The sequence below is a fragment of the Ornithorhynchus anatinus genome, unplaced genomic scaffold (assembly GCF_004115215.2).
Source record: "Ornithorhynchus anatinus isolate Pmale09 unplaced genomic scaffold, mOrnAna1.pri.v4 scaffold_88_arrow_ctg1, whole genome shotgun sequence".
In the NCBI taxonomy this organism is placed as follows: domain Eukaryota; kingdom Metazoa; phylum Chordata; class Mammalia; order Monotremata; family Ornithorhynchidae; genus Ornithorhynchus; species Ornithorhynchus anatinus.
In genome coordinates this window covers 263162-335250 of record NW_024396941.1, presented here as the reverse complement: position 1 = coordinate 335250, position 72089 = coordinate 263162, and the positions used below count along the sequence as shown (strand labels likewise).

The window sequence follows — 72089 nt, the reverse complement described above, 5'->3', positions numbered from 1 at the left end:
ACACTTAAACCAGCAAAATATCCAGAAGTCATTATCTTGAAGGAATTCTGGGAATCTGCCTTTGCCTGTTCCTTATCACTGCCTGAAAAGAGTGGAATAAAATGCTCAGAAAATGCTTCCTTGGAGATGCTGCCTGTGCACCGTTTTTCTCTGACAATGTCTGCCCTGAGTTACAGTGTGTACAACGCTGTGTATGCCGTGGCCCATGGGCTCCAGGACTTGCTCCTATCCAACTCAAACCTGGAATCTCTGGAAAATGGGCACTCCCTGGTGCCTCGTCCTTGGCAGGTAATATTCCCGCTGGTGTAGGGAGCAGGTGTTTGATAATAGCTTACACTGTTCACAGCATAGTCCTGAGCACTTAGGAGAGTATGTTACAACAGAGTTGATCGAAACATTCCCTGTTCACAAGGAGCTTTCAGACTAGAGGTCACAAAAGCTTAGTACAGTGCTCTGCACATAGTAAGTGCTCAATAAATACAATTGAATGAATGAATGAAAAGAGGAAGGCCCTTCTGAAGTTAAGAAGTAGAGGGCATTGTAGAAACTTACTCCTTCAGAGAAACCTCATCCTTTAACCTCTGACATATACAGGACTGGGTTCAGAGACTGAAACCTAGAAGTCCATACACTGAAATAAAATTGCAGGTAGGAGAGTGGAGGAACATTGCCCTAATTCAAGAAGTCCCTCTAGGGCATCTGGTTAAACTGTATCTAAGGTTTGGGCAATAAAAATTGGTTTGTTTTAATTTTAATCAGTGGTGTTTCAGCTGGGCCAGCCACACACATTCTTGCAAAAAAGGAAGGTCTAAATCAGTCAATTAAAGAGTGGTACTTATTGAATGCTTTCTGTGTGCCATGTACTGCATTAAGTGTTTGGGTATTTACAGCACAACAGAGTTGGTAGATACATTCCCTGTCTATATATCTATAATTCTATTTATTTGTATTGATGCTATTGATGCCTGTCTACTTGTTTTGTTTTGTTTTGTTGTCTGTCTCCCCCTTCTAGACTGTGAACCCATTGGTGGGTAGGGATTGTCTCTATTTGTTGCTGAATTGTACTTTCCAAGTGCTTAGTACAGTGCTCTGCACACAGTAAGCGTTCAATAAATACAGTCGAATGAATGAATGAATAATTTGTAATTCACAAATGTTATTGATCCCAATACTGATTTAGGATGTAGTTTATCCATTTCAGGGAAAAGAGAACACAGTTCTAGGAATTGCAAATGTTAAACTTAAGAACTTGACAAGGGAGAGCCTTTTTGGCTAGGACCATGCATCTCAGATTGGACTTTTCAACCACCCACATACTCAGAGGTGGTAACCACTCTACAGTCAGTACTGCCTTCTTCAAACTCATATCCATTGGAATAACCAATGCTGTCCCCTTGGAGATGGTGGGGTTTGGAGGGTGGTCACAGAGCACAGCTTCACAGGTCTCCATCCTTATCATCCCAGTCATTGCCCCTGCCCTTCTCCCTCCTGTGCACAGCTCCCTGCTCCCAATCTCCACAAACTAACTGCAGAGTACAAGGGGTCAGCAGGGTCACTGGCACTGGGGTGGGGCTGTCCCTTGCTGTTAGACAGACATGCCCCTCCCTTTCCTCCTCCATGTCTATGTATGGATGAGATGGAGAATATTCTCAAGGGGAGGTCCGTTGTCCCTGGGTTACCTTCTTTGTTCTCCCTTTCATGTCGAGAGAGAGAGAGAGAAAGAGAGGGAGAAATAATAATAATAATGTTGGTATTTGTTAAGTGCTTACTAGGTGCCGAGCACTGTTCTAAGCACTGGGGGAGATACAGGGTAATCAGGTTGTTCCACGTGGGGCTCACACACTTTTAATCCCCATTTTACAGATGAGGGAACTGAGGCACAGAGAAGTTAAGCGACTTGCCCACAGTCACACAGCTGACAAATGGCACAGCCAGAAGTCGAACTCATGACCTTTGACTCCGAAGCCCAGGCTCTTCCCACTGAGCCACGCTGGAGAAACCGAGACTTCCCTGATTCCTGGCCTGGGTGGCTGACGTAGGAGGGAGGAGGAGGGATCTAGAGAAGCAGGGCCATCAGCAGGGCTAAAGGTGGGAGAGCAGAAATCACCTCCCTGTGGGATGATTGCTCCAAGACTCCTGGTCTCCTTTTTTGCCAACCAGTTTCAGTTTTCTTAGGAAGTCATAATGATAATGATATTTGTTAAATTCTTACTAGGTGCCAAGCACTTTATTAACCATGGGTGTCGATACAAGATATTGAAGGCAGAAACAGTCCTTGTCCCACATGGGACCCATAGTTCAAGTGATAGAGAGAAGAGGTATTGAATCCCCATTTTACAGATGAGGCAATTGAGGTACAGGAAGTTAAGTGACTTGCCCTAGGTCACAGAGCAGGCAAGTGGCAGAGCCAGCATTGGAACCCAGGCCCTACAATTCCTAGACCCGAGGGCTTTCCACTAAGTCATGCTGACTCTTGGTTGTCACACAGGGACAATTTGGCCATCCAACCCCAACCTCTCTGAATCACTGACCCGATTGTCGACATGGCCAAGTGGAAAGAGCATGAGCTTGAGAGTCCAAGGACCTAGGTTCTAATCCCAGCTTTGCCAATTGCTCTTCCAATTGCTAACTGTTTGACCTTGGACAAGTCACTTAACTTCTCTGTGCCTCAGTTTCCTCAACTGTAAAATGGGGATTCAATACCTGTTCTCCCTCCCACTTAAGAATGTGAACCCCATGCCAGACAGGGACTGTGTCTGACCTAAATAACTTGTACCTAACCCAGCACTTGGAAAAGTGTTTTAAACATAATAAGTACTTAACAGGTACTGTCAAACAAACAAACTGACCATAGCAAACCTCACTGCAGCTAATCTCACCTCCCCTGGAGTCAGGAGTCTCCAGTTTCCTTTTATCCATTTCAGCTCCATGAGTTTCTGAGCAAAGTCCAGTTTGACAACCCTGTGGGGGAACCAGTGTTTCTGGATGAGAACCACAGGTCTACTGCAAGATTTGAGATTCTGAACTTTGTGATGTCTCCCAGTGGAACTTGTGAGTTGGTGAAAGTCGGGGAGATGGACCCCCAGGCCCCCCCTGACCAAGATGTTTTCATCAATGAAGCAATAATCATGTGGCCCGGGGGATCCTCTCAGGTAAGCAGCCAATCATCTCAGGTAAGCAGTAGTCCCAGGCTTCTAGTAGTGATTGTATTGAGGGAGTGCATACTGTGTGCACAGCACTGTAACTAGTGCTGTGAAAGAATACTTTGGTAGCAATGAAACACTGACCTTGATCCTCGAGGGGAGAATGATCTGAGATTAAAAGGGGTAGAGGGGACTGTAGGCAGACACATCAAGGGCAATTAAACACTCGAAATAGGCCAAAGGGGGCATGCCTGGGGCTCCTATTTATTCTGCTAGTCCTAAAGTGAAGGGGAGGAGATACAACTCAAGATGGCAGCAGTCCTACCTCCCCTGTCATATGATGCCAGCCTAGTGCCCTCCCTCCAGACTGCTCCCTGCCCTGAATAATAATAGTAATAATAATACTTATGGTATTTCTTAAGTGATTACTTTGTGTCAGGCACTGTACTAAGCACTGGGGTGGATACAAGTAAATGGGGTTAGACAAAGTCCCTATCCCATGTGGGTCTCACCGTCTCAATCCCCATTTCATAAATGAGGGAACTGAGGCACAGAGAAGTTAAGTGACTTGCCCAAGATCACTCAGGAGACAAGTGGCAGAGATGGGATGAGAACCTATGACCTTCTGACTCCCAGGCCCATACTTTATCCACTACACCATGATGCTTCTCCAGTGGCATGGGGTTCTGGGGATGCAGTGTAACAGTCCAGTGGGTGCCACTGATGTTGAGGAAGCTCAGCTGAGGCTTAAATCCCTAAAGCCTAACATAGAAAGATTATCATGGGACCTTGGGCCAAGTGACCTGGAGGAGAGGTGGTAGTTGCCAGTGGCTTTGCTTGACCAGATCTTGGGCCGGGCTAGGTAGGGATTGGCTCTTTCAGCAGGGGGTTCATGTGGAGAGAGCCTTGACCTGGCATAGCTTCCTTCTGGTCATCTCCAAGGGCTGGAGCTGGTGATGGGTGTATCACCCTGGCCAGAGGGTCACTTGGGGAACGTGATCCCCACATAGTCACGGTGAGATCCCATATTGATGATCACAGCAACCCAGCTTGGTGAACTGGGGATCTCAGAGCAATTTCCCTAGTGAGAACACCAGGAGTGGAATGGCAGCCCCAAGACAGGCCAAAGAAAAATGAAAATATTTTAGTATTCATCTATTCAGAATTTTGCAGCTTTCTGGAATGGTTTCTCAAACATAACTTTCTGGATACAGACAAGAATTTAAGGTTTATGGGGCTGGAGGGAAGAAACTCCTTGCAGTGAGCAACGGTGGGAGGAAGAAGGGTTGCCTGGAAATTATTCTTGACCCTGGGGTAGGCTCAGGGAGACCCCCACCACAGATTATAAATGGGACCTGGTCACCCTGGTCCCCTGAGGCCCCAGATTCTGAGCAGGAAGAAGGAAAAGCAGTGAGGTGGAGAAGGGCACCTGTAGCGCAACCCTTGTTGGGGTACATACCTTCACGGGAGGTTGTGGGGAGGCCTCTGGGTGAGAGGGTCCCGGGATCACCCAGGTGGGTTCGGGGCTGTGGAGCACCATCATCACTGTCACTATCCTCTGTCATGAAAATTCAGGCTCCACGTTCACGGTGCAGCAGGAGCTGTGGACCCAGATTCAGAAAACGCGCCCAGCAAGGGGAGGCCATCTGCTGCTATTTTTGTGTCCGGTGCCCAGAGGGGGAGATTTCCAACCAGACAGGTAGGTGTGTGAGGAGATCCAGCTACTTGCATGACCCACAGCCTGCCCCAACCAGGTCTCACTGCCCCACAGCCTGTGGATACAAACCAGATTGTGAGAGACCCAGGGCATGGAGAGACAGAGACAGGCAGCGGTAAAGCCCAGAGGGCAGACAAGAGATGGTCATGCCTGAGGGCAGACCCAGATATCCAGGAGTCTTTCCTCAGCAACTTCCTGCCCATGGACTGGTGTGACTGCAGAGCAAGGGCAAGGGGTGGAAAGCACAAACTCGGCAGTGGATGGGGAGGTAGGAGAGAGTATTTGGACCGGATGTATTTTGGATCCCCCAAATCCCAAACTTAGCTGTGACCTTGATCTGGAGGAGGGAAATAATGTTGGTATTTGTTAAGCGCTTACTATGTGCCGAGCACTGTTCTAAGCGCTGGGATAGACATAGGGGAATCAGGTTGTCCCACGTGGGGCTCACAGTCTTAATCCCCATTTTACAGATGAGGGAACTGAGGCACAGAGAAGTTAAGTGACTTGCCCACAGTCACACAGCCGACAAGTGGCAGAGCTGGGATTCGAACTCATGAGCCCTGACTCCAAAGCCCATGCTCTTTCCACTGAGCCACGCTGCTTCTCACAGGAGGAGGGAGGAGGGAAATGGGTGCAGCAAGACTCTGTTCCTTCTTCTTTTCCTCCCTCTTTAAGTATTTGTTATTCACTCCACCCTCACTCCCAGAGCACTTATGTGCCTACCCATTATTTATTAATTTATTTATATTACAGTCTGTGTTCCCTTTTATATAGTAAACTTCTTCTGGGCAAGTAACCTGTCTACCCATGCTGTTTCATTGTATTCCTCCAAACAGGTACTACAGCATTCTAGACACAGTGAGCACTCAATGAATACTATGGATTGACTGAGTGATCGAATGATTCTTTCCTTTCAGATGCAGAGCAGTGTGTGAAGTGTGGTGAAGATCAGTATTCAAACATGGAGAGAGATGGCTGCCTCCACAAAGTGGTGACTTTCCTGTCCCACAAGGAACCTTTGGGACTGATCCTGGTCTGCACATCTCTCTCCTTCTCTCTCCTCACAGCCCTGGTTTTCGGGATCTTCATTAAGCACCGAGATACCCCCATAGTCCGAGCCAATAACCGCAATCTCAGCTACACCCTCCTCCTCTCCCTCATGCTCTGCTTTCTCTGTGCTCTGACCTTCATCGGCCAACCCACTCCGGCCTCCTGCCTCCTTCGACAAATGGCCTTTGGGGTCGTGTTCACCGTCGCTGTCTCCTCCATCTTGGCCAAAACCTTGACCGTGGTTCTGGCCTTCAGGGCCACGAGCTTGGGGAGCAGGGTCAGGAGGTGGGTGGGGCCCAGAGCCTCAACCTCAACAGTCCTGTCCTGTTCCCTGGTCCAAGTGACCATCTGCATGATCTGGTTGGGCACTGCTCCCCCCTTCCTGGAGGTGGATGTGCACTCTGAGCCCAGACTCATCATTGTTGAGTGTAACGAGGGCTCCGTGACTGCCTTCTACTGCCTTCTGGGCTACCTGGGCGTTCTGGCTCTGGTGAGCTTCACTGTGGCTTTCCTGGCCAGGAGGCTGCCCGACAGCTTCAACGAGGCCAAGTTCATCACGTTTGGCATGCTGGTGTTCTGCAGTGTCTGGGCCTCCTTCCTCCCCGCATACCAGAGCACCAAGGGGAAAGCCACGGTGGCCATGGAGATCTTCTCCATCTTGGCCTCTGGTGCCGGACTTCTCAGCTGCATCTTCATCCCCAAGTGCTACGTGATCCTGCTGCGGCCTGACAGGAACACCCGGGAGTGGTTGAAGAGGAAATGAACCCCGGTACCTCAGTTCAAGGCTGTTGTTTTTAACATCCAACATTTTTCTCAACCTCGATTTTATTACAGTGGCAGGACAAAAGGAGAGGGAAATCCTGTCGGGGACATCCAGGAGGGATTTCGTGGCCAACCTGAATCACAAGTCAGGACTGGATGCTCCATTGATCACTGGGGAGTTTGTTCCCTGACCTTCTGGGCTCTTCCCTCCCCCAGGCTGAATTCCTACAGAGATGACTGACATCACCTGCCTGGTTGTCCTGGAGACCACTCCAGATTGGGACCAAATGATCCCAAGTGCAGTGGAAAGGCTGCTCTGGACACACAACTCCAAGGGTTTTGGACAACTGTCCTTGCACACCAGGTTCTGGTGGATATGGTGGAAAAAATCACAGAAGCTCCTGGACTGCCAGATGTTTGGAGCCAGGGGGTGTGTGGGTCGGATGGCGGGGAAGACACTCCCTAACTCCCTTCTGTTGGAAATGCTATCCAACCTTGGCTTCACTGATTCTGTCCTCTCCTGGTTCTCCTCTTATCTCTCTAGCTGATCATTCTCAGCCTCCTTCATGGGTTCCTCCTCTGTGCTGAATTGTACTTTCCAAGTGCTTAGTACAGTCCTTCACACACAATAAGTGCTCAATAAATATGAATGAATGAATGAATGAATGAATGAATGAATGCCTCCCACCCCCCTCACTGTGGGCTTCCCTCAAGATTCAGTTCTGGGTCCCCTTCTATTCTCCATCTACACTCACTGCCTTGGAGAACTCACTCACTCCCAAGGCTTCAACTCCCACCTCTATGAGGTTGGTACCCAAATCTACATTTCCAGCCATGATCCCTCTCCCTTTCTGAAGTCTCACATTTCCTTTTGCCTTTAAGACATCTCTACTTGTATGTCCTCCCATCACCTCAAGCTTACATGTCCAAAACCAAACTCCTTATCTTCCCACCCAAATCCTGTCCTTCCCCTGATTTTCTCATCACAGTAGATGGCACCACCATCCTTCCTGTCTCACAAGCCCATTACCTTGGCATTATCCTTGAATCCTTTCTCTCATTCAACCCACAGATCCAATCCATCACTAAATCCTGTTCTTCCCACCTTCACAACATTACTAAAATCCATCCTTTTCTCTCCATCTAAATTGTTACCACAGTAATTCAATGGCTCATCCTATTTTGCATGGATTACTGCATCAAACTCCTTGCTGACCTCCCAGCCTCTTGCCTCTCCCCTCTCCAGTCCATACTTCACTCTGCTGGCCAGATCATTTTTCTACAAAAACGTTCTGTCCATGTCACCCCACTCCTCAAAAACTTCCAGTGGTTGCCCAACCACCTCTGCAGCAAACAAAAACTCCTCATCATTGTCTTTAAAACATTCCACGACCTTGCACCCTTATACCTCACCTGGCTACTCTCTTTCTACAACCCAGCCCAAACACTTTGCTTCTCTAATACTAACCTTCTCACTGTGTCTCAAGCTCACTTATCTTATCACCAACCCCTCACCCACATCCTGCCTCTGGCCTGGAGTACCTTCCCACCTCAAACCCGAGAAGCAATTACTCTCCCCTCCTTCAAAGCTTTATTGAGGGCACATCTCCTCCAAGAGGCCTTCCCTGACTAAGCCCCCCTTTCCTCTTTTCCCACTCCATTCTGCTTTGCCCTAACTTCTTTCCTTTGTTCTTCCCCCTTCTCAGCCCCACAACACTTAAATACATATCTGGAATTTATGCATTTATGTTAATGTCTTTCTCCCCCTCTAGACCTGAAGCTTGTCATGGGCAGGGAATGTGTCTGTTTATCGTTGAATTGTACTCTCCCAAGTGCTTCATTCAATGCTCTGCACACAGTAAGTGCTCAGTAAATATGACTGAATGAATGAATGACCCTTGGGGGAAATACTCTTTACTGTGTGTGGTATTTGTTAAGCACTTACTGTAAGCCACATATTGTACTAGGTGGTAAGGTAGAAGGATAGTAATCAGTTTGGACACAGTGCCTATCTCACTTGGGGCTCAGCATCTAAGTAGGAGGGTGTAGGATTCAATCTCCATTTCCCCAGTGAAGACATTGAGGCACAAAGAAATTTAGTAATTGTCCTAAGGTCACACAGCAGACAAATATTGAGCTGGGATTAGAAGTCAGGTCCTCTGACTTCCAGGCCCAGGCTATTTCCAGTAGCATCCCACGACTTCTCTAGTGTTGGTGTTGTAACTGTCTACATAGGCAATGCATAAGGATCCAGAAGTTCATCTCTCTCCCTCTCTCTCCCAGCCATACCAAAGCTGGAGGCTTGAAAGGTATCTCTCAGAGTGATGGAAAGGGGCGGTCAAAATGGGGCTGCTGACCTCTTGCCCAAATCCTACCTCTGGCCTGGAATGCCCTCCCTCCTCATACCAGAAAGATAATTGCTCTCCCCCACTTCAAATCCTTATTGAAGGCACATCTCCTCCAGGAAGCCTTCCCTGACTAAACCTTCCTCTCCTCTTCTCCCACTCTGTGCCGCTCTTACTTGCTCCTTCATTCATCCTCACTCTCATTCCCACAGCACATATGTATACATCAGTATATATCTGTAATTTCATTTATTTATTTATTCATATTAATGTATGCCTCCCTCTCTGGACTGTGAGCTCATTGTGGGCAGGAAAATGTCTCTTTGTTGTTATATCGTACTCTCCCAAGTGTTTAGTTCAGTGCTTTGCACACAATAAGTGTCCAATAAATATGATTTAATGAACGACTGAATGAATGCAGAGTTGAGGTAAAGTATGAATTTTTAGTTGGAGAAAACAGCTTGTAGCCTGGATTTCTGTCTGCTGCATTCCTGAGTGGAGAAAATGAACTGAGGCAGTGATCCAAGGCTGTGGGTAGGAAATGCAAGAGGGTCAAGGGAAGAGGGTCAAGAGAAGAGGGGATAAGGGAGTTGGGGTTGGTGAAGAGGGTAGCGTGGAGGGCGTTACTTTTACATCTAGGGATGGATGGATTTCTTTATATTTATGTCTATCTCCTCCTGTAGACTGGAAGCTCACTGTGGGCAGGGAATGTGTCTACCAACTCTATGATATTGTAATAATAATAATAATGGTATATATTAAGCGCTTACTATGTGCCAAGCAATGTTCTAAGCGCTGGGGTAGTAACAAGGTAATCAGGTTGTTCCACGTGGAACTCACAGCCTTAATCGCCATTTTACAGATGAGGAAACTGAGGCACAGAGAAGTTAAGTGACTTGCCCAAGGTCACACAGCAGACAGGTGGTGGAGCCGGGATTAGAACCCACTTCCTCTAGCTCCCAAGCCCATGCCTTTTCCACTATGCTACGGTGCTCTGCACACAGTAAGCACTCAATAAATACCATTTTTGATGATAGTAATGAGAGATAGATAGATAGATAGATAGATAGATAGATAGATAGATAGATAGATAGATAGATAGATAGATAGTAAGGGCACCCTGCAGCATGGTCTAGTGGCAAGATCACTGTCTCTACCTGTTGCCCATTTGTACATTCCAAGCACTTAGTACAGTGCTCTGCACATAGTAAGCACTCAATAAATAAATACTATTGAATGAATCACTGGCTTGGGAGACAGAGGACATGGGTTCTAATCCCAACTTGGTTTGCTGTGTGACCTTGGACAAGTCACTTAATTTCTCTGGGCTTCAGTTACCTCATCTTTAAAATGGGGATTAAGCCTGTGATCCCCACGTGGGACAACGTGATTACCTTGAATCTACCCCAGTGCTTAGAACAGTACTTGGCACATAGTAAGCGCTTAACAAATACCGTAATTGTTAATATTATTCTTTTCCGTCAACATTGCCCTCACCTTGGGAAGCACCTGACGGTCTCCCATCTGAATACTCCAGCTTTTCCCCGACCACCCCAATAAGCTCTGGGTGGTTGGTTCTGTCAGATCTGTTCCTGGGATACTACCTAAAGCCTTCTCAAGGAACTGGGGGCCATTGAGGGCCTCCCCAGGAACACTCTGTGGGTGGTGTCAGTCGCTGCTTTCCCTAGGGGTTTCCGAGTTCCTATTAAGTCCTCCAAGGTAGACCAGACCCTATATATAGGGATCGTCAGGCTTCCGGATGAACTTCAGTCATGGCTCTGACCATGGACCCCCATAGGGTTTCCAGGGTTCCCATTGGTAAGGCAAACGAAAGGAGGCCGATGGCGACCTTCGTTCTCTTTCCCAGGCTGAATCTTGGCCACCTTCTGCACAGCATCTAAGGCTTTCTGATCTCCCCAAACTCCCTGAAGCCATTCACTAGCCCAGTGAATGACGGTCCACCCATTTTCCTTCATGAACTCCCTACACTTTTCTGAGAGGGTCTCCATTTCCATCCAATAACTCAAGTCATTTAGTAAGAGGATGCAATACGGTGACAAATGAGGATAGGACAGAACTGGAGGATAAAGTCCAAAGTGTGAGAGGCATCTCCCAAAGTGAGACTGAGAAGAGAGATGGTGATCTCTAAAGAAGATCTCCCATCTTCTCTGAAAATCCACCCCCTCCACCTGTGCATCTGACCCCATCCCTTCACACCTTCTCAGAACACTTTTCCTCTCCCTCTTTCCTCCCTGACTACCATCTTCAACTGTTCTCTCTCCAATAGCTTCTTCCCCACTGCATTCAAATATGTCCATGTCTTCCTCATCCTAAAAAAAAAAGAAAAAAAACCCCTCCCTTGACCAAGACCAAGATTAAGCTTGGAAAAAGGAATGGAAGTTACCTTCATCTCCTTCTAGTTATTGCCCCACCTCCTTCCTACCATTCCTCTCCAAATTTCATGAGGGCATTGTCTACACTCACTCTCAAGTTCCTATCCTCCAACTGCCTTCTTGACCCCTTCCAATCTGGCTTCTTCCCCTTCACTCCACATAAACCACCCTCTCAAAAGTCACCAATATTCTCCTTCTTGTCGAATCCAATGGCCTCTACTCCATCCTAATCCACCTCCACCTCTCAGCTTTCTTCGACACTGTTGACCATTCCCTTCTCCTGGAAGCATTATCCAACTTTGGCTTCACTGACACTATCCTCTCCTGGTCCTCCTCCTATCTTTCTGGCCACCCATTTTCAGGGTCTTTTGCGGGCTCCTCCTCTGCTTCCTACCCCTCTAACTGTGGGGGTCCCTCAGGGTTCAGTTCTGGGTCTCCTTCTATTCTCCATCTACACCCACTGCCTTGGAGAATTCATTCTTTCACATGGCTTCATCCACCCCACCAACATGGCATAGCATGGTTGGAAGCATTATGTAGTGGTTAGAGCACGGGCCTGGGAGTCAGAAGGGCATGGATTCTAATTTCAGTCCCTCTACTTGACTATGTGACACTGGGCAAGTCACTTCCCTTCTCTGTGCCTTAATTATCTCATCTGTAAAATATGAATTGAGACTTTGAGTCCCATGTGCAACAGGAGCTTTGTCCAACCCAATATGCTAGGATCCATTCCAGCACTTAGTACAATGGCTGGTACATAGTAAGCACTTAACAAATATTATTGTTATTACCAACTCTATGCAGATGACTTCCCAATGTCAATCTAATAATAATAATAATGTTGGTATTTGTTAAGCGCTTACTATGTGCAGAGCACTGTTCTAAGCTCTGGGGTAGATACAGGGTAATCAGGTTGTCCCAAGTGAGGCTGACAGTTAATCCCCATTTTACAGATGAGGTAACTGAGGCACAGAGAAGTTAAGTGACTTGCCCACAGTCACACAGCTGACAAGTGGCAGAGCCGGGAGTCGAACTCATGACCTCTGACTCTGAAGCCCAGGCTCTTTCCACTGAGCCATGCTGCTTCCTCTGATCACTCTCCTTCTCTGTAGTTTTTTATTTCTGTCTGCTTTCAAGATGTCTCTACTTGGATGCCCTGCTCTCACCTTAAACTTAACATATCCAAAACAGAACTCCTTATTGTCCTGCCAAAACCTTGTCCTCCCCCAGTTTTCCTGTCACTGTAGACAGCACCATCATTCTTCCTACCTCACAAGCCCATAACCTTGTTATCTTTGACTGATTTCTCTCATTCAACCTACACATTCAACATTATCACTAAATCCTATTGTTTCAACTTTCACAACATTGCTAAAATCCGTCATTTCCGCTCCATCCAAACTGCTACCATACTAATAAAGGCATTTATCTTATCCCTCCTTGATAACTGTATCAGACTCCTAACTGACTGTTCAGTCCATTTTTCCCCATTCTTCAAGAGCCTCCAGTGGTTGTCCATCCATCTCTGCATCAAGCAGAAACTCCTTTACCATGGCCTCTAAAGTGGTCAATCACTTTGCCCCCTCTTACCTGCTCCTTTCCTACAACCCTGCCTGCACGTCTCACTTCTCTAATACCAAGACACTTATTCTACCATGATCTCATGTATCCTCTTGTCCACATCCTGCCTCTGGCCTGAAACACCCTCCTTTTCATATCCAATAATTGGTCTCTCCCTTTTCAAGGCCCTATTAAAGACACATCCCCTCCAAGAGGCCTTCCCTGTCTAAGCCCTCTTTTTCCTTTTCCTCCACTCCCTTTTGCATCTCCCTGACTTGCTCCCTTTACTCATCCTCCCACCCATTCTAAAGGCATTTATGTACAGATCTGTAACATTTATTTTTTCATGTTAACATTCATCTCCTCCTCTAGACTGTAAGCTCGTTGTGGGAAGGGAGTGTTTCTGTTATATTGTTCATTGAATTCTTCCAAGTGCTTAATACCGTGCTCTGCAGATAGTAAGCACTCAATAAATACAAATAATTGATGTGCACATAGAGTTTTATCAATAAATCCATTGACTGAAATCATCTGGGAGAAATAAAGAAAATAAATATGGAACACTTCACGCATTTTCATATCACCCTCGCAGAGAAGTCATAGCTAATCTTCTCTAGATCTTCCTGATTTTACTGATGTGCTGCCAAAATGAGCACTCTTTTAGGGCCTTGCATCCAGGTTTTTAAAGATCACCTTAATTACACCTATTCAGATGACAGTTTTTCTTTTCATATATTCTGTACATGTTCTTGTGCTTTCTGGAAAATAATCCTTTCTCTAAATATCTCCCTGTTTTGAGAATCTCAATCATCGAATAAGGAGATTCAAAATTTCTGGTGCATGAAGCCACAGAGGCTGCTGGAATGTCTGTTTTGAGGCAATGATTAACATATGCATATTTGCTCCAAGACCCTAACATATGCATATTTGCTCCAAGACCCAAAGCCAGTGGATGAGGCAGGGGAGCAATGGGAAGGACCCTCAGTCCCGACTTCTCTACCAATAGAATTCGGGCCCTCAACCCCACAGTGTGTTTCTGAGTGAGGAGGAGCAGGGCTCAGGGCACACAGAGGGAAGGTTGAGGGTTCAGGTACTTATCGGGTTTCATCCACTCCCTGCCCCCAATGAAGGCTCCTGGAGGGTGGGCTCAGGGCCAGCGGGATTGGGCCTCAGCCACTCAAGGGCAGCTCAGGCTCAGAGCCAGCGGGGATGGGCCATAGCCACTCAGGAAAAGCCCCAGGCCGGAGTTGCTCCAGTGCAACCTGGCAGCTGGAGAAACTCGGGGATTGGCAGGGGGCAGGGAGCAGCAGCAGCCCTATGGGGCGGGAGAATGAGAGGTTAGTCAGCAAGGTCTCCTTGAAGGAGAGCTAGGGTGTCATGTAGCCAGAGGCTGAAGAATTACTTGACAATCACAAGTAGAAAAGGTACCCAATTCTTTAATTAATGTCAATTTTCTTCTTGATCATATTTACCAGTAAAGAGATATTAACAAGGCCTTAGTGTGTGTCTCTCTGGCATAATCCCTGAGGGCATTTGGCAATTAAGCCTAAAGTTTGTGGTTTGAGCCTAACTAGAAAATGGTTTTTCTATGGTGCTAATTCTCACAAGGCTCAACTCTGTTTTAGCACCCAAATCCACACTGTCACAAGGACTTCTCTTTCTACAAGTCTATGTATGCTGCCATTTACATGGCATAAGAAACACCTTCCTCTGGACAAGACTATGATTCATTCATTCAATCGTATTTATTGAGCTCTTACTGTGTGCAGTGTCCTGAACTAAGCACTTAGGAAAGTACAATACAACAATAAACAGCAACATTCCTTGCCCACAATGAGTTCACAGTCTGGAGGGGAGGAGACAGACATCAATACAAACAAATAAAATGACAGATATGTACATAAATGCTTAGAGGCTGGGAGGGGGGAAAAACAAAGGGAGCAAAACAGGCAACACAAAAGGGAGTAAGAGATGAGGAAAAGTGGTACTTAATCTGGGAAGACCTAGTGGAGGAGATGAGCCTTCAATAAGGCTTTGAAGCAGGGGAGAATGGTTGTCTGTCAGATAAGAGGAGTGAGGACATTCCAGGCCGGAGGCAGGCCATGGGCTACGGGTTGGCAGTGGCGAGTGAGTCCATTGTTGGGTAGGGATTTTCTCTATCTGTTGCCGAATTGTACTTTCAAAGCACTTAGTACAGTGCTCTGCACACAGTAAGAGTTCAATAAATACGATTGAATGAATGAATGAAGGAATGAGACAGGCTAGATGGAGGCACAGTGAGAAGCTTAATACTAGAGGAACAAAAAGTGCATGCTGGCTTGTAGAAGTGAGGTAGGAGGGGCAAGGTGATGGAGTGCTTTAAAGCCAAAGGAGAGGAATTTTTGTTTGATATGGAGAAGGATGGGCAATCACTTGAGTTTTTTGAGGAGCAGGGTGATGCGTTCAGAACGTTTATGTAGAAATATGATCTGGGCAGCAGAGTGAAGTATGGACTGGAGTGGGGAGAGACAGAAGGCTGGGAAGTCAGCAAGGAGGCTTATGCAGTAATCCAGGCAGGATAGGATGAGTGATTGTATTAACGTAGTGATAGTATGGATGGAGAGGAAAGGGCAGATTTTAGCGATGTTGTGAAGGTGGGAATGACAGGATTTGGTGATGGATTGAATTTGTGGGTTGAATGAGAGAAAGGAGTCAAAGATAATGCCAAGCTTATAGGCTTGTGAGACAGGAAGGATGGCGGTGCCATCTGTAGTGATGGGAAAGTCATGGAGAGGACAGGGTTTGGATGGGAAAATAAGGAGCTCTTTTTTGGACATGTTAAGTGTGAGGTGGTGAGTAGACGTCCAAGTAGAGATATCTTGAAGGCAGGAGGAGATGCGAGACTGGAGAAAGGGAGAGCGATCAGGGCTGGAGATGTAGATTTGGGTGTCATCTGTGTAGAAGTGATGGTTGAAGCCGTGGGAGAGAATGAGTTCTCGAAGGAAGTGGGTTTAGATGGAGAATAGAAGGGGACCTAGAACTTTTTCTTGAGGGACCCCCACAGTTAGAGGGTGGGAGGCAGAGGAGGAGCCTATGAATGAGACTGAGAATAAATGGCAAGAAAGATAAGAGGAGTACCAGGATAAAACAGTCAGTGAAGCCAAGGTTGGATAACATTTCCATGAGAAAGGGATGGTCAACCATGTCGAAGGCAGCTGAGAGGTCAAGGAGGATAAGAATGGAGTAGAAGCCATTGGATTTGGCAAGAATATCACGGGTAACACTTGAGAAGGTGGTTTCTGTGGAGTGAGGGGGATGGAAGGTAGATTGGAAGGAGTACAGGAGAGATTTGGAGGAAAGAAATTTGAGACAGAGGGTTGTGCCAAGGTGGACCTGGGCACCGGCTACCCCACGGTCGAAATGCCGCTGGTGACGTAACCCCTCTGGCCAGAGGGGGCGGGGTGGGAAGATAGGTGTCCCTCTCTTCTGTGCTGACCCAATAAGGTATGGGAGAAGAGGAAGTGGAAGGGGCGGAGATTGAACAGGACGGAAGTTAGGACCACCTAAACCACAGGTAATAAATATCTGTCTCCTCTGGTGCTCTGGTCTCTTGGGAGGATCGCAGCGGTAACAACAGCCACCCACGTGTCTTTCCCTGCCCAGAGCACCAGACCCCATTCTGCCACCAGGACCAACGCACAGAGACATGGGCCGTGAAACGGGTGAGTGTAACGTATACGTGTATGACGCACAAGTGTGTAAAGCATAAGAGTGTAAGGTATAAGTGTAATGCATAAGAGTGTAATGTATAAGTGTAACGCATAAGTGTGCAGTGCATGAATGTAACGCATAAGTGTGTAACGTATGAGTGTGCAACGCATAAGTGAGTCCAACGCATAAGTGGGTTTAACGCCAAGTGGGTTCCTCCTGTGTGGGTACGCACATGGTGGGAACTAATTGCCTCACCACGTTGTGAGTAAACCATAAGCGAGCTCTGCCTGGGCGGGCCCTGGTGTCCGCCCACAACGAGTAACATACCAGTGTATTCCTCCCATCAGGGAAGCTTTAACCAAATTCCTCCCAAGGGGGAAGCTTTAACACCATATTTCCCCAAAAGGGAAGGCCGATTGTCGCATCTGAATAATTGATTGAATCCGCTCCGTGGAATAAATTCTATACAAACTCAGGTCCTCCATCCCCAGTCTCTCTCTCTCTCTCTCACCGTGACGATTCCGAAAGAACTTGTCCCCGACGACGGGTGACAAGGGTACAGAAAACTTGCTTTTGATTTTGGAGAGGAATGGTAGGAGGGAGATGGGGTGATAACTATAGTGAGCCATAGGTTCTTTTTAGGTAGGGGAGACATGGATAGTTTTGAAATCAGTGGGGAAGATGCCAATGGAGAGCAAACGGTTCAAGATGGCTATTAGGGAGGGAAAAAGGGAGGGACTGAGAGTTTTGATAATGTGCGAAGGAATGGGGTCTGATGCGCATGTAGAGGAATTGGCTTTTGAAAGGAGACAGGAAATCTCCTCCAGAGAAACTTCTGCCCACTTACGCTGTGAACCTCAATGGGAAAAGGACTATGTTCAAACCAATCATCTTGTATTTACCTCAGCACTTAATACAGTTCTTGGTACATAGTAAGCCTTTAGTAAATATCAGAATTATTATGATCATATGCCTAAAACATCAAATGTAAATATTGTTAATGCTACTTGTTAGGGATTAGCTGATTTCTGATTTCACCAGTTGAGCCATATACTGAATCCATATCTTGTCTTTGTCTAGTCTTATGCCATTGAGCCATCACTGACCCACAGCGACGCCACCGATACATCTCTTCTAGAACACCGTGCCACCTCCATCTGCAATCATTTTGGTAGTGTATCCATAGAGTTTTCTTGGTAAAACTATAGAAGTGATTTACCACTTGCACCTTCTGTGCAATAAACTTGAGTCTCCACCCTCGACTCTCTCCCATGCTGCTGCTGCCCAGCACAGGTGAGTTTTGACCTGTAGCAGATTGCTTTCCACTTGTGAGCCACTGCCCAAACTAGGAATGGAATGGATATAATAATGTTGGTATTTGTTAAGCGCTTACTATGTGCCGAGCACTGTTCTAAGCACTGGGGTAGACATAGGGGAATCAGGTTGTCCCACGTGGGGCTCACAGTCTTAATCCCCATTTTACAGATGAGGGAACTGAGGCACAGAGAAGTTAAGTGACTTGCCCACAGTCACACAGCCGACAAGTGGCAGAGCTGGGATTCGAACTCATGAGCCCTGACTCCAAAGTCCGTGCTCTTTCCACTGAGCCACGGATATGCCTCTGCTTGACTCTCCCTCCTGTAGTTGAGACTGGTAGAGTACTGGAAACGCCAATGTGCGACCCTGTGAGGGGCATAAATAATCTACCTCATCTTAATTCCTCTTTGATATCATAGCTATCTTGGACAGTGTGGACCACTTTCCCGTATGCTGCATACAATAGGCACATTTTATGTATTGCAGAGTCTCTTTGTCCTGTTGCCATTTTAATGTTTTCTTGCTTTATTGCTCCTAATCTGTCTGCTTTCAGTCCTCCTGACCTTCTAGATTCATAGATCGTGAGACCTAAACCATGTTTAATTCCCACCTGTATATTCTTTCCCAGCATTTAGTGCAGAGTTCTACACAAAGTATGTGTTTAATAATCACTATTACTACAGTATTACAACTACTATTGCTACTATAACAACTACTGCTACTTCCACCACTACTCCCACTGCCTTCTCCTGTAAACATTGACCAGCCTTGATTTCTCTGACACTGTCCTCTTATGGTTCTCCTCCTACTTCTCTGGCTGATTCTTCTCGGTCACTTTCTACTGCTCTTCCTCTGCCTTCCACCCCCTTAACCGAGGGGATCCCACAAGGCTCAGTTCTGGGTCCCATAGCCTCACTATCTCAACATGGATGACTCCAAATCTACCCTTCCAGCTTTGACCTCTTTCCTTTTCTGCAATCTCAAATTTCCTCCAGTAATCAGTATATTTCTACTTGAATGTCCTGCCAATACCTCCAACTCAACACACATAAGAATGAATTTATCTTCCCACTGAAATCTTCTCCTGTCCCTCTCCTGTCATCACCACTGACTACTGAGAACCACCTTCCTCCTGGTCTCACACACCTGAAGTTTCAGCTTTATCCATAACTATTTCCTCTCCTTCAACCCTTATATTCACCCACCTCTTTAACCACTAACCTGCCTACCCATTCTTGCCTTCCTCCCTTTCAGTGATCCTTTCACTGATTCATTCAATCATTTTTATTGAGTGTTTACGGTGTGCAGAGCACTGTACTAAGCACTTTGGAGAGTACAGCAAAATGATAAGCAGGCACATTCCCTGCCCACAATGAGCTTGCAGTCTAGAGGGGAAGGCAGACATTAATATAAGTAAATAAATTATAGATATGTACCTAGGTATTGTGGGGCTGGTAAGGGGGATGAATAAAGGGAGCAAGTCAGGGTGACACAGAAGGAAGTGGGAGAAGAGGAAAGGAGGGTTTAATCAGAGAAGGCTTCTTGAAGGAAATGTGTCTTCAATAAGGCTTTGGATGGGGGTGAATAATTGCCTGTTGTATTTGAAGACGGAGGGCATTTAAGGACAGAGGCAGGGTGTGAGCAAGGGGTCGGTGGTGAGATAGATGAGATGGAGGAACAGTGAAAAGGTTAACACTAGAGGAGCAAAGTATGTGGGCTGGATTGCAGTAGGAGAGTAGTGAGGTGAGTTATAAAGGGGCAAGATGCTCGAGTGTTTTGAAGCCAACTGTGAGGAGGTTTTGTTTGATGTGGAGGTGGATGGTCAGTCAGTGGAGTCCTGAACGTTTTTGTAGAAAAATGATCCAGGCAACAGAATCAAGTATGGACTGGAGTGGGGAGAGACATCCTCCCTTCTTACTTCCCTTCCTCCCCTCCTCTTTCCATCCATCCGTCCATCCGTCCGTCCGTCCATCCATCCATCCATCCATCCATCCATCCATCCATCCATCCATCCATTGTTGCTATTTAGAGAACACCTTCTGAATGTGAGTAATTTTACTAACTGCTTAACAAGTACCACAGCAACAAGACACATATCCCCTACCCTCAAGGGGCTTGGACAAGTAGAAAGTGACTTGAGCCCCTTAAAGCTGATCTCCATGACCTCCCAGGCAAAATGGAAGCTACCACCCCACTCCTATATTACCAGGACTCCCAGCAGTCTCTGCTCCAACTGGGGAAGGACTTTAGCCCTGAGATGAAGGGATGGGGAGTATGTGGATTTTCCTAACTAGTCCTCTAATTGCTTTTTGTAGGATACACAGGAAAAATGAGCCTTGCTAAAGTACAAAGGACCAAGAAACTTCTTTGACTGTTTTCTAGCAGATGAAAGGCTGACTTATGGACAATTATGAAATATCTCCTCTGATTGGTTCCAATAGACAGGATCTTATTGGTGAACATATGTCTCCCCTGATTAGACTGTGGGCCCCTCACTGGGCAGGGATTGTCTCTATCTGTTGCTGAATTGTACATTCCAAGTGCTTAGTACAGTGCTCTGCACATAGAAAACGCTCAGTAAATACTATGGAATGAATGAATGAATAGGATCTCTCTCTCTTGCTCTCTCTTTCTTTCTCTCTCTCAAGAGTGGAGACTCAGTGGGATCAAAGTGGGACACACAGAACCCAAGGAAGATACAAGGAGTGTTTCTGAAAGATCAAAATAAGTAGTCTTCCCTGTCTCCTCCACCCCACCACACTCACCTTTTCCTGTCTGGCACAGAGAGCAGAACCAGGGTAGTCCCAGCCACCAGCCCCAGCATTTTCCCATTCCTGGCTCCCAGTCCCTTTCCAGACTGACTTCACAAACCCTAATCCAAGCCCCTTGGAATGGGGGAAACTGGGAGAATTGTTCAGCCGGCTTTGCCAGCCATACTCTGCACTGTCACCTGCTGTTCAGAAGCTATTGGAGTGTGGAGTTTCAGGTTCTTGACGGGGAGCCTGGACACCGGGAGGCAGATAGCTCGATCAAACAATAAATTGTATTCATGGAGTGCTTCCTATGTGCAGAGCAATGTACTAAGTGCTTGGGAGAGTACAATTTGAAATAATTGGTAGACATGATCCCAACCCCATCCTTTCACACCTAATTAATAATAATAATAATAATTATGGTATTTGTTAAGCACTTACTATGTGTCAGACTCTGTACTAGGCGCTGGGGAGGATACAAGCAAATTGGGTTGGACACAGTCCCTGTCTCTCGTAGGGCTCAAGGTTTCAATCCCTATTTTACAGATGTGGTAACTGAGGCATAGAGAAATGAATCGACTTGCCCATGGTCACAAAGCAGAAAAGTGGCAGAGCCAGGATTAGAACTCATGACCTTCTGACTTCCAGGCCCACTATGCCATTCTGCTTCTCTGATCAAAACACTTGCCCCTTCCCTTATTCCCTCCTTAACTGCCATCTTCAAATGATCCTCTTCAATGGCTTCTTTCAAACATGCCCATGTCTCCCTTACCCTAAAAAAACCCTCCCTTGACCTCACGGCTCCCTCCAGTTATCGCCCCATCTCCCTCCTACCATTTCTCTCCAAAAGGCTTGTCTACATATGCTGTGTCATGATCCTCTCCTCCAAGTCTTTCCTTGATCCCCTCCAATCTGGTTTCCATCCCCTTTACTCCACAGAAACCTCCCTCTCAAAGGTCATCAATGATCTCCTTCCTGTCAAATTTAACAGCCTCCTCTCCATCCTAATCCTTCTCTACCTCTCAGCTGCTTTTGACACTGTTGACCACCCTCTTCTCATGGATATATTATCCAACCTCGGCTTCACTGACACTGTCCTCTTTCTAGCCACTCATTCTGTCTTTTGTGGGCTTCTCTTCTGCCTCCTATCCCTAATTCTGGGGGTCCCTCAAGTTTCAATTCTGGATCCCCTTCTACCCTCCATCTACACCTACTTCTTTGGAGAACTCATTCCCTCCCATGGCTTCATCTACCACGTGTATGAGGATGGTACCCAAATCTACATCTCCAGCCCTGATCTTTCTCCCTCTCTGCAGTCCCATATTTCCTCCAGCCTTCAAGACATCTTTACTTGGATGTCCTCTCATCACCTCAAACTTAACATGTCCAAAACAGAACTCTCTATCTTCCCGCCAAAACCCTGTCCTCCCCCTGACTTTCCCATCACTGTAGATGGCCCCACCATCCTTCCTTACCCACAAGCCCCTAATCTTGATGTTATTCTTGACTCCACTCTCTCATTCAACCCACAAAATCATTCCATTACTAAATCCTGTTGGTTCAGTCTTCACAACATTGCTAAACCTACACTTCAATCTCCATCCAAAATGCTACCTTATTAGTCAAAGCTCTTATCCTACTCCGCCTAGATTACTGTATTAGCCTTCTTGATGACCTCCCTGCCTCCTGTCTCTCACCACTCCAGTCCATATTTCACTCTGCTGCCCAGAACATTTTTCTACAAAAACGTTCAGACCATGTCGCCACTCTCCTCACGAACCTCCAGTTGTTGCCCATCCACCTTTGCATCAAATAGAATCTCCTTACCATTGGTTGGTTTACCACTCAATCATTTTGTCTCCTCCTACCTCACCTTGCTACTGTCCTACTACAACCCAGTCTGCATAACTTTGCTCCTCTAATGCTAGGCTTCTCAGCGTACCTTGATCTCATCTATCTCACCACCAGCCTCTCACCCATGTCCTGCCTCTGGCCCGGACTGCCCTTCCTCCTGATAGCTGACAGACAATCACTCTCATCCCTTTCAAAGCCTTAATGAAGGTACAGTTCCTCCAAGAAGCCGTCTCTGACTAAGCCCTCCTTTCCTCTTCTCTCTCTTCCTCTGTGTTGCCCTGACTTGCTCCCTTAATTCATCCTGCCTCCTCTCCCCACAGCACTTATGCACAAATCTGTAATTTATGTGTTTATATTAACGTCTTTCTCCCCCTCTAGACTCCAAGCTCTTTGTGGGCAGGGATTGAATCTGTTTAGTGTTGTATTGTACTCTCCCAAGTGCTTAGTACAATGCTCCTCACAGAGTAAGCGCTCAATAAATATTATTAAATGAATTGAAAGAATGAATAAAACCCTTTCTCTGCTAATGAGGTTTCAGGGCTTTCAGTTGGAACTCTGTAGCTCCTAACCACAGCTTTAGGGTTGGAGGCATGACTGCTTATCCTTGAAGAGCTCTATCCCAGGGATCCTATCTTCCCATTTCCAGGACCTCAGGTACAAAGACTCCTCGACGATTTTAGTTTGGATCACCTCCTGTCAGGGGTTTCAGAAGAGAATCATTTTTAATCTCGACATGTAAAAGCCATTGTGAGCATAGAACGGTTCTCAGATGGCTCCTCGGTGCTGATTAATGGCAAGGAGAGAGGCAGAGAGAGACGCCTGCTGTGCACACAACTCCCAGTGCTCCAAGGGACAACAGCATGGCCTAGTGGATAGAGAACAGGACTGGAAGTCCCCAGGACCTGGGTTCTAATCCCTGCTCTGCCACTTGTCTGCCCAATTCGAGTTCCAACAGATTAGGACCTACTTCTAGCGTGGCCAGAGAGAGTTGTACAGTTAGAGAACATGTCACTTCACTTCTCTGGGCCTCAGTTATCTCATCTGAAAAACGAGAATTAAAACTATGAGCCCCCTTGGGATTTGGACTATGTCCAACCTGATTAGCTTTCATCTACCCCCAGGGCTTAGTACGGTGCCTGATACATAGTAACCCCTTAACAAAAACCATAAAAATCTCCCCCTTCCCCCCTACACCTCCCCTCAGCTAAACTCCCTTTCCCTCTGCTCCTCCCCCTTTCCCTTTACCTCCCCTCAGCACTGTGCTCATTTGTATATATTTTTATTACCCTATTCATTTTGTTAATGAGGTGTAAATCCCCTTGATTCTATTTATCGTGATTATGTTGTCTTGTTTTTGTCCGTCTATCTCCCCCGATTAGGCTGTAAGCCCATCATTGGGCAGGGATTGTCTCTATCTGTTCCCAAATTGTAAATTCCAAGCACTTGGTACAGTGCTCTGCCCATAGTAAGTGCTCAGTAACTACTATTGAATGAATGAATGAATGAATGAATGAATGAATGAATAAAAACAAACAACCAAAAGGCTCCACCCTTTCTCCCTCTGTATCATTCATGTTTCCTGGGGCAGAAAGGTTGGAGTGAGAAGCAGCGTGGCTCAGTGGAAAGAGCCTGGGCTTCGGAGTCAGAGGTCATGAGTTCGACTCTTGGCTCTACCACTTGTAAGCTGTGTGACGGTGGGCAAATCACTTAACTTCTCTGTGCCTCAGTTACCTCACCTGTAAAATGGGGATTAACTGTGAGCCTCAAGTGAGACAACCTGATTCCCCTGTATCTACCCCAGCGCTTAGAACAGTGCTCTGCACATAGTAAGCACTTAACAAATACCAACATTATTATCATTATCATTATTATTATTAAATGCCCAGGAGAAAACAGTTCCTGATTTCTTGCTACCACCTACTGAGACTTTACTGCCACAGTCATAATCCCACCTTCCATTGGAGTAGGGTGAGCTAAGTGGCCAAGGGGACCAGGACCACAGAAGTGTCACGAGGCTATAGTGGCACCTTGGAGGTGGAAGCAAGCTAGGAACACCATACTAATGGTTGTGCTCTGCTCTTTCAGTTTGTACTCATTTCCCATCCATATCTCCCCTCCATTCTCCCCTTTTATTCTCCAAACTCACCCTCCAGAACTCCCAGTTTCTGAATTTCACCATAGTTCTTGCATAACAGAATCTGATGACCTTCGCTTCATAAATCAGCACTACTCGCTTTAGCAGTTCTGGAAGTAGGTTGGAATCAGTTGGATTTGAAACCCATATAAACAAAAGCCCAAGAGTGGGCATTATCGGATGGAGGAAATGCAATGTGGGGTATCAGCAGTGGAGGGGCAGTGCCCCTGTTAACCAAGGGCTCAGGAGGGGAGTGGCTGCACTGCCCAACCTCTTCCCCTGCCTTTGCTGTCTGCTATATTTTCAGTGACTAGCAACCATAGATAAGGCCCTGAATTGCTTCCTGAATTCTTTTTCAATGTTTGGCTGGTCATGCCCCTCTCCCAGAAGGCCTGCTAACTCACCCCTGCAGCTGTTATCACTGCCAGTCCAACTCCACCCCACCATCAGGATCTTCAGGGCTGCATCCACCTTCAAAGAGCGGGAAAGGGAGGGGCTTGGCAAAAGCCTCCTTTTCGGTGTGGTGGTGAAGTAATGAAATATTTTTGTTAAAGCTAAAGCTTTAATCATGGCCTCAAGCAGGGCCATCCTGGGATGAATTGAACATGTTCAGGCTGCTCTTTTTGTCCTAATTTCAGTGTCCAGTGGCCTGTGACCTTTGTTTTACCATCCATTTTTCCCAAGATTCTGGACATAAGTGGACCAGACCACAAGCTGCTCTCACACCATTTTTTTGCAGAAATGCATTTCAATCCCAGGGAGGAGAAATGGAAAGCTTTCCACAGGATGTTGGGAAGGTTGGAAGGACATGCAGGATGGGTGTAAACTCCACCTGTAGACGTAAGCTCCTTATGGGCAAGGATCATGTCTTCCAACTCTATTGTATTATACTTTTCCAAGGCCTGAGTACAGTGCTCTGCACACAGTAAGAGCTCGATAAATGCCATTGATTGAATGATTGATTGGTGGTGGTACTTAGTGTTAAAGACAGCTGAGAAGTTGAAGAGGATTAGGATAAAGTTGCCATTGGATTTGGCAAGAAGAAAGTCATTAGTGGCATTAGAGAGAGCAGTTTCCATGGAGTGGGGCAGAACCCAGATTTCAGGGGGTGAAGGAGAGAATTGTAGGAGAGAAAGTGGAAGCAGTGTGTTTAAAGAACTAATTTGAGGAATTGGGAAAGGAATGTTAGGAGGGAGATAACAATAATGATAATAATAATAATGCAGCAATAATAATTGTGGCACTTCTGAAGTGCTTATTATGTGCCAGGCACTTAACTAAACTCTGGGGTGGATTCAAGCAAATCAGGTGGGACAGAGCTCCTGCCTCACATGGGGCTCACAATTTTAATCCCCATTTTACAACTGAGGTATCTGAGGCACAGAGAAGTTAAGTGACTTGCCCAAGGTCACACAGCAGGCAAGTGGCAGAGGCAGGATTAGAACCCAGGTCCTTCTGACTCCCAGGCCCGTGCTCTATCTACTAGACCACACTGCTTCCCAAAGCTTCCCCAATGCGTCTTCATTAGAAAAATCACTAATTTTGCCTTTACTTTATGTACATATGTACCCAAACTAGCAGAAATTACAAAGGAGCCCTGGTTCTGAAGTTCTTCTCTTTCCTTTACTTTAAATGTTTTTCCTTCCTTGTGGCCTAGTAAGAAGAACCCAGACCTGGAAGTCAGAGGAGCTGGGTTCTAATCCTGGTTTTACCATCTGCCTTGCTGTGTGACTTTAGGAAAATCGCTTAACTTCTCTGTGCCTCAGTTTCCTCAACTGTAAAATGGTGATGTTCTTCTTCCCCCTGTTCTTCTTCCCATTATTTTAAGGTCCCTATGGACTAGGATTGTGCCCAACCTAATTATTTTTCATTTACGCCAACACTCAGTATAGTGCTTGGCACATAGTAAGTGCTTAACAAATATTATTAACATTGCTACTATTATTATCATGATCATGATCATCATAACCAATCGCAAATGCCACATGCCCTATAAAAAGTAATGCAAGTATATTTATCCTGAAATGCCACCTCATGCACTTGCACACAAAGTTATGTTCAAAGTCACATAGTAAAAGGGAATTTACTATTCTTTCCTTCCCAGTCAGAAAGGGGCTGAGTTTTGTAATGTCAGTGGAGGTGGCTGCTCTACTGGGCAAGTGGGCTATGGGAGACATTACAGCGTAGTGATGGGAAGGGAAAGCAAAGTAAGGGAAGGAAGGAAGAGGCAGAATGCAAGCTGACTACCTCTATTTCTCCTCTAGGCAGGGTAGGGTGGGGAGAAACACCGAGGCCTCTGAAAGTTTTCATGGGCCATACAAAAGCATTTGACACTTAAGCCCAGTTCTCTTGGTGGTGTCAATAGCTATTTTGTTTTCAGTGAGAACTGGATCAAACTACTAAGGCAGTGCTATACCACAGTTTAAGATAAACCTGTCTAAGACTTCCCATCATCATCACTAGAGCAGGGCATTGTGGGAGACCCAGTGCTCTTTATACCACCATTCTTGAGCTTTCAATATGGAATCTGAAAATTGGAAATGGAATGTACTTTGTAACTGCTGTCTCTTTTGTTATCATTTCATAAGTAGTTGTTAAAGCACTGTTTCACTTTTTTCCCCTCTGCTTTCAAACAGCCTATCTATCTCCTGTCCTAAAATAATAAAATAAACCTTCCCTTTTCCTCACTGTCCCTTCCAGCTATTGCCCCATTTCCCTACCACCAATCCTGTTCAAACTTCTTGTACAAGTTGTTTACTCTTGGTGGTTCTAATTCCTCTCCTCCAACTCCCTTTTAGACCTCCTGCAATCTGGCTTCTGCCGTCTCCACTAAAACTACTGTTTCCAGAGTCACCAACGGCTTCTTCTTTGCCAAATCCAATAAATCCTACTCTATCCTAATCCTCCTTGAGCTCTCAGTCACCTTTCGCACTGTGGACCACCCCTTTCTCCTGGAACATTATTTAACCTGGGTTTTCCTGATATTGTCCTCTCCTGATTCTCTTTGTACTTCTCTGGATGCTTTATTTTGATCCCTGTTGACAGCTTCTTCTCTACTTCTCACTCTTAGGGGACCCTTCACATCTTGGTCTGGGTCCCTGTGGGGAGCTCATCTATTGGCACAGTTTCAACTATAATCCCTATTCTGATGACTCCCAAATCTGTATCTCCAGTCTGGATCACTCCTCCTTTCTGCAATTTTTTGTTTCCTTCTGCTTTCAAGACATATCTACCTAGATGTCCTGCCAATACTTCATATCCAACATGCCCGGAACAGAATTTCTCATCTTCCTGCCCAAATTCTCTCCACCTGCCTACTTTCACATCACTGTAGACAACACCTTCTATCTTCCTGCGTCACTAGCCTGCAACCTCGGCATTAGCCTTGATTCAAAAATTCCTCACTATTGGTTTCAAAGCTCTCCATCACCTTGCCCCTTCCTACCTCACCTCCTTTCTCTCCTTCTACACCCCAGCCCATACACACCCACTCCTCTGGTGCTAACCTTCTCACTGTGCCTTATTCTCACTTGTCCCCCCATCGACCCTTGGCCTATGTCCTACCTCTGGCCTAAAATGCCCTCCTTCCTCAAATCTACCAGACAATCACAATTCCCCACTTCAAAGCCCTACTGAAGGCTCTCCTCCTCCAGGAGGCCTTCCCAGACTAGACCTCCCTTTTCCTCTGCTCCCCCTCCCCTCCCCATCGCCCCAACTTGCTCTCTTTCCTCTACACCCACAACAGAACTATTGTATATATGTACATATTTATAATTCTATTTTTTATTAATGATGAGTATATACCTATAATCATATTTAATTATATTTATTTCTATTGATTCTATTGATGCCTATTTACTTGTTTTGATGCCTGTCTCCCCACACCCCCCGCCGCCTTCTAGACTGTGAGCTAGTTGTGGTCAGGGATTGTCTCTATTTGTTGTTGAAATATACTTTCCAAGCACTTAGTACAGTGCTCTGCACAAAGTAAGCGCTCAATAAATACGATTGAATGAGGTAATTCACCTCTTCCTTCAATCCATATATTTAGTCGGTTATTTAATCTTGTCGATTCCATCTCCACAAAATCTCCAGAATTCACTCCTTCCTCTCCACCCATATTGTTATCATTCTAGTACCTTGCTAACCTCTCAAAACTCCTGTCTCTCTTGTCTCCAGTCCATACTTCACTCTGCTGCCCAGATCACTGTCCTGCAAAATGATTCTGCATATATTTTCCAACTCCTCAAAGATAGCCAATGATTACCCAGCCATCTCTGCATCCAACAGAAACTCCTCACTATCAGATTCAAAGCACTCAATCAGCCTGCTCCCCCTTACTTATCCTCACTCTATTTCCACTACAATGCAGCCTGACCACTTTGCTCCTCTAATGCTTACCAATTTACCTGCCTTTGCTCTCACTTCACCTGCCATCAACCCCTTGTTCATGTCCTCCCTCCTGATTGGAACTCCCTCCCCATACACTCATTCAATCAATTGTATTCACTGAGCACTTACTGTGTGCAGAGCACTGTACTAAACGCTTGGAATGTACAATTTGGCAACAGATAGAGACAATCCCTGGCCAATAACAGACTCACAGTCTAAAAGGGGGAGGCAGAATACCAAACAAACCAAGTAATCAGGCATCAATACCATCAAGAAAAATGGAATCATAGATTATATATACACATCATCAATAAAATAGAGTAATAAATAATATATATAAATATGCACAAGTGCTGTGGGGAGGGGAAGGAGGTAGAGCAGAGGGAGAGAGTAGGGGGAATGGGGAGGGGAGAAGGGGCAGAGGGAAAGGGAGGGCTCAGTCTGGGAAGGCCTCCTGGAGGAGGTCAGCTCTCAGTAGGGCTTTGAAGACTCCTGACAGACCAGCACTCTCTCCATCTTCAAAGCCCTATAGCAATCGTATCTCTGCCCAAAAGCCTTCTCAAACTACGTTCTCTTCTCCCCACCCTATTTTCCCTTCTTACTACCTCTCCAGTATGCCTCTATGCATTTAGGTATTCTCCCAGCCACTCCCCCTTCACTTTCCCACTCCCGCACCATGACTCCATCCCCAGTTCACTTATGTCCAAATCGCTATACTCAGTTGATTTACTTGCCTGTAATTTATGTGTTTACCCATTAGACTTTAAGTCCCGATCATGTCTGTCAACTGTACTGTACTCTTCTAAGCTCTTAGTGTAATGCTCTGCATGAAGTAAGTGTTCAATAAATACCAATAATTGAGTGGTTGATTGATGATTGATTGGATAGACAATCCTGCCTTTGGGAGGCTTAACATCTAATGGAAATGAGAACGTTTCTTGCTTATTATTTTGTAAACAAGTTGTGATACTGAAATAAGTATTTTGGAATTTGTATAGAGAGCTCTGGGGAAGTGTTTTCCCAAGTACCTCATAGCAGTTATGTCACTGTAAACAGTGTTTTAGAGATACTGGATGGTGAAGAGGTATTGCAGGAGGGGGAAGTAGGTAAGGGATGAATAGTGCAGAAAAAGAATAGATCCTAGGTAATTAATGATAATTATGGCATTTATTAAATATTTGATTTGGGCTAAATACAGTGGCATATGCTAGGGATTTGCCATCTATTTTAACCTCATTTTAGAGATGAAGAACATGAGGCCCATAGAAGTCAAGTGACTTGCCCGAGGTCATGCAGTGGGCCAGTGGCAGAGCTTGGAATTGAACCCTTGTCTCCTGATTTCCATCCCCCTTCCTCTTTCTGCTAGACCACATTGTCACCACTGCCTAGAATGACTGATTAACCTCATTGCCATTTTTCTTGAGAATAATGATCTCTCCACTCCATTTAAGAAGAGAAGTCTGGACACCTTCATTTAGGAGGCAGTTGTGAATGAGAAGCCACGCATACAGATAGAGGGAGAGAATGAAGTCCTTCTTACTAGTTCTCTCACTGGAGATTCCAGATGCTCTTTCTCTTTCTCTTGGGAGGACAATGCGACCAATGGAATAAAGCTTTCTCCCATATATGGTGGAAAGAGGTGTTCTCTGCTCTTCTCCTGGCAGAAATGACTCCAGGTGCCCCCTGCAGGTGGAGTCAGACTCTTGAGAGTATCTCCAGGTATTAGGTAACAAGATAAAACAATTTTAAGCCAAAAATGTCTTTCCCTTCCCTCTAACATATTCCCTTTCACTAGGACTCTTTCTGCTTTCTCTGCATATGTTGATCTGAATCTTTCCCCTCAGTCTCTCTTGGTTCATCCTTCCACCTGGATCCTTTGTCAGGATTTTTAGTTACCAGGGTGAAACTGCTGCTGAGCACTTCCTGCTCCCCAGGGGTGACTGACTCAGTCCTCAGGAATTCTACCTTCTGGACACCATCCTGGAGAACCTTTGTTCCTGCATGCTGATCCTGGGATCACTCCATCCCAATTAACTTTAACGTGGTTGAGGGGCTTCTTCTCCACCACTAATAAGTTCCAATCCACTCCTGGGATTGGCTATGCTCTACGTGGAGCCAATAGTCAAGTATTTGAGCAGACTAGCTTTTCCTTGTGGTGGGCGTCCTTGGAAGTGATTTTCAAAGTGAGTTTCTAGCAAGTCCTGAAATCTTCCCCCCCTACCTCTATGTATGGGGCTAGCATGGTTGAGTGCCATACCATAATATGTACATTCCTTCACATTAGGTCTGTAGGCAGAGAAATAGATAAGGAGGAAGGCTGTAGTTCTGCATAGGGATGAATGGCAACAGGAAGGCCTCATGTCTTCTTGGATCCACACTGGGGTCTGGGAACACAGGGATCTTTGCTGATCAGAACCAAGGGTCAGAAGAAGGCATAACCCGAGCCAAGAAACATTGCCACATCATACAGTATCAGGTCTTTCTAATCTATATAATTTAAAAGAGCAATGCTGCTGCTGATGAAGCAATAAAAGCAAACAAACCAGGAGACCGGGAGCAGGATGATCTGGGTGGCTCTAGACTCTGGGGAAAATTTGTGGGTTTGGCAACTGTTGTGAATGTGCTGGACTTGCTTACATTGTCGATGTAGCATAATCATTATTTAGCCATTGGCCCAGCTCATGAAGAACACAAAGAAGACATCTCAAAGAGTAATGGCATGGGCATGTCACCCCCTCCTCAAAAGTCTCCTGTGGTTGCCTATCAACCTTTGCATGAACCAAAAACTCCTCACTATTGTCTTCAAAGCTCTCCATCACCTTGCCCCTCCCTTTCTCACTTCCCTTCTCTCCTACAGCCCAGTCCACACATTCTGCTTCTCTTCTGCTAATCTCCTCACTGTGCCTCAATCTCACCTGTCCCACCTTCGACTTCTGGCCCATGTCCTACCTCTGGCCTGGAATGCTCTTCCTCCTCACATCTGCCAAAATAGCTCTCTTCCCCCCTTCAAAACCCTACTGAGAGCTCACCTCCTCCAGGCGGCCTTCCCAGATTGAGCCCTCTTTTCCTCTGCTCCTCCTTCCCTCCCCTCCCCATTGTCCCACTCTCTCCCTCTGCCCTACCCTCTTCCCCACCCACAGCACTCCTGTATATTTGTACAAATTTATCATTCATTAGCAGCGTGGCTCAGTGGAAAGAGCGCGGGCTTGGGAGTCAGAGGTCACGGGTTCTAATCCCGGCTCCGCCGCTAGTCAGCTGTGTGACCTTGGGCAAGTCACTTAACTTCTCTGTGCCTCAGTTACCTCATCTGTCAAATGGGGATTAAAACTGTGAGCCCCACGTGGGACAACCTGATTACCTTGTATCCCCCAGCGCTTAGAACAGTGCTTTGCACATAGTAAGCACTTAACAAATACCACAATTTATAAATGATGTGTATATATCTATAATTCTATTTATAATAATAATGATGGTATTTATTAAGCGCTTACTATGTGCCAAGCACTCTTCTAAATGCTCTATTTCTATTCTATTGATGCCTGTCTACTTGTTTTGTTTTGTTGTCTGTCTTCCCCTCTAGACTGTGAGCCCATTATTGGGTAGGGATTGTCTATATGTGTTGCCAAAATGTACTTTCCAAGTGCTTAGTACAGTGCTCTGCACACAGTAAGCACTCAATAAATATGATTGAATGAATGGCACTCAGAAAAAAACAAGATTTTCAACTGTAATGATTGACAGTGATAGTGACATTCTTGGTGACAGCAACTGGTTTTAGAAAATTCACAGCTACCAACATGTTGATGATCCAGAAGAAAAGGAAGGAAGGGAGGATACAACTGGGGGCTCTGGGCTTGAGCTGAGCCCACCAGGAGTTGCAGGGACTGATGATGACAATTTGGAAAACACTCAGAAGACAGGTAGTGCAGATGGAATGGCCCCTAACCACTATACTGATAAACAGCACTTTTTGACACCCAATATTATCCACAAGAGTCTCCAACCCCAAAAGCCATCACCATCCCTGGGGCAACCTGGGTAAGAAGCATCACCATGTTGGCCACAGTGAGGTGGGTGAGGATCAGGTCCCTGGACTTTTGTTGAGTCTGAGAAATGATGCCACTGATGAAGGGCACAAACAGTGTTGAATTTCCCCAAAGCCCAATTCCAGTCTGGCACAGGAAGAAAATGTTTGATACCAGGTCATTGAAATGCATTTTCTTACATTTCTCACAACTTCACAGCTTGGAATATTTTAAAAGAGATAGAAAAATCAAATAGGATATACTCAAATTCTCAAAAACCCCTCTCTTCCTTGGCAACTGAGGAACTGCAAATGTTCCCCCTGCGTTTGCCCTCAGCCCTCAGCCATTGCTCCACCCACTGCTGCTGTGGACCTCTCTACCAACTCCCGGCATGCTCTAGGAGCCCCAGGTGAGGTATAAAAGCTGATGCTCTGCCTTCTTGGCCCCTCTTCAACTCCAGAACAGAACAACTGGCATTTGCAGTTTCACCTCCCTGTGTGATCTCAGCCCCTTTCACCATAGCTGGACAAACTGCCTTCCCTCCCAACATCCAGGACTGGTGCCCCCTCCCCTTGGCACCATCAAGAAGACCCCACCCAGTCCTGCTTTCCACCATCCTGGTGGGAATGAGGAAAGCACTTGCAGCATGAGGTTTCAGATACCGTGGAATAGGTCAGTGCTTGTGGTAGTTGTTTCTCTGGACTCTGAATCTTGAGGAAATATTCTGCTCCTCTAACCATGGCTCCCCACTGATTTCAATTTTTTTAATTTTTTATTTGGCATAATTTAACTATCATTACATTCTTTGGCAAAGGAAATTGGGGAGGTTATTACTTGTGAGGACAGTCGGCTTCCCTCAAAATTTTAAAACTGAATCAGTGAGCAAGAGCATACAGGTAATTCAAAGAAAAAACATGGATGATACACAGTCAAATTGTTTAATGGAGGGTACTGGGAAGAGCATCAAGATGGTAGGAGGTTAAAAGTGAAAAGGACAGAGCTTTGGGAGGGAAAAAAAAACCACATAGTTCAGAAGAACAAAACACCAGGTGTGAGTAATGGGAAAATTAAAGAAAAAAGTAAATTATTCTAAGATGAAAAGCCTAGGCATCCAATGAAATACCATAGTAGAGGAAGAAATATAAGGAGTAAAAGCAATATTGAAAGTGAAGAAAATGTGAAAGGACAAAATACTTTGACAGTCAAAATACAGTAGCTTTTCTTATTCAGGGTTGACCCAAAGCCGAGAGAAACAAACAGAAGAAACCCAATGGAACTCAAGATTGGTGTATGAGAAAGATGTGCCTTAATAAGATTTGAAGGACTATGAAATATTTGTCCCTGAAAGACCATCTTGATCATATTCCATCAGGTGAAAGGATTGCCTTTGGGTTGCTCACTCTGCATTTTTTAATTGGTTCCCACACACAGAATATTACTAGCGAGCATATCCTCTAATAAGAGCCACATCTTCTGATTGACTCTTGTACACAGGATATGTGTGTGTGTGTGTGTGTGTGTGTATGTGTGTGTGTTTCAGGGAGCAATGGGAAGTCCATGGCTGCCCAGATGTGACTTTCTGGGCTGGAAATCTTGGTGGAAATCAATTCTCTGTGAGCACATATCTTTTGGTGGAGACCAGGCTGGAGTTCCACAAGGTCAGGCTGAGATTCATTCATTCATTCAATTATATTTATTTATTTTTATTTATATTTATTGAGCGCTTATTGTGTGCAGAGTACTGTACTAAGCACTTGGAAAGTACAATTCAGTAACAGAGACAAACCCTACCAAACAACAGGCTCACAGTCTAGAAGGGGGGAGACAGACAACAAAACCAAACAAAACAAGTAGATAGGCATCAATAACATCCATATAAATATATAGAATTATAGCTATATGCACAACATTAATAAATTAAAAAGAATAATAAATATGTACATATATACACAAGTGCTGCGGGGTGGGGTGAGGGGTAGAGAAGAGGGAGGGAGTAGGGGTGATGGGGAGGGGAAGAGGAGCAGAGGAAAAGGGGGGCTTAGTCTGGGAAGGCCTCGTGGAGGAGGTGAGCTTTCAGTAGAGCTTTGAAGGGGGGAAGTGTGTTGGTTTGCTGCATGTGAAGAGGGAGGGCATTCCAGGCCAGAGCTAAGGAGTGGGCCAGAAGTCAATGGCGGGACAGGTGAGAACGAGGCACAGTGAGGAGGTTAGCATGAGAGGAGCAGAGTGTGTGGGCTGGGCTGTAGAAGGAGAGAAGGGAAGTGAGGTAAGAGGGGGCAAGGTGATGGAGAGCTTTGAAGCTAATAGTGAGGAGTTTTTGCTTGATAGACATTCCTTAGAGATTATTGAGGAGGGGGGGTGACATGCCCAGAACGTTTCTGTAGAAAGATAATCCAGGCAGCAGAGTGAAGTATAGACTGAAGTGGGGAGAAACAGGAGGTTGGGAGATCAGAAAGGTTGCTGATGCAGTAATCCAGTCAGGATATGATGAGTGATTGTACTAACAAGGTAGTGGTTTGGAAGGAGAGGAAAGGGTGGATCTTGGCGATGTTGTGAAGGTGAGACTGGCAGGTTTTGGTGACGGATTGAACATGTGGGGTGAATGAGAGAGTGGAGTCAAGGATGACACCAAGGTTGGGGGCTTGTGAGACAGGAAAGATGGTCCACAGTGAAGGGAAAGTCTGGGAGAGGACAGGGTCTGGGAGAGAAGATAAGGAGCTCAGTCTTGGACATGTTGAGTTTTAGGTGGCAGGAGAACATCCAGGTGGAGATGTCATGAAGGCAGGAGGAGATACAAGTCTGGAGGGAGGGAGAGAGAACAGGGGAAGAGATGTAGGTTTAGGAATCAAATTCAAATGGGTCTTGCTGGAAGTTTCCCCAAGGGTTTCTTCACACCAATGGCCAGAAAAGTGCCTGCACATAAGAAGAGGCTGGTAGATGTCCCAGCTACCAGAGGCCCTGGGGAATCTCTTATCTAGAACTCTAGGCTAGGTCCCAAGGGTTGACCCAGCCCACTGGAAAAGTACCCCCTAGCAGTCATCTCCTTGAAAGAGTACCCTGTATTCTGCTTTGAAGGCAGGAGTGGGCTGGGGGTGAGCATCCAATGGGGAAGACACCACATTGGATATGGGCCCCAGTTCAACTGGATCTCACCGCCCCATGGAGGCCCTGGAGCACCCTGGGGCTCAGGAAGATCTGTGTGTGTGCATGGAAGGGGGACATGATATTTCAAGTCAGGACTTTACACTTCACATTTGTTGAAACTTTATTAAAATTTGCATAAAATAAATTAAAAGAGTCCAGGGTGTCTTTTGTTAAACTTGATGATTTTCAGGTAATAGTGGGATCATAGTGGGACACGCAGAGATTGAAAGACAGAGAGAATGTTTCTAAAAAAACAAAATCATCATCCTTTCCCAGCCCTGCTGTCACAACACTCATCTCTTACTGGCTAGAGAGGAGGCTAGGGGCCACTCCAGCCACCAGCCCCACTGCTGCCAGGCCCACCCCAACCCATGACTAACTTGGAATGAGGTGGAAGGGGAGAGAGTTGCTTGAAGCTCAGAGCTGGCTGTACCAGAGAGAAAGGGCTGGCTGGGGGAGATCAAGGGTAGAAACCCATCCCTGCCTCTTGTCCCGTGCTGCCCCCTCTTCAAAACCACTGCTGAACAAGAACAAAACCAGCTCTGGTCAATGCTGAAGAGGTACAACAGTGCTGTATATAATGGTGTAGTGGATACAGCCCGGACCTAGGAGTCAGAAGGTAACGGGTTCTAACCCTGGCTCCACCACTTGCCTGTTGTGTGACCTTGGGCAAGTCACTTTACTTCTCTGTGCCTCAGTTACCTCATCTGTAAAATGAGGATTGAGACTGTGAGCCCCCCATGGGACAGGGACTATGTCCAACCCAATCTGCTTGTATCCACCCCAGCACTTAGTACAGTGCCTGGCACATAGTAAGCGCTTTACAAATGCCATTATTTTTATTATTATCATTACCTTGGAGGAATTAATCTGATAGCAGGATTGCTGTTCATAAGGACACCATTCCTTCAGGGAACCTTCAAGATGAAAGAATGAAGAAAGAGGAAGAAAAGGAAAGAAAAGGAAGGCATGATGAAGAAAAAAGAGGAAATAATTGGTCATTACACGAAATAAATTAAAGAGGAAAATACAGAAAAATAAATGCAGTTGAAAGAAGGGAGCAGAAATGATTACAAGAATTAGTGGAAACTTGGAGAATGGAGAGAGGAAAGAGATGTTGGAAAGAAAACAGACACATCACCCAAGTCTCCCTCCCTCCCCCTGGTTTTCCCTGGTTGCTAGGAGTTGGGACTGAAAAACACAGAAGCAAATTTATGCCAGGAAGAGGCATTTCTGGCAACTGTCCAGTTCTGAGCATGACAATTTAGGACAGGGCACAGTACAGAGTTGGATAGCAGAGCAGGTGCAAGAGTACTAATTGAATAAAGTTCCAGTTCATGCACTGAATTATTTTCCTCGTTTCAAGGAGACATGGCTTTAAATAGGGAAGTAAAACTCATTCCTGTATTGGGAGGGGCAAAAATGAAACTAAATATGAGGGAATTTATTTTTCTCTTGCCCTAAGCTCTGTGCTAAAGAGGAGTATGGCATGGTGAATACAGCACAGGCCTAACCAAGTCGAAAGCTTGGGTTCTAATCCCAGCTTTGCCACTTGTCTGCTGTGTGACCTTGGGCAAGTAACTTAACTTCTATGTGCCTCAGTTACCTCATTGGTAAACTGTGGATTGAAACTGGGAGCCCCATGTGTGACAGGGACTGTGTCCAATCCGATTTGCTTGTATTCACCCCAGTGTTTACTACAGTGCCTGCCACTTAGTAAGTGCTTAAGTAATACCACTATCATTATTATTAATAAATGCTGAAGTATATATGTAGTAATCAGATTAGGTAATCAAGGAGAAAAAATAGATATTTTACCCACATTTTACAGCTGTGGAAACTGAGGCACAGAGAAGTTAATGGATTTGCCCAAAGTCACAACTCAAGTGGCAGAGCCAGGGCTAGAACCCAGGTTTCTTGACCTCCAGTCTCATATTCTTTTCATCATGCGCTGCTATCTCATAAAATAAAGAAATACATATTTACAGAAAATGGCATTTTAAACTTTAAGTTATTTTGAAAGTTTGAGGAGTCAGAATTGGGATCAAGACAAAAGCTCTGGTAAAGGCTTTGCTGTCAGGCATTAATTTTTCAGTTACTTATTATAGGAGGAAGTTCTTAGGTTGGACATGAGAAGGGATATAGAGTCTATCAATATTGGGGAATCCCGTGGTACCTAACCATGAGCTATTTTGAAGTTCTTTGGCCAGTAAAGTCCTAAAGATAGTGCATAGGACCACTGCTGATTCTTGAGTTTGCTCTCTGTTCCTCTTTTGGTCACCATCTCTCTTCTCCATAATCCTGAACTCAAATTCTCTGCAGAAAAAACATGTGGGGTAGACATGGTAGGAGCTGTGAAAAAGAGAGAGGACCTATAGATTTTGGAAGAGGGAGGACATTTTGTTGTCCACCAGGAATGTTAGAAGTGGAATTGAATAATAGGCAACATTAGAAGGACCTAGATTAAAATATCTTTTGTCTGAATGTTTCTTCTGTGCTGACTCCCCAACGGAGCCTATCCTAGGCAGCAGGACAGAGAAAAACTTTGGGAGAGAAACTGAGATCTTAGGTATTTAGAGGCTCCGTGCCACAGGTCCCTCTCTGATGCTCCTTCATCCTATATCAGAACCTGGCGTGCAAGAAGACACTCACTTGGATTGGTCTGTCCTCCCTTCCACCTCTGTGCAATGAAGAGCTTGTTGGGTTATGCCAGGTGGTACCAAGACAGGGCAACAGTTATAGGGATGATTCCGTGAGCTCATATGATCTCTAGGGCTGCATTATTGTGTCACTTGTAGTTGCTGTGACACTGTCTGAAGTGAGAGTCTAAGATGTCTCCCAAGAAGAAACCAGCTTCCTTTCCAGTTGGAAATTCTCTCTCACAATGCACTAATGGAAAAATAAAAGTTATTAATATAAATTAATCAAGTAAATAATTTAATGGAATGTGTCAGGTTGGGGGTCAGGTTTTTGAAGTTGATCAGAGGTGCACACTGGGACTAGTCAATGTCACTGAATCCAGAAGTTAGAGTGATTTTACAGTGTGAATTCATTCAGTACATTAGGCCTTGGCAGGACAATGACTAAATCACCTCTCTTAAACACTAGTCCACGATTCTATTAAATCATCCATAGTGGGGAAGGAATTATCCAACTGGACAGCTCCAGGGCTCAGCTTAGAGCTGGAACAAAACACATTCTGAGCTTGGTATAAATCATGATTTTCAAACAAACTTTGTCTATCTCACTGCTGTGTATATGGATGCCCCCTAGGTATCCAATAAATAAACAATAAATAAATCAATCAGTGGTATTTATTGAGCACTTACCACATGCAGAGTACTGTACTAATTTAATAGAGTTAGTAAATACAATCCCTATCTACCAGGAGTTTGCAGTCTACATGAGGCATAAAGAAGGTGAATCCTTGCTTCGTTCAGCAGGCTGCATAGAGTACAGAGCCCTTCTAGTGAGGTGGCAGCCTACAAAAGAAGACTTCTGTATCATTTACTGGCCTTTTGGATATGGTCCAATCAATCAGTCAGTCAATCAGTAGTACTTACTGAGCTCTTACAATGTGCAGAGCCCTATTCTAAGTGTTTGGAAGAGTATAATAAAAGAGAAATTAGCAGTCTTGTTCCCTGCCTATAATGAGTTTACAACCTAATGGGTAATGACCTACTAGAGTCTGTCTGACAGGATCTCCACAGAAAGGAAAAAGAGCTCAACTTACATCAAGAGGAGGTTTTAAGTAGGCACCAAGAAGAATATCTTGTCAGGTAGGTTTTCTAAGCACTGGAGCCATCTACCAAGACAGATTCCTGAACCTGACACCCCTGGAAATTTGCATGAGTTGCCAATCATTGACCTTTGGTCATAACTGGATTATCAGAAGAAACCCAATAGAGAACAGGGATGTGGAGTTAGGCAGCAGCAGGAGGTTTTTAAGGGGTATACAAGTAGAGGCAGAGGGATGGATTTTTTTAGGTTTTTGGTCAAGCTAGACTAATTCATCTTCAGAGTGTCTTGCATCGAGGAACCCAAGCACAGTCATAAAGGACCAGATATGGCAAAGCAGTTTCAACTTATCTTATCGTGCTTTGATTATTGTATCAGCCTCCTTGCTGACCTGCCTGCCTTCTGTCTCTCCCCACCCCAGTCCATCCTCTACTCTGCTGCCAGGATCATTTTCTTACAAAAACTTTCAAACCACATTTCTCTATTCCTAAAGAAACTCCAGTGGTTGCCCATCCATCTCCACATCAGACAAAAACTCCTCACCATTAACTTTAAAGCACCCCACCACCTTGCTCCTTCCTACCTCATCCCACATACTTTGTTCCTCTAATGCTAACCTTCTCACTATATCTCAGTCTTGTCTATCTCACTGAAGACCTCTTGTTTATATCTTGCTGCTGGACTGGAATGCTCTCCCTCCTCATCACAGACAATTGCTCTCCACTCCTTCAAAGCCTATTGAAGGCACATCTCCTTCAAGAAGTCTTCTCTGACTAAGCCCTCCTCTCCTCTTCTCCCATTCCCTTCTGCATCGCCCTGACTTGTTCCCTTCATTCATCCTCCCCCAAACCTCACAGCACTTATGTATATATATATATAATATATATCTGTAATCAATTTTTTTTAATTTATTGTGTGTCTCCTCCTCTAGACTGTGAGCTCATTGTGGGCAAGGAATGTGTCTATTCTTAGATTGTACTCTCCTAAGCACTTAGTTTTGTACACAGTAAGCACTCAATGAATACAATTGAATGAGTGAATGAATGAATGAACCTGACCAAGCCCAAGATTTCTTGAAGGGAAGCATAAACTCTGGCGTATAGCGTTGGTTCCATGATGTTTTTCTAAACCTTGTTTTACAATATATTCATGAAGCAAAATCCTTTAAAATGTTCCCATTAATAATAATAATAATTATTATTATTATAGTATCTAAGTGTTTACTATGTGTCAAGCACTGTTGTAAACTTTGCAGGAGATAGAGGATGATGAGGTCAGACACGGTCCCTATCCCACAAGGTTCAAAATCTAAGTGAGAGAATAGGTATTTTATCCCCACTTTACAGATGCGGTAACTGAGGCACAGAGAAGTTAAGTAACTTGCCCTAGGTCACAAAGCAAACAAGTGGTGGAGCCAGGATTATAACACGTGTCCTCTGATTCAGATCTCTGGAGAGTTTGAATTTTGAGGTCATCAGATTTTCTGAATTGCAGGAACACTGGGGAAGAGGGAGGTAGGACTTTGAGCTGAAAGTCATGTGATGTAATCCACACTATCCCAGGTCACAGACAGTGAAGAGTCTCTCAACTCTGGAGCCCAGTCTGCAGCCCAATCAGGGTAACATGAAGGCTGGTGTTTGTGAGATGGATTGATATTCTGGAAGCAAGATGAAGATGGAAGAACAGGGAGTGGGGGCAGGCAGGCAGGTGGAGGAGAGAAAGAGAGGCCCTGGAAGAAAAGTAAATTAGTGATAAGAGTGAAGAGTCTATTATTTGTAAATAGATTAATAAGAAGCCACCTGCTTTGGATGCTATCTTTCATCTCTCTGAAGCACGAGAAAATCAAACATCAATTTGTACTGAATTCTGTCCTAGGCATTGGAGAAGATGGTTCCAATTATAACATCCTATTCAAACAGTATGAATTAAAGTAGACCATTCTTTTTTGTATGGGTTCATCATTCTGTCCATTCACTATCATATCTGAACTTCATTTGTATTTAAGCCTATTCTGGATGCTACAAATAATCAAGGAATCAACCAATTATATTTATTGAGAACTGCAGAGTAATGTATTTAGCATTTGGGTGAGTATAATTAAACAGAGTTGGTAGGTATGTTCCCTGCCAACAACTAGGTTACAGTATAGAGAGGGACATAAATTAATATAAATAAATAAATAAATAAATTACACCTAAGGGCTGTGGGGTTGAGGGAGGAGAGTATAAAGGGTGCAAATCCAAGTTCAAGGATAACACAGAAGGGAGTGGTGGGGGGGTGAGAAAATGAGGGCTTAGTCAGGGAAGGCCTCTTGGAGGAGATGTGCTTTCAATAAGACTTTCAAGATGGGGAGATCAATCATATGTCTGATTTGAAGAGGGAAGGTATACTAGGCCAGAGGCAGAGACTGGGCAAGAGGTCAGTGATGAGATACATAAGATCGAGGTGCAGTGAATAGGTTGGCTTTAGAGGAATGAAGTATGCCAGCTGGGTTGAAGTACGAGAGTAGTGAGGTGAGGTGGGGAGGCAAGGTGATTGAGTGTTTAAAGCCCATAGTAAGGAGTTTCTGTTTGATGTGGAGGTGGCTGGGCAACCACTAGAAGTTTTTGAGGAGTGGAAAAACATGGACTGAATGTTTTTATTAAAAAAAAATGGTTCAGACAGCAAAGTGACGTGTGATCTGGAGTGGGGAGAGACACGAGGCAATAGGTCAGCAAGGAGGCTGATACAGTAATCAAGGCAGATAGTACTTGGCCTAACATGTAGTAGTTTGGATGGGGAGGAAAGGGCAGAATTTTGCAATGTTGGGAAGGTTGAACCAACAGGACTGAATGAGGATTGGATATGCAGGATGAATGAGAGTGAGGAGTCAAGGATAATGCTAAGGTTAAGGGCTAGTGAGACAGGAAGGATGATGGTGCCATCTACAGTGATGGGAAAGTCAGGGGAAGGACAGGGTTTGGGTGGGAAGATAAGAAGTTCTGTTTTGGACATGTTAAGTTTGAGGTGATGATGGGACACCCAAGTAGAAATATCCTGAAGGCAGTAGGAAATGCAAGATTGCAGAGAGGGAGAGAGATGAGGGCTGGGGTTGTAGATTTGGGAATAATCCTCACAGAGGTGGTAACTGAAGCCATGTGAGCAAATGAGTTCTCCAAGGGAGTAGACTAAATGGAGAATAGAAGAAGACCCAGAACTGAAGCTGGAAGGACTCCACAGTTAGTGAGTGGGAGGCAGAGGAGAAGTCAGTCAGTCAATCGTATTTACTAAGCCCTTACTGTGTGCAAAAACTGTACTTTTTTGTGGGAATGTGTACGCTTGGGAGAGTACAATATAGCAATAAACAGACACATTCCCTGCCCACAACGAGCTTACAGTCTACAAGACATATAGACATGTAGTTGACATACACCAACTGAACACATCTAAACTGGGCAAAAATAATGTTGTTTACAATGCTACTTTTTTCTTCTGTATTCTTTAATTTTGCCATTATTCAAAAAATTTCTTTTTTTCCCGCATCAAGATACCTATTATAAACTATGAAGAATATGTAAACCCATCTATATGCAATTACATGAAGCAAAAGAGTAAGACACAATTAACACCATTCCATTTTATTTTATTATACTTCTGTCTTCCAGGGATATATACATTCCATTCAAAATATTACCAAGGAATGAAAAACATTTAACCTACAAATTGGAGAACAGAAGACTCTTTCCCACTAAATAAGACTATGTAAACTATCCAAATCACTTTACCCAGGTAACTGGTTAAACTATGCATGTAGGTATTTCCTTTCCACATTGGTTTTATTTGAGGAAAAGATTCAGGTGGTTTAAGTGGGCTTCAGAGGTAAAATGTTGCTCTGCCACTAAGCTCTGTCACTAAGGAGATCATGAGGCATGGAACAACAAAAACCTAAAAAAAACCCCTAGAATTCAGGGAAAATAATCTGGAGAATTTTGTTTGGCCAAATATATTTCCATTCAAAACTCTGATCCATTTGGCAGTGTAGATGCTGCATTAGATAAAATTTAAGATATCAGGACTTGTAGTCTAAATATCTCCACAGGAGGAGCCTGCAGTGACTGAAAAGGAGCAACAGGAGGAATAAGAGAACCTGGAGAAGAAAGAATTAGTGAGGTCAATGATGGATAAAGTTTCCAGAGGAAGGGGGTGGTCCAGCTGAGAGGCAGCTGAGAGGTCAAGGAAGATTAGGATGGAGGAGAGGACACTGGAATTGAAAAGAAGGAGATCATTGGTGAGAGTGCAATGTCTGTGGAGGGAAGATGGTGGAAGCCTGATTGGAGGGAGACAAAGGGAGAGTTTGAGGAGAGGATCTTGAGACAGCAGGTGTTGACAACTGAATCAAGGAGTTTGGAGAGGAATAGTATGGAGTGATAACTGGAGGGAGCCATGGGGTCAAGGGAGGCTTTTTTTAGGATAGGGAAGACCAGAGCATGTTTGAAAGCAGTGGGGAAAAAGCAACTGGAGAATGAACAGTTGAAGATAATGGTCAAATGCTTTGATAAGGTATGACGGGATGGAGTCGGGGGCACAGGTGGAGGGAGTGTAGTTCTAGGGGAGGCAGGGGTTCTGCTCTTGAGATACTGCAGAAAAAGATGGAGGAGCTGAAGAAAGAGCAGGAAGCAAGGACAGAAGAGGAGCCATGGAGATTTGAGGGAGGTCACCCCTGATGGTTTCAATTTTCTCATTAAAGTATGTGGCTTGGTCATTAGGGGCAAGAGTTGAGGGAGGTGGAGGGGGGTGTTTAAGGAGGTAGTTCAACTTCTGGAACAAATGGTGAGGACAATAGGCATGGGAGTCAATAAGGACTGAGAAATAGTGTTGCCAGGCAGAGGAGAGGGCAGAGGCAAAGCAGGCAAGGATGAACTTTAGGTGGACGAGGTCAGTCTAGTATCTGGATTTCTGCCAGAAGCGCTCTTTGGCTCAGGCACAGGAGTGAAGGAAGTGGATGTGGAGATGATCTAGGGCTGTGGGTTAGTGATATTAGATCTGTGAAGTGATAGTGGAGGAAGTGAGATGATTCAATAGTGATCGTAGTGTTGAGTGCATTAATTTGGTCATCAAGGGAGGTCATTTTAGTATGGAGACTATATTTGGCATGATGATGAGAAAACTGAGCCATTCCTTTTAAGGACTTGATATTCATCTCACCCTCAGCACTTAAGTACACATCTGTAATTTATTCTCTTATCTACCTCTTCCTTTACTCAAACTGCTAGTGGGCAGGGAACAGATCTATTCATTCATTCAAAGTATTATTCAATAGTATTTATTGAATGCTTACTGTGTGCAGAGCACTGTACTAAGCACTTGGAATGTACAAATCGGCAACAGATAGAGACAGTCCCTGCCCATTGATGGGCTTGCAGTCTAATCGGGGTAGACAGACCAACAAAAACAATAGCAATAAATAGAATCAAGGGGATGTACATCTCATTAACAAAATAAATAGGGTAAGGAAAATATATACAATTGAGGGAATGAGCACAGTGCTGAGGGGAGGGGAACGGAGCAGGGAGGAGCAGAGGGAAAGGGGGGAAAAGAGGGCTTAGCAGAGGGGAGGTGAAGGGTGGGTAGAGGGGGAGCAGAGGGAGCAGAGGGAAAAGGGGGAGCTCAGTCTGGGAAGGGCTCTTGGAGGAGGTGAGCTCTAAGTAGGGTTTTGAAGAGGGGAAGAGAATTAGTTTGGCAGAGGTGAGGAGGGAGGGCATTCCAGGACAGCGAGAGGACGTGGCCCGGGGGTCGACGCGGGATGGACAAGAATGGGGGACGGTGAGGAGTTGGGCGGCAGAGGAGCGGAGTGTGTGGGATGGGCAGTAGAAAGAGAGAAGGGAGGAGAGGTAGGAGGGGGCAAGGTGATGGAGAGCCTTGAAGCCCAGAGTGAGGAGTTTTTGTTTCATGTGGAGATTGATAGGCAACCACTGGAGGTTTTTAAGAAGGGGAGTTACATGCCCAGAGCGTTTCTGCAGGAAGATGATCCAGGCAGCAGAATGAAAAATAGACTGGAGTGGGGAGAGAAAGGAGGAAGGGAGGTCAGAGAGAAGGCTGACACAATAATCCAGCCAGGATATTATGAGAGCCTGTACCAGTACGATAGCCATTTGGATGGAGAGGAAAGGGAGGATCTTGGCGATATTGTAAAGGTGAGAGCGGCAGGTGCTGGTGACACATTGGATGTGTGGGGTGAATGAGAGAGCTGAGTCAAGGATGACAACAAGGTTGCAGATTTGAGAGACAGGAAGGGTGGTTGTACTGTCCACAGTGACAGGGAAGTCAGGAAGAGGACAGGGTTTGGGAGGGAAGATAAGGAACTCAGTTTTGAACATGATGAATTTTAGGTGGTGGGCAGACATCCAGGTGGAGACATCCTGGAGGCAGGAGGAGATACGAGCCTGAAGGGAGGGGGAGAGAACAGGGAAGGAGATGCAGATTTGGGTGGCAGGGGGGAAAGGGGGATTAAGGAGGGAGTTAAACGTGGGGAACAACTGGTGAGGGTGATGGGCATGGGTGTCAATAAGGAGGGAGAAATAATTTTACCAGGCAGAGAAGAAGGCAGAGTTAAAGAAGGCAAGGATGAACTTAAAGAGGATGAATTTGACCCGATAACTAGATTCCTGAAAGAAGCAATCTGTGGCTCGTGCACTGGAGCAAAGGAGGTAGACTGCAAAGGGGACCCAGGGCTGAGGGTTAGTGGTATGAGATAAACATAGGGATGGGGAGAGAGTGAGTTGGGTTCAGTAGAAAGGGTGGTGTCAAAAGCGGCAATCAACTGAAGGTAGCTTGGGTATGGAGGCTAAATAGGGCATGGTGAGTTGTGAAAATTGCATGGGGTCAATAGATCAGAAGTCTCTATGGGTGAACAGTACAGATTTATTGGGAGGGGATTGTGGAAGAGAACGCAGGTGAGAAAGTTGTGATCAGATAGACGGATTTCAGAGTTGGGAGGATAGAGATTATGCAGTGGCTAGAGATGAAGAGATTGACTGTGTGTCCAGGTTGGTGAGTGGGTGAGGTGGGGTGGAGCAGGAGGTTAGTGGAGTTGAGGAGTGATTGAAGGTGACCAGTGGAAGGGTCGTCAGGAGCATCTATATGGGTATTGAAGTCTTTAAATATCTGTGTAGGCAAGAAGGAGAGAAGGAATGTGAGAAAGGGATCAAAATTTTTAAAGAAGTTGGAGGTGGAACCTGAGGGAGCAGTAGATGCCCGTTACTAGAATCATGAGTGGCTGGTAGAGGCAGATGACATGGGCTTCGAAGGAAGGGATAGAAAGGGATGGGGGAGGTGGAATGGTGCCAAAGCAGCACTGGGGCATGAGAAGGAAGTGAATACCTCCTCCTTTCACAGTGAATCTGGGGGAATGGGAGAAGATGAGACCCCCTCTGGAGAGAGCAGCAGGGGAGACCTTGTCATCTGGGAAGAGCTAGATTTCAGTAATGGTGAGGAGGAATAGTGAACAGGACAGGGACAGGTCAATAATGAAGGGAAGCTTCCCCATGATGGAGTGGGGGTTCCACAGACTGTACTTGGCTGAGGCTGTGGGAAGGGTGCATGGGGTGGGGATGGGCAGGGAGAAGGAGAAGCTTCATGATGTATTATATAGAGCATGGGCCTGGGAGTCAGAAAGTCATGGGTTCTAATGCTGGCCCTGCTACTTGTTGGCTGTATGATCTTGGGCAAGTCACTTTACTTCTCTGTGCCTCAGTTACCTCATCTGTAAAATGAGGATCAAGAATGAGAGCCCGCTGAGGGACAGGGGCTGTGTCCAACCCTATTCGCTTGTACCCACTCCAGCACTTAGAAAAGTTCCTGGCATATAGTAAGTGCTTAACAAATACCACAATTATTATTATTATTAGGAAGGAGTTGAATGGGAATAAGCTGGAGGGGTTCAGTGCGTGGAGAGGGGAATGAAGGGAAGTGCTGGGACAGAATGTCATGTATGGGCTGGGGAAGAGGGGTGGGGAGGGGTTGGATGGGAGAGCACTGAAGGGGGCTGGCCTGTGGGGAGGGGGATGAAGAGGAGTGCTGGAACAGTGAAGGGGAGACCAGAGGGAGAGGAGTGAAGGCACACTGTGGGGTTAGGGCATAAAACAAAGTCCTGAGTTGCAGCAGGTGATCTGTAGACCCAGTTGGGCTGTGGAGGATTCCTCTAGAAGAGGAAGACTCAGCAGCTCCCTGCTGGGGGGAATGTGGTTAGTGAGTCATTAAAGCATCTGTCTAGTGAATAGGCAAGCAGGCCTATCGAGTCCCTAGTCCTTGATGGGAGATTGTTGACATGGTGTTAACTCCTAGTGAGTTGCTGTCCTACTTCTTTGAGTGGAGGAGAGCCTGAGTCCTTGCCTCCAGATTTTTGCCAAGGCTCAGCCTCTCTTCCCTTCAAGGTGGTGATCCCAGGACTCCCTCGGGGGGTTTGGGAGAAAGCAGCGAGAGGAAAACGGGGAAGGGCAGTGGGTAGATAGACACTCCCTATGTTTGAGTTTTTTGTCCTGTGGCTTGCCGAGTGGATGTTAGGTGGTCATGGCCCTACTCTCTGGCTCCATCTTGGGCCTCCTGTGTGAGGAGAGCTGGGGGGAGGGCAGGGGGTGGCAGAGACCTTCCCTTTGCCTCAATCATTTGCCCCTTGTCTTGCTAAGTGGGTGCTGGTGTGGTCAACAGTCCTTCTCTCTGGCTCAATTTTAGTCTCCCGTGTGAGGGGAGGGGAGGGGCCAGAGGGCTTATGGTCCCTCCCCCGAATAGATCCTATCCAGATCTATCTGGTCACTGGTAGGAGAATTGCAGACACCCTCCCCTTGATTCAGTTTTTTGTCCTCTGGTTTGTCAAATGGGAGCTGGGATGGTTAGCGGCCTTTCCCTCAGGAGCAAACTTGGGCCTCTGGTGTGAGCGGAATAGGCCGGAGAGCTCAGCAAAATGGGGAATGGCAGCAAAATGGCCACAAAATGGTAAATGCTGGGACATATATGGAATTGTCGGGGGGTGGGAGGGTCTAGCTTTTTGGGTCTAGCTTTCTTGTCTAGCTTGACAAGAAAGGGATTGAATACACATTTTCTTAGCTACATAGACAAGTTAAATTATTTTAACTTTTATTTTATTTTCCAAAATGTCAAACTCATGGGCCTTACTGTTGAAGGCACTTCCATAGCCTGGCCAGTTCTGGCCTCTTCTATACCTGGAGGTCCCCTCCCTCTGGGGTTCTACCACTGGTGGACTGAGGCTGGGTGGGGTCAGCAAGGGTGAAGAACAGGCATAATAGTAATAATAATAATGATAACCAGGGGTCGTGAGTTCAAATCTCACTAGGGCCTACCTTCAAGTATTTGTGAAGCAGCGTGGCTTAGGGGAAAGAGCACAGGCCTGGGAGTCAGAGGTCGTGGGTTCAAATCCTGGCTCCACCAATTGTCAGCTGTGTGACATTGGGCATGTCACTTCACTTCTCTGTTCCTTAGTGACCTTATCTGTAAAATGGGGATTTAGACTGTGAGCCCTACGTGGGACAAACTGACAACCTTTTATCTACCCCAGTGCTTAGAACAGTGTTTGGCACATAGTAAGTGCTTAACAAATACGAACATTATAATTATTATTATCATTATAGGGTATTTATTAAGCAATTCATTCATTCATTCAATTGTATTTATTGAGCAGTTACTGTGTGCTGAGAACTGTACTCAGCACTTAGAAAGTACAATTCAGGAACAAATAGAGACAATCCCTGCCCAAAATGGGCGCACAGTATAGAAGCGGGGAGACTGGTATCAAAACAAGTAAACAGGCATCAGTAGCATCACTGTAAATAAATAGAATTGTAGATATAAACAAATCATTAACATAAATAAATAGAATTATAAATATACACATTTATACATAAGTCTATGGGAAGTGAGGGGAATAGAACAAAAGGAGCAAGTCGTGGCAATGGGGAGGGGAAGGGGAGCAGAGGAAAAGGAGGATCTTAGTCTGGGAATGCCTTCTGGAGGAGGTGAGACTTCAGTAGGGCTTTGAAGGGGGGAAGTGTGAGTGTTTGGTGGATTGAAAGAGGAAGGGCTTTCCTGGCCAGAGGTAGGTCAATGGCAGGACAGGTGAGAACGAAGCACAGTGAGAAGGTTAGCACCAGAGGAGTGGAGGGTGTGAGCTGGCATGTAGAAGGAGAGAAGGGAGGTGAGGTAAGAAGGGGCAAGGTGGGAGTGAGCTTTGAAGCCAGTAGTGAGGAACCTTTGCTTGATATGGAGGTTAAAAGGCAACCATTGGAGATTTTTGAGGAAGAGGTTGAAATGCCCAGAACCTTTCTGTAGCAAGATAATCCGGGCAGCAGAGTGAAGTACAGACTGAAGTGGGGAAAGACAGGAGGTTGGGAGAAGAGATATGATGCTGATGCAGTAATCCAGTCAGGTTACGATGAGTGATTGTACTAACGTGGTAGTGGTTTGGATGGAGAGGAAAGGGCTGGTCTTGGCGATGTTGTGAAGGTGAGACTGGCAGGTTTTGGTGACGGTTTGGATATGTGGAGTGAATGAGAGAGCGAAGTCAAGAATGACACCAAGACTTTTATTATGACATGTGTTTATTATGTGCCAGGCACTTTACTATCAGCTGGGGTGGATACAAGCAAATCAGATTGGACACCGTCCCTCTCCCACATGGGACTCACAGTTTCAATCCCCATTTTACAAATGAAGTAACTAAGGCCCAGAGAAGTGAAGCCACTTGCTCAAGATTTCAGAGCAGACAAGTAGCAGAGCCAGGTTTACAACACAGATCCTTCTGACTCCCAGGTCCCTCCCCCTCCATATATGTTAGACCACCACTCTCTCCACCTTCAGAGCATTACTAAGATCTCATCTCCTGCAAGAGGCCTTCCCCTATTATGCCCTTTTTTCCTTGCATCGCTCTTTTTTCTGATTTGTCTACACACTTTAATTGTCAAATTTGGTACACTTGATGTTTGCCCCACCCCCTTCAGCACTCTCCCAAGCACTTAGTACAGTGCTCTGCACAGAGTAAGTGCTCAATAAATACAACTGACTGACTGATTTATATATGTATATTTAAGTTACATATTATAAATTACTTATTTATTCATATTAAGGCCTGACTATCCCTCTGGACTTTAAGCTTGTTATGGGCACGGAACTGGTCTCTTAATTCTGTTGTACTGTACTCTCCCAAACACTTAGTACAGTTCTCTGCATATCGTCAGCACTGAATAAATGTGGTTGATTAATTGATTATGTGCCAACCACCGTGCTAAGTGCTGGGATAGATGCAAGGTGTAACCTGCAGAGATCCAGGCACTGATTGGGTAGTTGGGTTCAGTTTTGAATGAAAAGAATTGTGAAAATCAGGTCATTCGAAAGCATTTTCTTGACTTCTTTAGAATTGCAGAATTCAGAATACCTTAAAGAGAAGCCCAAAATGGCTCATCTGTGCTAGAAAGAATTGGAAACACTCCAGGAGGATGATCTGAAATGTTCTGTCCAGCATGATAGCCAAATTCTCTATTCCAGTCCAACCCCAGCTAATGTTCCATGATAACAACTTCCAGAGGTGGATGATGTCCACATGGGGAGAGGGAGAAGGGTGAATTCAATCTTCCCAAACAAAAATAAAACTTGCATTTGTTCTTAAACTATCTGGAAGCCAAAGAGACCATAGGAGGTATTGTTTAAAATATCCATGAATGTTCTGGGAGAGGCAATGTGTAAGGCAATCACCAAGTTTGTAGGTGATGCTAAACTTTTACACTTGGTGAATGCCATTTTCATGTGCACATATTCTCGGTGGTCCCAAGAATGGAGTAAACATTAAATGATCTTTAGTATGGACAAATGCTAAGTAATGTATCTATGGAAAAATAAGTCGAGCTACAACTAAGGTACGGTTGGCTCTTAGTTCTCAATCACAACTTGCTACTGAGATTGTTAAATCTTCACTGGCTGTGGAAGCCAAAGAGTCCAAGGAAATATTGGGAATTATCAAGGAAGAAGATGGGCAATAAATCAAAAGGCAGAGTTTGCCATTATAAAATCCCATGATGTTGGAGAATTTCTCATCTCTATTTTCGGAAGCATATCATTGTTCACCTAATAGCATACAAATAGAAAAGTGATCCCTAATGATATTTGAAAGTGGTTGTAGTGGTGGTGGTGGTGATAATCATATTTGGTAATAATATTTATTGAGTGCCCACTGAATGCAACAAATCAAACAAACAATGGTATTAATTGAGAACCTAGTATGTGCAAAACATGCAACTAAGCCCTTGAAGAGTACAATAAAAAGAGATGACCTATAATATAGTAGAGTTGATAGTCCTGCTCTCTGCCCACAAGGAGCTGTCAATGTAGAGAAGGAACTTGGAAAAACTTGGAAAAATATTATAGAGGCATGAGGCTCATTTTCCAAGATTTACTGGAGGAGGTGATATTGAAGGAGAGCTTGAAACACAGGAGAGAGCTGTGGTCTGTTGGATATGTGGGAAAGGAGGCTTCAGCCTGGGGAAATAGTGTGAGCAATGGGGCATGGTGACAGAAGGGAAGGTGATAATCCAAAACAAAAGGGACTCATTTTCTCCAAACAGATAGTAATAATAATTGTGGCATTTGTTAAATTCTTGATTTGGCCAGTCGCTGGGGTAGATACTAGGCAATTTGATCTGAAATTGTCCCCATCCTGCACGGGACTTACAGTTTAAGTAGGAAGGAGAAGAGGTATTGAATCTCCATTTTACAGCTGAGGAAACAAGCGTGAAGAAGTTATGTGATTTGTCCAAGATCTCATAGCAGGCAAGTAGTGGATTTGGGATTAGAACCCAGGTCTTCTGACTACCTGGCCTGTGATCTTTCCACTAGGACATACTGTTTTTTGTACAAGCTAGAGTAGCAATGGACTGAGATATTTGAGTAAATTAATGAGAGGATAAGACATCCAAAATGAGCTATTAGAGGGAAAGTTAGGGTGTTAGAAGGGAACCCTAAGAACATCAAGTTGTGCATCTTTATACAATAGTACACATGTCAAAGAGAATAATAATAATAATAATGTTGGTATTTGTTAAGCGCTTACTATGTGCCAAGCACTGTTCTAAGCGCTGGGGTAGACATAGGGGAATCAGGTTGTCCCACGTGGGGGGTCACAGTCTTAATCCCCATTTTACAGATGAGGGAACTGAGGCACGGAGAAGTTAAGTGACTCGCCCACAGTCACACAGCCGACAAGTGGCAGAGCTGGGATTCGAACTCATGAGCCCTGACTCCAAAGCCCGTGCTCTTTCCACTGAGCCACGCTGCTTCTCCAATTCCAGAGAACAATTCCAGAGAACAATAGCAAACATTTTATCCAAGGCTCCTGTTGACCCAGATGGATTCAGCATAATGCCACTGATGGAAAATTGTTTGGCATTTATTATGATTTTTAGCTGATTTTTTTTTTTTTGCATAAGCCATTTTAAGTTTTTCTATGACTTACCAGGAAAGTGATTCTTCAGTTCCTTTACACAACTTTCCCAACCTATTTAACAGCATAGCAACCCTTCAAAAATCAAATTGAAATGTGACATTTTGAAATATTCAAAAATTCTCTCATTAGAAACAAAACAGTATCTGAAACAAGAATTATGGACACATGATGATAATTACTAGATGCAAATGAATTGGAATTAATGCCCTCCCACTTTACATCTGTCAGGCAATCACTCTCCGCACCTTCTCCAAGAGGCCTTCCCTGACTCAGCCCTCATTTACTTTTCTCCTACTGCTGTTTTGCCCTTGTTCTTGGATTTGCACTCTTTATTCACCCCTCCCTCAGTCCCACAGCAACTATGTAAATCAATCAATCAATCAATCAATCAATCAATCATATTTATTGAGCAGTTACTGTGTGTAGGGCACTGTACTAAGTATTTGGGAGAGTACAACATAACAATATTAACTGACACAGTCCTTGCCCACAACAATCTTACAGTCTAGAAGGAGCTTAAAGTACAGATCCACAATTTATTCATTTATACATTAATGCCTGTCTCCCTCTCTAGACAGTAAGCTTTATGCATGCAAGGAATGTATCAACCAACTTTGTTACATTATACTCTCCCAAGTGCTTAGTACTGTGCTCTACACACAGTAAATGCTCAGTAAATATGATTGATTGATTTAAAGAAATCATTAATATATCAAGTCTTTGAACTTAATTTTAGTTGATGCAGAAGAACCATAATAGGCTATGTGGCCAAACGTAATCAGGAATAGATTGAATTAGATCAATCAAGACCCTAGGTGATAGAGTGAGAATTTGAAATGCTTCCTTATGAAATAGAATATCAAGAACCAAAAATTGCAGTTGGTAGTATCAATTAAATATGAGAGCATCACAGTCAAACATAGTAAAATGCACAAGGAAGAAAACAACTGTGGATTTCTAGCAGTGTTATGATGATACCTTGTTTTTGTATAGCGATTTAATTTTTTCCAAAATATTTTTAGGTCAATTATCTAATTTTATCCTCACAATATCCCTGCAAGGTAGGGAGAAACAGATATTATTATCATCCCTATTTTACAGTTGAAGAAATTGAGATTTAGGGAAGGCAACCAACTTGCCCAAGGTCACATAGCAGACCAGAGACAGAGCTTGTACTAGAAGCTAGATCTCCTGGCTCCAAACTTCTTGATCTTTTCACTAGAGCATGCTGCCTCTCCTTTGATAATAATCATAATGGTATTTTAAAAGTACTTACTATATGCCAAGCACTGTACTATGTATCAGAGTAGGTATAAGGTAATCAGATCTGACACATCCCTATTCTTCAATGGGTTCACAGTCTAAGAAAGAGGGAGAATAGGTATTGAACCTCTATTTTACAGATGAGTAAACTGAGGGCAAGACAAGTTAAGTGACTTGCCCAAGGTGACCTGGCAGGTAAGTGGCAGAATTGGGATTAGAACTCAGGAGCTCTGACTCCCAAACTATGATCTATCCTCCAGATCACACTGCCTCCCAGTGGTAAAAAGACATAAGATTTAATGAAAACAGACCAGACTGGAGAATACAGATAATCCTGAATTGAACTGAAAAAAGTTTTCTTTTTAATAGTATATTTTGAGTGCTTACTATGTGTCAAACACTGTTCTAATCTCTGGGGAAGACATAAATTAATCAGTTTGACACAGTCCCCTTTCCACATGGGGTAACAATGTAGGAGGGAGAACAGATACTGAATCCCAATTTTGCAGTTGAGGAAACTGAGGCACAGAGGAGTTAAGTGACTGGGTCAAGGTCACACAGCACATGAGTGGCAGAGACAGGATTAGAAATCAAATCCTCTGCTTCCCAGGCTCATGCTTTATTCAGTTGGCTATGCTGCTTGCCATGCCCTCTTATGAGATAAGTAGCAGCGTGGCTCAGTGGAAAGAGCTCGGGCTTGGGAGTCAGAGGTCATGGGTTCAAATCCTGACTCTGCCGCGTGTCAGCTGTGTGACTTTGGGCAAGTCACTTAACTTCTCTGTACCTCGGTTACCTCATCTGTAAAATGGAGATTGAGATTGTGAGCCCCACGTGGGACATCCTGATCACCTTGTATCCTCCCAGAGCTTAGAACAGTGCTTTGCACATAGTAAGCGCTTAACAAATGCCATTATTATTATTATTATTATAGGTCCCAATCAGTTTTGCTGATACATTTAGAACTTTAAAGTGAAGTTAAAATTTTATACATATACAGATCTTGTACTTATTTCAAGAACTGAAAAGAATACTCGAGCTACGGGTACTCTTAGTACCACAGGGTAATATCAACCTAAGAGGAAATTGCCCAAAATAATGATGCTAAAGGGATTAAGCATCAATATTTAGCTTAAGCATTAAGCTAAAGGGATAAAGGATAAGCGCTTTGATAAGGTACGAAGGAATGGGGTCAGATGCACAGGTGGAGGCTATGGATTTTGAGAGAAGGGAGGTGATCTCCTCCAGAGATACTGCTGGGAAAGATAGGAGAGTTGAAGAGGGGGCAGGACAGGGGAGAGACTGGGAGAGGGTCAGGGGAGATTTTAGGGACATTATACCTGATAGTGTCAATTTCTTAATTAAGTAGGTGGCCATGTCATTAAGGCCAAGGGATGGGGGAAGCAGGAGGATGGGGGCCTGAGCAGGGAGTTAAATGTCTGGAGCAACTGGCAAGGGCAATGGGCATGGGCGACAATAAGGGTGGAGAAATCATTTTAGGCAACAGAGGAGAGGGAAGAGTTAAAGTATGCAAAGATAAATTTGAAATGGATGAAGTCGGTGGGATATTTAGAATTCCACCAGCAACACTTTGCAGCTCGTGCAGAAGAACAAAGGTGCTGGACTGTGCAGGCGATCCCGGGCTGTGGGTTAGCTGTGGGATCGATGAAGGGAATAAGGGAGCAAGTGAATTGAGTTCAGTAGAGTTCAGTTGACGTGCCCAAGGACACTGAGATCTCTCCACCAAGGGGCCCCTAACTGGAGTGGACCATAAACACTCGCACGGGACAGATAACTGCCCAGGGAAACTGAAAACTCTGACCCGAGCGGTGTCAGCAGAACCAGCTCCTCTGCCATCAGAACACTGCCTACAGTCTGTCCAGCAGGACTGTGATATTTAGTCCCCGATCAGCTCTCAAAATCCCAAGCTTCTCCTCAGGGAATCATGGGATTAAGCAGTTATTGCTATTGATCACCTTAACTAATCCTTAAACTTCCCTGACCTCACCATGACCCCTCAATTCCCACCCTCCAAGAAACCCAACCCAGACCTCCCTCCTCCTCATCCTCGAGCCAATCTCTTCCCACCCCTTGTTCAGTCCCCACCCCCTCCCCTTCCCTATCCATGTCATCCTGTCCCAGCACCACCCCTCATCCCTCTCTACCGTCCCCATCAGCTAACTCCCATCCAATCCCTCCCTACCCCTTGTTCTGTCCTCTTCCCAGCCCCTCTTCCCAAAGCCTCAACCAAGTGCAGCTTGTGGAACCCCTTCTCCATCATGGGGGAGTTTCCCTACATCCTTGACATGTTCCTGACCCAGTCACTGCTCCTCCTCACCATCACTGAAACCTGGCTCTCTCCAGATGATATGGTCTCCACTGCTGCTCTCTCTAAAGGGAGCTTCATCTTGATTCATTCCCCCAGACTCTGGGAAAGATGGAGGTGTTTGCTCCATCTCATGCCCCAAAGCTACTTTTGAACCATTCCCCCTCCTCCATCCCTGTCTTTGCCTTCCTTTAAAGCCCATATCATCTGCCTCTGACACTCACTCCAGATATGTCACAGTCATTTACTGCCCCCCAGGCCCCACCTCCAACTTTCTGAACCACTTTGATCCCTTTCTCACATTCCTTCTCTCTTTCCCCATCCCTATATTGATCTACTTTAATGTCCACGTAAATGTTTCTGATGATCTTTCCACTGCCTACTTTCTATTACTCCTCAACCCCACTGATGTCCTGCTGCACCCCAGCTCACCCACTCACCAACTTGGACACACGTTTGATCTCATCATTGCTAGGCACTGCACAGTCTCTTTTCTCACCAACTCTGAAATACCTCTATCTGACCAAAACCTCCTCATGTGTCTTCTCTCCCACACACCTCCATCCCACAAATAATCCATGCTGTTTCCCCACAGAACTTCTGATCTTTTGACCCCATCCAATTTTCTCAACTCATCATTCCCCATTTAGCCTCCATATCCAAACTACCTACCGATAATAACCAAATTGACTCTGTCAAAACCACCCTCTTTATTGAACTCAACTGACTTCCTCCCTGTTCCTTCACTGAACCACTAATCCAAGGCCCTGGATCACCTCCACAGTCTGCTTCCTTCGCTCTTGTGCACAAGCCACAGAACACTGCTGGTGGAATTCTAGATATCAGGCCTACCTAGTCCTCTTCAAGTTTATCTTTACATGCTTTAACTCTGCCCTTTCCTGTGCCTGGCCAAATTATTTCTCCATTCTTATTGGCACCCATGCCCATTGCCCATGCAAGTTGTTCCAGATGTTTAAAGCTCTCCTCAAACCCCCTGTTCCCCTGCCTTCCCCCTCCATAGCCCTTAACCTGGCCACCTACTTTATTGAGAAAATTGACACTATCAGGGAGATATCCCCAAAATATGCCCTGCACCTCCCCATTTTATCAAAGCATTAATTCACTCATTCAATAGTATTTATTGAGTGCCTACTATGTGGAGAGCACTGTACTAAGCGCTTGGAATGTACAATTCGGCAACAGAGAGAGACAATCCCTGCCCAATAACGAGCTCACAGTCTGAACAGGGGAGACAACAAAGCAAAACAGAACAAAACATAACAACATCATCAAGATAAATAGAATCATGGAAATATACTCCTCATTAACAAAATGAATGGGGTAATAAATGATACATAAATAAATAAATGAATAAATACATAAATAGGGTAATAAATATGCACAGTGCTGAGGGGAGGGGGAGGGGGAAGAGCAGAGGGCAGAAGAAGGGGCAATGGGGAGGGGAGGAGGAGCAGAGGCAAAGGGGGGGCTCAGTCTGGGAAGGTCTCCTGGAGGAGGTGAGCTTTCAGTAGGGCTTTGAAGAGGGGAAGAGAGTTAGTTTGGCAGATGTGAGGAGGGAGGGCATTCCAGAACAGCGGTAGGATGTGGGCCAGGTGTTGATGGTGGGACAGGTGCAAACGGGGGACCGTGAGAAGGTAAGCGGGCAGAGGAGTGGAGTGTACGGGGTGGGCAGTAGAAAGAGAAAAGGGAGGTGAGGTGGGAAAGAGCAAGGTGATGGAAAGCTCTGAAGCCAAGAGTGAGGAGTTTTTGTTTCGTGCGAAGGTGGATAGGCAACCACTGGAGGTTTTTGAGGACAGGAGTGACATGCCCAGAGCGTTTCTGTAGGAAGATGATCTGGGTGGCAGAATGAAAAATAGACTGCAGTGGGGAGAGACAGGAAAATGAATTTAAGGGCATAAGTGACCCAGTAGGGAGGGGAAATAGGGTCAGAAGATATGAGATTAGTCAGGGAAGGCTTCCTGGAGAATAAGTGAATTTAGTATAGTTTGAAGATGGGGAAACGTGGCCTGTCAGATCTGAAGAGTTCTAGTCACTGGGGAAAAAGAAAGCAAAGTGTTGACCACAAGAGAGATGAGATCGAAGCATAGTAAGCAGGGTGGTATTAGGGGAGTGAGGTCTGTGGGTTGGATTGTAGTGGGAGAGGAGAATGAACAGGTAGAGAGGGAGAGAGCTGATGGAATGCCATAAATGACCAGCTGCTGCCTTACAGCCAAGAAGATTTTACTTAATGTGGAGAATGATGGGCAACAAGCTTTGTGTGACCTTGGGCAAATGACTTAACTTCTCTGTGCCTCAGTTACCTCACCTGTAAAATGAGGATTGATTGTGAGACCTATGTTGGACATGGACTACGTCCAACCTAACAGTCTACTATCTACTCCAGTGCTTAGTACTGTGACTGGCACATGATAAGCACTTGATAAATTCCATAAAAAAAAGTAAACTTAATAATCACCATTGCCTTTACTTTGCCCCACCCTTGGATGATGATGTCCTCTCTTTACAGCTAAGGGGCGCAGGAGGCTCTGTCCATATTCTTGGTTGATAAGGAAGATGTTCTGTTTGCATTCCTGCTTTTGTGTAGTATGCATTTTCCTTTAATCCAACTTAGTTGACTTTTCACCACTTCCAATCCATTAATCAATCATTGTGCTTACCCTGTGAAAACCACTGGAGTTAGGACTTGGAAGGGAACAATTTAATAGAATTGGCAGACACATTCCCACATTCCCTGCTCACAAGGACCTTACAGTCTAGAGGTATATGCAGTAAGTGCTAAGGGGCTGAAGACAGAGACGAATATCAAATGCTTAAAGGGCACAGATGCAAATGCATAAGTGAGACAGAAGGGAGAATGACTAGGGGAAATGATAAATTAGATGGGAAAGTCTTCTTGAAGTGCTTTGAAGGTGGGGAGAATGTTAGTCTGTTGGATATGAAAGAAGAGGGAATCCCAGGCCAGAGGGAGGGTATGCGTAAAGAGTCAATGGTGAGGTAGACTAGAATGAGGTACAGAGAGTAAGTAGATTGGTGATAGAGGAGTGAATATTTCACACATACTTCTTTATAATTTACTTTATACAATTGTAACTCAGTTATTAAGAATTTCACAGTCTTAAGGAAAACTTCACAACGATGAGCTTAATCATTAATAGTTAAGCAATCTTAATGTGTAAGCATTTACAATTATTTAGGCGAAAGCACTATGCTGAAAGCTGGGAGAGTTCAACAGAATTGGAAGACCTGATATTTATCAAGGGTTTACTGAGTGGTAATGCAGCTAGTAAGATCTGGTAGATACAAGATTATCAGATCAGGCATAGTCCATGTTTCCCAAAAGTCTAGCAATCTGAGAGGAAGGAAGAATAGACATCTTATCCCCTGTAGTCCAGGTTAAAAAACAGGGACACAGAGAAGTTAGGGGGCTTGCCCTAATTCTCCTAGCAAGCTAGTAATAGAGTCAGGATCAGAACCTGGGGTTTCCTCACTCCCACTTCCATGCTCTTTTCACTAGGTCACTCACTGTGCATCCCATTAATTGGGTTGCTAGTGGGATCTGATGGGGAAGATGGGGGGAGGTAATTGACAAATGCCTCCTAGAGAAGGTGGCTTTTGATGAAAGCTTTGAAGAAGTAGAGGGACATGGTTTGACAAAGTTAAGTTGGAGGGCTTTTCAGACTTTTCAGGGGTGACAAGTCTGAACCCCGATTCGAGGTGAGAGGCAATAGATAGTCCTGACAGACTGCACTCATTCACTTGTTCATTCAATTGTATATACTGACTGCTTACTGTGTGTAAAGCACGGTACTAAGTGGTTGGGAGAGTACAATTCAACAACCAACCGACACATTCCCTGCCCACAAGAAGATCACAGTCTAGAGAGGTAGAGAGGGATTATTATATGCACATGAATTAATGAATGAATTGAAGATATTTACATAAGTACTCTGGGGAGAGTGAATGAAGGGAACACGTCAGGATGATGCAGAAGGGAATGGGAGAAGAGGAGAGGAGGACTTAGTCAGGGAAGACTTCTTGGAAGAGATGTGCCTTCAGTAAGGCTTTCAACTGGGGGGCAGCAATTATCTGCCTGATATGAAGAGGGAGGGCCGTCCAGGTCAAAAGTAGGATGTGGGCAAGAGCTTGGCAGAAAGATGATGAGCTCGAGGTATAATGAGAAGGTTAGCTTTAAAGGAGCCAAGTGTGCGGGCTGGGTTGTAGGGTGATTGGAGAAGCAGCGTGGCTCAGTGGAAAGAGCACGGGCTTTGGAGTCAGGGCTCATGAGTTCGAATCCCAGCTCTGCCACTTGTCGGCTGTGTGACTGTGGGCAAGTCACTTAATTTCTCTGTGCCTCAGTTCCCTCATCTGTAAAATGGGGATTAAGACTGTGAGCCCCACGTGGGACAACCTGATTCCCCTATGTCTACCCCAGCACTTAGAACAGTGCTCAGCACATAGTAAGCGCTTAACAAATACCAACATTATTATTATTACCTCAAAGCAAAAGGTGAAGAGTTTTTGTTTGGTGCGTAAAGGGAGGGGCACCCACTGGAGTTCCTTGAGGAGTGGGGAAACATGGTCTGAATGTATTTCAAGGAAAATGATTCAAGCAGCAGAGTGGAGTAAGTACTGGAGTGGGGAGAAATAGGAGGCAGGGAGGTCAGCAAGGAGGCAGATATAATAATCAAGGCAGGATAGGATAAATGCATTAATGTGTTAGTTTGGATGAAGAGGAAGAGGCAGATGTTAGTGACGTCATTCTTGAGAGTGACACTTCAGATGTCCCAAAACATGCCCCAAACGCCTGCCACAAAGGGCACACTCTATATTCCTGCTCTCTCTATAGGGGAGTAGGATCCCAGGGTGATGGTGGAAACCAATGAAAATTCATGAAAATTCCTTTGAGGGATTCATCTTCTTGGGCTTTTCAGACCAACCCCATCTTGAAGCTGTGCTCTTTATGTTTGTACTCTTTTTCTACCTCCTGAGTCTGTTGGGCAATACGGCCATCATGGTGGTCTCCCATCTGGATTCTTGTTTCCACACGGCTATGTACTTCTTTCTCAACCACCTTTCCTTCCTGAACCTCTGCTTCTACACCATCCTGGCCCCTCAGACTCTAGTGAACCTGTGGGGGCCCAAAGAGACCATTACCTTTGGGGGCTGTGTGGTCCAGCTCTATGTCTCCCTGGGCCTAGGCTCCACAGAGTGTGGTCTGCTGGCTTTGATGGCTCTGGACCTCTATACAGCCGTCTGCCAGCCCCTGTGCTATGCAATGCTCATGCACCCCAGCCTCTGCCGGCGGCTGGCAGCCGTATCCTAGCTGAGTGGGTTGGCCAACTCACTGGTTCACACCAAGCTCATACTGTGCCTGCCTCAGTGTGGCCACCACCACCTAGACCACTTCATCTGTGAGGTCCCAGCCCTCATTAAGCTTGCCTGTATGGACACTACCATCAGTGAACTTGTCCTCTTTACCCTTAGCATCCTTGTAGGCATCGTCCCTCTAGCCTTCATCCTGGTTTCCTACGGCTTCATTGCCTGGGCTGTGATGAGGGTTGGCTCCTCTGAGGGTCGGAGAATGGTCTTCAGCACCTGCTTCTCTCACCTCTTGGGCATGAGCATCTTCTATGGGACCATAATCTTTATGTACCTCCAGCCTGGTGGCAACTACTCCCAAGACCAAGGCAAATTTGTCTCCCTCTTCTACACCATGGTCACTCCAACCCTCAACCCCATCATCTACACCCTGAGAAACCAAGAGGTGAAGGGAGCATTGAATAAGATGGTGCTGGGGGGCTTTTCCTTAGGGAGGACAGAACCAGATTGGGGTGCCCCATGAAAAAGACTCCTACCTGCTACAAAACAGGTCTTCCCTCGCTTCTCCTAAGCTCTCCCTCTTTACCTCTTCCACATCAATTTCTCACTGTTCTAGATTCTCCTGACTCTATCTCCTTCCTCACACTGTTTCCATGGTCTGGACCTCTCTCACAACTCAAATCCACCAGACCACAATTCTCCCAGCTTTCAGAGCCATTCTCAAATCCCATCTCTTCCAAGACAGCTTCCTCATTTATTTATTTATTAACAATCCAACTCCCATTGGCCCAACAGCCAACTTCAGCATTTATGTTTTTATATCCATTTTCGCCATCTAAGAATAGACATATTTTCAAATGTACGTTAGATATTGATTCAACTAGTTCATCCTGACAGAATCATGCTACTCCCAATTGTATCCTTACATTCCCTCCTAATCTCAGTATTTGTAAATAATTTCTGTCCATCTCCCCCATTATACTGTAAGCCCCTTGCTGACAAGGAAATTGTGCCTTCCTTCTGATGCATTTTTCCAAGTGCTTAGTACAAGCTCTCACTAAATACCATACCTTGACTGATCAATGGAAGGGGTGGATTAAAGAAGCTGGTGCCAACCACTGAAAATCACTCTATACTTTCTTGTTTCTCAAACCTTAAACTGAGTTACTTGTCCTTTCCTTGTTTATAGGTGAACTCCCATAACACTTTGATTTGCACCATTTATTCACCCCTCCCTCATCACCACAATACTTATGTACATATCCATAATTCATTTATTTGTATTAATGTGTGTCTCTCCTGCTCATTATGGGCAGGAAAGATGTCTATAAGCTCCTTTATGTTGTTCTTTCCCAAGTGCTTTTTACAGTGCTCTGCACACAGTAAATGTTCAATCAATCAATCAATCAATTGTATTTATTGAGTGCTTACTGTGTGCAGAGCACTGTACTAAGCATTTGGGAAGAGGACAATATAATAACTATAACAGATACATTCTCTGCCCACAACAAGCTTACAATCTAGAGGGGGAGACAGACACTAATATGAATAAGTAATTAACATAATATAAAATTCAAAGATATATTCATAAGTGTTGTGGGGTTGGTGGTGGGGTGAATATTAAATATCCGAAGGTCACAGATCCAAGAACATAAATGACACAGAAGGGAGAGCAAGCAGGGGAATAGAGGACTTAATTGGATTGGAATATGTGAACTCTGTAATGCTTTGAAGGGGGATAGAGTAATGGTCTGACATATATGGAGGGGGAGGGAGTTCCAGGCTGTGGGGAGGACATGGATGGAGAGATAGATGAGATCGGGGCACAGTGAATAAGCTGACACTAGAGGAGAAGAGTGTGTGGGCTGGGCTGTAGTAAGAGATGAGTGAGTTGAGGTAGGCTGAGGCAAGGTGATTGAGTGCTTTAAAGTCAATTGTAAGGAGATTCTGTTTGATGCAGAGATGAATGGGCAGCCATTCAAGATTCTTGAAAAATGAAGAGTTATGACCCGAACATTTTTGTTGATAAATGATCTATGAAGCAGGGTGATCCATGAAGAATCCATGGATTGGAGTTAGGAGAGACAGGAGGCCGGGAGATCAGTGAGGAGGCAAATGGAGAGGTCAAGGTGAGATAGGATAAGTGCTTTGATCAGTATGGTAGCTGTTTGGATGGAGAGGAAAGGGTGGATTTTAGCAATGATGTGATGGTTAAACTGACAGGATTTGGTGACAAATTGAATATTAGAGAGGAATGAGAGAGATGAGTCAAGGACAACACCAAGGCTTCTAAAATAGGGAGCGCAGTGGTGTTGTCTACAGTTATAGGAAAGACATGGGGGCAGAGATTTGGAAGGAAAATAAGGAGTTTAGCTTTGGACATGTTTAATTTGAGGTACTGGTGGGATATCCAAGGGAATACAGCTTTGAAAGCAGGAGACAATGAGAGATTGCATAGATGGAGAAGTCAAGGCTGGAACTGTAGATTTGGGGAATCAACTGCATAGAGATAGTCATGGAAGCCATAGGAACAAATGAGTTTTCCAAGGTTTAGATATAGAATAGAAGGGGACCTATAACTGAGCCTTGAGGAACCTTTACTGTTAAAATGTGGGAAGCAGAGGAGGAGCCAGCAAAAGAGACTGAGAAGGAGTGATCTGAGGGACAGGAAGAGAACCAAGAGAGGACAGTGTCAGTGAATCCAAGGTTGGATAACGTTTCCAGAAGGAGATGGTCTACAGTATCAAAGACAGCTGAGAGGTCTAGAAGGATTAGGATGGATTAGAGACTGTCAGATTTTGTGAGAAGCAGCGTGGCTCAGTGGAAAGAGCACGGGCTTGAGAGTCAGAAGTCATGGGTTCGAATTCCCACTCTGCCACTTGTCAGCTGTGTGACTGTGGGCAAGTCACTTTACTTCTCTGGACCTCAGTTCCCTCATCTGTAAAATGGGGATGAAGACTGTGAGTTTCACGTGGGACAACCTGATTACCTTGTATCTACCCCAGCGCTTAGAACAGTTCTCTGCACATAGTAAGTGCTTAACAAATACCAACATTATTACTGTGAGAAGAAGGTCATTAGTTACCTGGGAGAGGATTGTTTCTGTGCAGTGAAGTTGGCAGAACCCAGATTGGAGGGGATCGAGGAGAGAAGTGGAGAGAGGAAGAGGAGACAGCAGGTGTAAAGAACTCTCCCAAGAGGTAGAGATAAATGGAAGGAGGGAGATTGGATCTTCCTTGGGGAACAGGGTCCAGCCTATGGGGCCCAGCCATTCGTCTTCCCTCAGATTCCCTCCAGCAGCTGGAGAATGTGTGCTGGCAACAGGATGGGTGAATATGAAGAGGGAGAGTATTCCAGACAGGTGACAGGACATGGGCAAGAGGTAAGTGGTGAGATAGACATGATTGAGGTATGATGAGTAATTTGCAATACAGAAGCAAAGTGGTCACATTGGATTCTAGTAGGAGAGTAGTGAGGTGAGGTATGATGGGGGCAAGGTGATTGAGTGATTGATTGAATGAAAACAAGGACCAAAAGGGGTTGCCCACCCTGGCCTTCTCACCCAAGAGATTCCCCTGTTTCTGGCAACACATCTTAAACTACTATGATTTGTGTGAAGAAGTGCTCCCCCTCCTTCTCCCAAAGTCTTGTCTGTCTTTTCATTATGGTAGGAGGTGGCAAGGGGAGGTGGGTAGAAGTGGTGAAACAGCCAGAAGGAAGGGATTGCCTATTGGACCTATGCCATCAGGGGCACTGCAGACCACCCAGAATGTTGCACATGGTGGACAAGCTCATCAGGAATCATGAAAAATAAATGGCTAGAGGGGTGGTGAAGACCTCAGACCAAGGTAGCTGTCTCCTGGGTTAAGTAGCTACAGTACATTTTGACCACTATGCTATGGTCAAATACCATCCTGTGCAGTTTGCAGGGTGTTACACCCCTGCGAGCTTACACCCTCACTGAACTCACCGATGCAGCAGGAACAGGACTGACACATGTGAGAGTGTAGAAGTGATGCTGAGCGAACCATTGAAAACCTAATAAATTCTTTCACACAGGTTCTCAGTCCTAAAGACTTTGAAACTGGACTGAGATTCATCTGTTATTTATAATAGAACAATCTGTCATCTGGAGGAATCCCCCTCTCCCAAACCCAATTTACCTTCCCCATCTTCAAAGTCCTCCTAAACTCTCACTGCCTACAGGAAGCTTTTTCTATTTATTTCCCAACATCCCAATTTTGTCAGCCCCACACCCACTCTTAACAAACCTGTGAATTTCACCGTTACCTTCAGCACTCATGTACGTATATTTTTATTTATATATGCATTCTATATATATATTAATGTGCACATTCAATTATTTGTTCAACTGTTTAATGCTATGTTTGTACTACTTCCTGATTTATCCTTTTTCTTCTAGGTTATACAGCTTGTAAATAACATCGCCCCATTAAATGCTAAGTTCCTTGAGGGTAGACAACATATCCCTTGCTGTTGTACTCTCCCATTTGCTTAGTACAGTGTCTAACACGTGGAAAACACTCAAATACCATTGACTGATTGATTGATTGATTGCCACTGGAATGCTCTGGGGAGCACCAGTATGGGACTATCCTGGGGCCATGTGGCTAGATGTATATTGAGGGACGGACCTGGGGAGTAGGGACACTAGGGTTGAGCCTCCTGTAGGGAGAGTCAGTCCATTCTCCCCAATCGCCATGATCAAAATCATTATCATCTTACTCCTCCTCCTCCTCCTCTTCATCATCATTATCGTCATCATTGATGGCTTAGGGGATAGAGTATGGACCTGTGAGTCAGAAGGTCATGTGTTCTAAGCCCAGCTCTGCCACTTGTCTGCTGTGTGACCTTGGGCAAGTCACTTCACCTCTCTGGGACTCAATTTGCTCCTCTGTAAAATGGAGATTGAGACTGTGAGCCCCAAATCACCTCCTCCAAGAGGCCTTCCCAGACTGAGCTCCTCTTCCCCCTCTACTCCCTCTGGCATCCCCCCTTTACCTCTCCGCAGCTAAAGCCTCATTTTCCCCTTTTCCCTCTGCTCCTCCACCTCTCCCTTCCCATCCCCACAGCACTGTACCCGTCCGCTCAACTGTATATATTTTCGTTACCCTATTTATTTTGTTAATGAATTGTACATCGCCTTGATTCTATTTAGTTGCCATTGTTTTTACGAGATGTTCTTCCCATTGACGCTGTTTAGTGCCATTGTTCTTGTCTGTCCGTCTCCCCCGATTAGACTGTAAGCCCGTCAAATGGCAGGGACTGTCTCTATCTGTTGCCGACTTGTTCATCCCAAGCGCTTAGTACAGTGCTCTGCACATAGTAAGTGCTCAATAAATACTATTGAATGAATGAATGAATGAACAAGGACCATGTCCCACCGGATTTGCTTGGATCCACCTCGGCACTCAGTACAGTGCCTGGCACCTAATAAGTGCTTAACAAGTGCTATAATTATTATTATTATTCACCATGTGTCATATGAGACTCCTCTGAAAAGAAAGAGTACTATATATTAGAAGATCACATCCCTGAGTCATCTCTAGCCCACAGAGGAGAATCAAGCATAGGAAGACAGATCCAGTGCTCATTACAGTGCCTGGCATATAATAAGTGCTTAACAAATGCTATTATTATTAACAGTCTTTGCCCTCAGGAAGCCCACAGAAGGAATGAGTTTAATGCTACAAACTTGGCTCTGGCACAAATTGCAACTTCAGTACCTCTAGCACTGGGATTGACTTGTGCATTTTCAAAAGGAGGGAAAATTGAGCCCTGTGGAAAGACAGTGAATGAATAATTTATTGTTTTCTTCAAGCCTAGCTCAGTGTAAGATATGAAATATACCCGAAAGTCAGAACAAACATGATCGCTAAGTCATGAGAGGGTTCATGATCAGTCATCATCATGATCATGATCATGCCAGTAAGAGCAGGTATTTTAACCCCACTTACTGAAACTGTGTGATAGAAAGATCAAGTGACTTGTTCAAGGTCACACTACCAGCCTGAAGCATAATGACCAGACCCAAAAGATCTAGTCATGGTTGACCCTAAGCCATATTGTCTCTGACAAAAACAATCGTAAGTAATAATAATAATTGTACTCATTTAGTTCATTCATTCATTCAATAGTATTTATTGAGCGCTTACTATGTGCAGAGCACTGTACTAAGCGCTTGGGATGAACAAGTCGGGAACAGATAGAGACAGTCCCTGCCGTTTGACAGGCTTACAGTCTATTCGGGGGAGAAGGACAGACAAGAACAATGGCAATAAATAGAGTCAAGGGGAAGAACATCTCGTAAAAACAATGGCAACTAAATAGAATCAAGGCGATGTACAGTTCATTAACAAAATAAATAGGGTAAAGAAAATATATACAGTTGAGCAGACGAGTACAGTGCTGAGGGGATGGGAAGGGAGAGGGGGAGGAGCAGAGGGAAATGGGGGGAAAAGAGGGTTAAGCTGTGGAGAGGTGAAGGGGGGGTGGTAGAGGGAGTAGAGGGAGAAGGGGAGCTCAGTCTGGGAAGGCCTCTTGGAGGTGGTGAGTTTTAAGTAGGGTTTTGAAGAGGGGAAGAGAATCAGTTTGGTGGAGGTGAGGAGGGAGGGTGTTCCAGGACCGCGGGAGGACGTGGCCCGGGGGTCGACGGCAGGATAGGCGAGACCGAGGGACGGTGAGGAGGTGGGCGGCAGAGGAGCGGAGCGTGCGGGGTGGGCGGTAGAAAGAGAGAAGGGAGGAGAGATAGGAAGGGGCAAGGTGATGGAGAGCCTTGAAGCCTAGAGTGAGGAGTTTTTGTTTGGAGCGGAGGTTGATAGGCAACCACTGGAGGTGTTTAAGAAGGGGAGTGACATACCCAGATCGTTTCTGCAGGAAGATGAGCCGGGCAGCGGAGTGAAGAATAGACTGGAGCGGGGCGAGAGAGGAGGAAGGGAGATCAGAGAGAAGGCTGACACAGTAGTCTAGCCGGGATATAACGAGGGCCCATAGCAGTAAGGTAGCCGTTCAGGTGGAGAGGAAAGGGCGGATCTTGGCGATATTGTAAAGGTGAAACCGGCAGGTCTTGGTAACAGATAGGATGTGTGGGGTGAACGAGAGAGACGAGTCAAGGATGACTTTAGTTAATATATATATTTAGTTAATATATAACCAATCTCTAAGTTATATATCATAAATGATTTATTTGCACTATTACCTGTCCCCCCCTTTAGAGTGTAAGTTCAGTGAGGACAGGGGACATGTCAATCAACTCTTTTGAATGATACTTTCCCAAGTGCTTATGTACAATGCTGTGCACACAATACATACTGTAAGTACCATTAATGATGAAGTCAGCCAGTCAATCAGTCACTTGTATTTATGGAGTGCTTACTGTGTGCAAAGAACTGTAAGAAGTGCTTGGGAGAGCACAATACAACAATAGAACAGACACATTCCCTGTCTTCAGTGAGCATATAGTCTAGAGGGGGAGACAGACATTAATACAAATAAGTAAAATTATAGATATATCCATACTTGCTGTGGGTCTTGGGGTGATGAAAAAAAGAAACAAGTCAAGGCAATGCAGAAGGGAGTGGAGAAGAAGAAAGAAGGGCTTATTCAGGGAAGGCCTCTTGGAGGATATGTGCCTTCATGAAAACTTAATGTCAGGCTTTCATAGTTTTCTCTCCACATATCTTTTCCTCTCCTCACCCAGCGAGGTTCCTTTCCCATTCTAGCTAACTCCTTTCCCCTTTTGGCTGGGTCAGTGCTGCCACAGAGTTGTGACACCCATGTTGTTGACCTCCTACTTTGTCTTTGCATTCTATCAAGCCTATCAACCTCGAGGCCAATGGGTTGAAATACTATTCTACATGGCCCTGCCTCCGTCCCCACCTCTGCCTTTCCCCCAGTCATCTGATGCAATTCCAACTTCCTGCTCCCCATCCACTCCTTAACCTCTGGAGAATTTACAGTTTCCCTTGCTCCAGTGAAAGATAAATCAGTTAGTCATCTTTACTGAAATTTTCAAGCATTTGAGAATTAATAGGATTTGTATTTTAAACTAACTCTGGCTTCTACAAATTATCACTTGTAGACCTGGGATCTGGATTACATTACATAACTTTCAACACAAAATCCCGTCTCCCTCTTCCCCAGTGTAGCCCTCCTGCTCAGAAAGTCCAGCGACCTCCTAATATAAAGTTTTCAGAGACCTGGTGGGATGATTCCATGAATCACGGCTCAATGGAATCGTCTCGAAAAATTATGTTTCATTAGCATGTCACAGAACACAATCCTGAAAAGCATTGTGGAACCGTTAGGTTCCTTCTCATCTTAAGCTAACTCCCTTATGCCTCAAACTAGCTCCCTTTTACTGATAAAACTAACTCTTTTCATCCTCTCCTAAGTCCCTTTCTTACTCCCTAGATAGTTCTGTTAAGATGGATGACATTTGAGGCTGGTGGGAAGGAAATGATCAAATTATTCAAATTGTATAGGTGAGTGGTTTATGAGAAGTAACAGGAGGACAGGGCGAATCAAACACATTCATGGCACAGTAGTTAATGAAGCACAAGACAGAGTGGTGGGATCAGAACAGCTACTGGCAACAGCCATTAATGGCAGTTTGAACTGCAGCAAGAATGAGATGATCCCATCTTCTCCAGAAAGAGCCTCAAAACCACAGTTACAAAAGGAAAAAAGGGAAGGTAGGGGGATGATTGAAAGTAGTAATCACAGAAGGACAAGAAAACTCCCCCTGTGGAAAACTCCACCCTGCAGAGAAGCAGTGTGGCTCAGTGGATAAAGCCCAGGCTTGGGAGTCAAAGGTCTTGGGTTCTAATCCCGGATCTGCCACTAGTCAGCTGTGTGACTTTGGGCAAGTCACTTAACTTCTCTGGGCCTCAGTTACCTCATCTGTAAAATGGGGATGAAGACTGTGAGCCCCATGAGGGACAACGTGATCACCTTGTATCTCCCCAACGCTTAGAACAGTGCTTTGCACATAGTAAGCACTTAACAAATACTAACATTATTACCTGTCTCCAGGTGATCATTCATTCATTCATTCAATCATATTTATTGAGTACATAATGTGTGCAGAACACTGTACTAAGCCCTTGGGTGAGTACAATACAACAATAAACTGACACATTCCCAGCCCACAACAAGTTTACTGTCTAGAGCTGGGGAGACAGACATCAATTAAAAAGAAATAAATTACTGATATGTATATAAGTGTCATGGGGCTGGGAGGTGGGAAAGAGCAAAGGGAGCAAGTCCAGGAGATGCAGAAGGGAGTGAGAGATGAGAAAAGGTGGGGCTTAGTGTGGGAAAGCTTCTTGGAGGAGATGTGCCTTCAATAAGGCTTGAAGAGAGGGAGAGTAACTGACAGTCAGTTTTGAAGGGGGAAGGTTTTCCAGGCCAGAGGCAAGACATGGGCTAGGGGTCGGTGGTGCGAGAGGCAAGATCGAGGCACAGTCAGAAGGCTAGAACAAAAGGAGCAGCGTGTGCAGCTGGGGTTATAGAAAGAGAGAAGCAAGGTGAGGTAAGAGGGGACAAGGTGATGGAGTGCTTTAATGGCAATGATGAGGAGTTTTCGTTTGATATTGAAGTGGATGAACAACCACTGAAGGTTTTTTCAATAGTATTTATTCAATA

At 45.1% G+C, this 72089-nt stretch overlaps 1 protein-coding gene, 1 non-coding gene and 3 pseudogenes across 2 annotated transcripts in view; 2 read left to right on the top strand and 3 right to left on the bottom strand.

Moving 5' to 3' along the window:
• LOC100086275 (vomeronasal type-2 receptor 116-like) overlaps positions 1-7208 on the top strand; it is a 7778-nt gene extending 570 nt beyond the window's left edge. Inside the window, exons 1-5 of the mRNA XM_039911073.1 lie at positions 1-288; positions 595-648; positions 2925-3152; positions 4719-4842; positions 5778-7208. The exon at positions 1-288 is cut by the window's left edge and continues 570 nt beyond it. Of these exons, the coding sequence (XP_039767007.1) occupies positions 1-288; positions 595-648; positions 2925-3152; positions 4719-4842; positions 5778-6673 (1590 nt within the window). The 3' untranslated portion in view covers positions 6674-7208. The remainder of the gene's footprint in view (positions 289-594; positions 649-2924; positions 3153-4718; positions 4843-5777) is intronic.
• Positions 7209-13519: 6311 nt separating this feature from the next.
• Positions 13520-13626, bottom strand: LOC114809000. Its single transcript, XR_003756751.1, has one exon. It is a non-coding gene; the product is annotated as a U6 spliceosomal RNA (small nuclear RNA).
• On the bottom strand, positions 31533-31826 carry ORNANAV1R-PS3453 (vomeronasal 1 receptor ornAnaV1R-ps3453 pseudogene; annotated as a pseudogene).
• ORNANAV1R-PS3454 (vomeronasal 1 receptor ornAnaV1R-ps3454 pseudogene) lies at positions 32811-33327 on the bottom strand (annotated as a pseudogene).
• Positions 61984-62946, top strand: LOC100092913 (annotated as a pseudogene).
• Positions 62947-72089: the final 9143 nt, after the last annotated feature.